Source organism: Bufo gargarizans, chromosome 2 (assembly GCF_014858855.1).
Source record: "Bufo gargarizans isolate SCDJY-AF-19 chromosome 2, ASM1485885v1, whole genome shotgun sequence".
NCBI lineage: Eukaryota > Metazoa > Chordata > Amphibia > Anura > Bufonidae > Bufo > Bufo gargarizans.
In genome coordinates this window covers 647162270-647234358 of record NC_058081.1, presented here as the reverse complement: position 1 = coordinate 647234358, position 72089 = coordinate 647162270, and the positions used below count along the sequence as shown (strand labels likewise).

The following is a 72089-nucleotide window of genomic DNA, read 5'->3' as shown; positions in this document are numbered from 1 at the left end:
CTCCCCTGGGTGGGGTGCTCACTTTCCCACAATGCACACACTTGCAAACAATCTATGTCACTCCCATGTACAGTTAGAAAATGTCTCGATGCCTTCTACATGTTCATTGGTTAACTAAACTCAAGAAATTATTCCCTAAAAGTTTTCTTAAAGGGGTTTGCCAGTAATGATTATTTTTTTTTAATCAAATGCCTGCAGCCTTCCCACTGAAACAGAAGATTCATATTTGCCTGCTCCACTACTCTCCAGTCTTCAACGCTGCCTCCATCTGGCTGGCCATGGACATGGTCACTTGCACTGCTCCAGCCAATGACTGGCTTCAACGGCAACGTGCTACTTGTGGCCACATCACCACTGAAACCAGTCATTGAATGGAGCGGTGCATGGCTAGCTGGATGTAAGCAGCACGGGGACCAAAATATGTAGACAGCGGAGAACCAGAGAGGTGTGGAGCAGGTAAATATGAATCTTCTGTTTCAGGGGATGTGCTGCTGGAACTTGATAAAAAATAATTCATACCAGAAAAAAGCCCTTTTTGGGCCCCCATACACATTTATGTCTGATCAGCCCCATACATGTTGTGGACCTACTTTAAATAAAGTAGGACTATTAAAGTTTGTTGAATTTTATCAACAGATACTGTGCAAGGTGTCCTAGTTCTTTATCTCCCAGTGCAGATTCAAACCAAATGTATAAAAAGTAGAAAGGTCCAGCTTCCGATAAAACAATATCCTTTATTTGATGCAATAAAGTCCATACAAAACAAGACAGGGTGCAAAATCGATTTCACATTTATGATCCTTACTCATAATATATCATGAGTAAGGATCGTTATTGTGAGATCCGAAATGCGTTGATTTTGCACCTGTCTTGTTTTGTATGGATTTTACCGCATCAAATAAAGGATATCGTTTTATCGAAAGCTGGGCCTTTCTACTTTTTATACAGTTTACGTTGGCTTTGTCCTGGCTACAGTATATCCGTGCCTCTGACTCGATACTCAGGTGAGCTCTGCAATTTGACTTTCTTTATCTAGATTCAAACCAAAGAACCAAAGACCTGAGACTGTGTTGAACCAAGGTAGTTTGGAAGATCAGAGGAGGAAGAAGTGGTGGTAACTTGACAAGGTTCCCTGAATTTCCATTGTGTTCCAGCAGAGGGATACTCAAGAAGGATGGCCACCTGCACAAAGCACTAGGAGTGTATCCTACATGCTATAACACAGACTGAGTTTGACATGGAGTCTGCTCTGCATCCACACACATACAAAAAGGGTGCTGAGAACCTTTATAACCCTATAATTTTATTATAGAAAGAGCTCATGGACATTTCCAGCCCTTTTTCTTCCTGGACTTTAGGAACTGGGTCTCCTGTGATAGCGCATAGTAGATTCGATGGTGCCTCTTTGTCACAACCAGACAGCTGAGAAGCTCTGACAGAGGCCTTTCAGAACCTCCTCCTTGAGTTTCTGTGTTGTGGTATTCAGCTCCTCCTCTCGTCAGCCTCTCTCAGCTGTCATGTGTTGGACTAATTGCTTCCCTTTAAATTCTTCCCCAGAAGGCTTTTCTGGGCGGCTTATACTTCTTCCTGGAGTGTGTGTGCACGCTGACTCTGTCCTCCTGTTTGCTTCAAAGCTAAGTGTTGTACCTTTATCTGTTATTATCTGTTTGCTGGATCCCAGGTGACCCTGACTCCCTCCATATCTTGTGTAGGGAGCCGGTGGTCGTGTCCCCTCACTATTGTAGGGTGCTCAGGGCTTTATAGTCAAGGTTCGTGGATATGCAAACCTCCACCATTCGGATCTTTGCATAGGCTGAGCAGCCAGGGAAAGTGCCAGGTCTTCTGCAGGGGTCTCCCTTGGTTCCTTAGTTTTTGGATCCAGCGAGTCGTTTATACATGTTGCTTTGCCTTGTTTCCTGTACACCGTCCGTGACATTATAAGCCGCCATAACCGTCTCAAGCATGGATCCGGTTTCACTTTTGGCTGAACGCTTCCAGGGTCTTTCATTGGAGGTAGCTGATCTCCGTAAGACTTTTTCTCAGCTTCAAGTGACCGGTTCAGCTTGCGTTCATGGAGTTTGTTCTGAGCCTAAGATCTCGCTCCCGGATACGTTCTCCGGGGGTAGTGAGAATTTTGTGCGTTTTAGAGAGGCTTGCAAACTCCATTTTCGCCTTCTTCCCCACTCCTCTGGTGATGAGGAACGGAGGGTGGGGATCATTATATCGCTGCTCAAAGGTAACGCTCAGTCCTGGGCACGGCCTCTCCGTTCAGTGGATGAATTCTTTTTAGCCCTGGGTCAGATATATGATGATCCGGATCGTATTGCTCTGGCTGAGTCTAAACTACGTCTATTATGCCAGGGTAAACAATCCGCAGAAATATACTGCTCAGAATTTCGGAGATGGGCAGTTGATACTGGTTGGAATGATGCTGCGCTCCGAAGTCAATTTTGCCATGGTCTTTCAGAGGGATTGAAAGATGCATTTGCCTTTCATGAGAGGCCTATTTCTTTGGACTCTGCTATGTCTCAGGCCGTTCGTATTGACAGGCGTCTTAGAGAGAGAGGAGAGATGTCTCCTTCCTGTCATACGCAGTCCCAGGACAGTGCAGCGGTCTCAGTCGCCGTCAGCCCCTTCTGAGCAGGAGCCCATGCAGCTGGGGTTGATTGCTTCTGACAATAGAAGATTCAGCTCGCATGGGAGGGTTTGTTTTTGTTGTGGAGGTATAAATCATTTGGCAAATATTTGTCCCTCTAGGAGATTCAGGCAGTTTTCTGGGAGTAATAAAGAAACAAACAGGAAAAAATCTTTTAAAAATGTTCCGTCTGTTACTATTGGCAGGGTTGAGGCGGAAATTGAAGGTTTTCCATTTGCTTGTAGTTCCCGTTTTTTCCTGCCGGCTAGGGTGGCGCTAGAGAGCAAGAACATTTTTTGTGAGATTTTTGTGGATAGTGGAGCAGCGGTTAATCTCATTGATAATCAATTTGCGATAACTCATGGTTTCCAGGTGCGCACTTTGGGAAAGGATATTCCTGTTTTTGCTATCGATTCCGCTCCACTTTCTCAAAAATCATTAAAGGGCATAGTTCACAATATCCGTTTAATTGTGAGTGATGCTCATGTTGAGGATGTGTCATGTTTCGTCCTTAGCGGTTTACCCACCCCTCTGGTGTTGGGGCTGCCCTGGCTCACTAAGCATAACCCCACCATTGATTGGCAAGCGAGGCAAATAAATGGTTGGAGTGACTTTTGCAGAGAGAATTGCCTCATGACATCTGTTTCTGAGGTTGCTACTAAGACTGTACCATCTTTTCTCTCTGAATTTTCGGATGTCTTCTCTGAGAGTGGAGTTCAGGATTTGCCCCCGCACAGGGAGTACGATTGCCCTATTAATCTCATCCCAGACGCCAAGCTGCCTAAATCTCGTTTATACAATCTTTCCCAACCTGAGAGGATCGCTATGCGTGCTTATATCTCTGAGAGTCTGAGAAAAGGACACATACGACCCTCGAAGTCACCTGTTGCCGCTGGTTTTTTCTTTGTTAAGAAAAAAGATGGTTCTTTAAGACCTTGTCTGGATTTCAGGGAGCTGAACAATATCACAATTCGTGACCCTTATCCGCTTCCTCTGATCCCGGACCTATTTAACCAGGTTGTTGGGGCTAAAGTCTTTTCCAAATTAGATTTAAGAGGGGCATACAACCTGGTCAGGGTCAGAGAAGGGGACGAATGGAAGACGGCCTTCAATACCCCTGAGGGCCATTTTGAAAATTTGGTTATGCCTTTTGGTTTGATGAATGCCCCAGCCGTTTTTCAGCATTTCGTGAACAGCATTTTTTATCATTTGATGGGAAAATTTGTATTGGTGTATTTGGATGACATTATGATTTTTTCTCCCGATTTCAAAACTCATAAGGAACATTTACGTCAGGTCTTGCTCATCCTGCGGGAGAATAAATTATATGCGAAACTGGAAAAATGTGTGTTTGCGGTTCCAGAAATTCAATTTCTGGGGTTTCTTCTCTCCGCTTCTGGTTTTCGCATGGACCACTAGAAGGTCCGCGCTGTGCTTGAGTGGGAGCTTCCTGAGAATCAAAAGGCACTGATGCGTTTTTTGGGCTTTGCCAATTATTACAGGAAGTTCATTTTGAATTATTCTTCTATTGTTAAACCACTCACTGATATGACCAGAAAGGGGGTAGACTTTTCTTCTTGGTCAGTAGAGGCGCGTAAGGCTTTTTCTGATATCAAGGAGAGTTTTGCTTCCGCTCCCATCTTGGTGCAACCTGATGTTTCTTTGCCCTTCATAGTTGAGGTTGATGCTTCTGAGGTGGGTGTGGGGGCGGTCTTGTCTCAGGGTTCCTCTCCTGCCAAATGGCGACCGTGTGCCTTTTTCTCAAGAAAACTCTCCTCCGCAGAGAGAAATTACGATGTGGGAGATAGGGAATTGTTGGCCATCAAGTTGGCTTTTGAGGAATGGCGCCATTGGCTAGAGGGAGCCAGACACCCTATTACCGTATTTACTGATCATAAAAATCTGGCCTACTTGGAGTCAGCCAAGCGTCTGAACCCGAGACAGGCCAGATGGTCGTTGTTCTTTTCTAGGTTTAATTTTGTTGTCACGTTCCGCCCTGGAGTTAAGAATGTGAAGGTAGATGCCCTGTCACGTTGTTTTCCGGGAGGCGGGAATTTTGAAGACCCGGGTCCCATTTTGGCTGAAGGTGTGGTGGTCTCTGCTCTTTTTCCTGAATTGGAGGCAGAGGTGCAGGCAGCCCAGTCAGAGGCTCCAGATCTTTGTCCTCCTGGGAGGTTGTTTGTGCCTCTCGCTTTAAGACACAAGATTTTTAAAGAACACCACGATACGGTCCTTGCTGGGCACCCGGGGGTAAGAGCCACACTGGATCTCATCGCTCGGAGATTCTGGTGGCCTGCGCTTCGTAAGTCGGTTGAGGGTTTTGTGGCAGCCTGCGAGACTTGCGCTCGTGCCAAAGTCCCTCATTCACGGCCATCAGGTCCTCTCCTTCCCTTACCCATTCCTTCCCGTCCTTGGACACATCTGTCCATGGACTTCATAACGGACCTGCCTCGTTCCTCGGGGAAGACTGTGATTCTGGTGGTGGTGGACCGTTTTAGCAAAATGGTGCATTTCATCCCTTTTCCTGGTTTGCCCAATGCTAAGACGCTAGCGCAGGCATTTGTTGATCACATTGTCAAATTGCACGGTATTCCTTCAGACATAGTCTCTGATAGGGGCACGCAGTTTGTTTGCTGATTCAGGAAAGCTTTCTGTTCTCGCTTGGGGGTTCGGTTGTCATTCTCTTCTGCTTTCCACCCGCAGTCGAATGGCCAGACAGAGCGCGTCAATCAGAATCTGGAGACATATCTGCGTTGTTTTGTGGCGGAGAATCAAGAGGATTGGTGTTCTTTTTTGTCCCTTGCTGAGTTTGCTTTAAATAACCGTCGTCAGGAGTCCTCTGATAAGTCACCATTTTTTGGTGCATATGGGTTTCATCCACAGTTTGGGACTTTCTCGGGAGAGGGGTCTTCTGGTTTACCTGATGAGGACAGATTCTCCTCGTCTTTGTCATCTATTCGGCAAAAGATTCAAGATAATCTAAAGAGCATGAGTGAGAGATATAAGCGTGTGGCTGATAAGAGACGTGTGCTTGGTCCGGACCTGAATGTTGGTGATCTGGTGTGGTTGTCTACCAAGAATATCAAATTGAAGGTTCCCTCCTGGAAGTTGGGTCCTAGGTTTATTGGGCCTTACAAAATCCTGTCTGTCATCAATCCTGTTGCATACCGTCTTGATCTTCCTCAGACTTGGAAGATCCATAATGTTTTTCATAAGTCCTTATTGAAACCTTATGTTCAACCCATTGTACCCTCGCCTTTGCCTCCTCCTCCGATTATATCTTGAATTTCAGGTCTCTAGGATTGTGGATTCTCGTCTTGTCCGTGGTTCTCTTCAGTACCTTGTTCAGTGGGAGGGGTATGGTCCTGAGGAGAGGATGTGGGTCCCAGTGACGGACATTAAGGCCTCTCGTCTCATCAGGGCTTTCCATAGGTCCCATCCTGAGAAGGTGGGTTCTGAGTGTCCGGAGTACACTCGTAGAGGGAGGGGTACTGTCACAACCAGACAGCTGAGAAGCTCTGACAGAGGCCTTTCAGAACCTCCTCCTTGAGTTTCTGTGTTGTGGTATTCAGCTCCTCCTCTCGTCAGCCTCTCTCAGCTGTCATGTGTTGGACTAATTGCTTCCCTTTAAATTCTTCCCCAGAAGGCTTTTCTGGGCGGCTTATACTTCTTCCTGGAGTGTGTGTGCACGCTGACTCTGTCCTCCTGTTTGCTGCAAAGCTAAGTGTTGTACCTTTATCTGTTATTATCTGTTTGCTGGATCCCAGGTGACCCTGACTCCCTCCATATCTTGTGTAGGGAGCCGGTGGTCGTGTCCCCTCACTATTGTAGGGTGCTCAGGGCTTTATAGTCAAGGTTCGTGGATATGCAAACCTCCACCATTCGGATCTTTGCATAGGCTGAGCAGCCAGGGAAAGTGCCAGGTCTTCTGCAGGGGTCTCCCTTGGTTCCTTAGTTTTTGGATCCAGCGAGTCGTTTATACATGTTGCTTTGCCTTGTTTCCTGTACACCGTCCGTGACACTCTTAACCTGCAGGAATTATAGAAAGTGACCAGACCACCCAGGGAGGTAATTGTGAACATAAGCTGTGCGATAGGGGGGCTTTCTGAAATTAGAGAACAGATCGCCTAATGGTGTGAATTTAGGATCTGATTTAAGATATTTTATTAATATGATTATGCCCAGTTTATCTTGTGATATATTTACATGCTTGTATCTTTTAGCCAATATTGGCAGTGTTTACTCTGGAGACCATAAGCCGTATGTAATGGTCATTGTAGTGCTCTGTGAGGTTCAGAAGGATAAAATGTTCTTCGAGGATGGAAACCAATGTTCCAGAGGCTGGTCATGGTTTAAAAGTAATTAAAAAAAAAGACCCACATGTCACAAGCATTCTGGGACCAGGGCCAAGCTTTCGTCTCCGCCACTTCTGGACCACTGGACCAGAAATGTGACGTGCCCTCCACATGCACATCTCTAATCAATGGCCTCAGTGATGACCTGTCCAGAAATGAAACACGAGCGTTGAGCTCATGTAGACAGAACTTCACAGTTCTGGTCCAGCAGGGACCAGAGACAGCTGAGACGGGACCTGAGCACTGGACCTGCACAACCCCTACCCCGTGACTATTGGTCCTCAGCTTGGAGAACCTCTTAAACGCTCATGGTGATTAGTGTTCAGCACCTGGATGCCAGGAAATACTGAGCCTTTGAGACTATGCTATGAGGAAGGATAATATGGTTTGTCCAAAATGCCTAAGCTTCTTTTTGGGGATTTGCCTGATGTTTTAAAGATGTGAAGCAACACTTAAATTAAAGGGGTTGTGCAGCCAGTACATATTAATGAATTAGCCTCAGCGCAAATCATCAATATCTGATTGGTTAGAGTCAGACTCCCGGCACCTCTGCTAATCAGAAAGGGAGGCGGCGCTCATGCAGATGCTACAGCGGCACAGTGTAATTACAACTGCTTATTCCTTTCACCTGAATGGGAGAAGCACTTGTAATTACACTGCGCCGACGCTGCAAGCAAAACTATGGGCCGTGTAGTCTTGAAGAGGAAGCAGTGCTCGTTTTCAAACAGCTGATCGGTGGGGATGCCGGGAGTCGGACCCCATCAATACGTACTGGCTACACAACCCCTTTAATATGGATGTTGGAGGTCTGTCATTGTTTTCAATATTAGGATGTTTGGATGTTTCATAGTGAGCAATCATGGACACGCAGGGAGCTGACCACTTTCGTTGTCTTGTTTGTATGGACAGACACAGAAGTCTGGCCTTGTTGTTAGCATCCATATCGTAGTGGGGAAACTCACTACAGACGTTTGTACACACCAGTGTTATCATGCAAAGGATTGTCCCACCATGCTTTTTATTCTACTGGCATCCACCCACATCCGGCACCATAAAGAGGGAGTAGACTGTAATAAAAGGAACTATTTGTTTGTTCCCCTCAGCCGTTACTTTACATAGAGTCCAATGTCTAAAGTCCTAGACATATAAATAAGGCCTATTCTATGTAAACCAATACATCAAATATAACAAACTGTTGGCAGATAAATTCAGTATATGCCCTATGACGGTATATAATGGTAAAGCCAAGCCACATCTCTACTGAGATTCAGGGGCTACATCAAGCTTGGCTTTGGAGGATGGCCAGTGTACCTGTCACCATGCAGACAGCATGTTATAAATCAGGAGGAGCTGAGCAGACTGATATATAGTTTTATGGGAAATGATTCAGCAAAACTTGTATTTTATGAATTTTGATATCTGCTCTTTCTATGCTTAGGAGTCCAGTGGGCGTTCCTATACAGAAGTATATCTCTATATACTGTGGGGATTTGCTCTGGTAGGCAGCTTAGCGGACGCAATATAGAGGCAATCACAAAGTCTTTAACTTAAATAGTTCAGTGTTTATTCACAAAAAAGGCAAAACAAAATAACAGTTCGCAGTGTTGGTGTATGTTCACATCATGGAAAGTCCACAGAGCACAAACGTTCACCTGGTTATCAGTTTTTCATCAGCCATACACTGCAGGCTTTTGGGGGCCTGTTTTCCAGCAATGCGGCTCTCAGCCCTTTAGCACGGCACAACTCATGCAGATCCCAAAACCACAGCGTCTCCACAGCTTCACTATGAAGTGGAGGGTAATCCACTCAGCTGAGACTGCAGGCTGGGTTTTTATATCCCAAACCAAAACCCGGCCTGGACCGTGGGGAGAAGCCACCCACCCTGCACTTTGGCTGCTCCCAGTAAGAGCTGGCCCGGATCGGCTATATAGCCATACTAAATAACAAATAGTGTCAGTCAGCACTAATTGACACTTTTAATTACCGGCTCTTACCTCACCGAGGCCAGGAATCTCGGTGACACATACCTTCCGTCAATGACTGACCCTTGCGCCTTCCTACAATACAAACTGAAAAGAATGGCGTGGTATTAGCAGGTGCAGATTGCTATGGCGAAATAGAGATATAAATGTAAAAACACAGAATGCAATCGCACACTGCAACCAGCACTCTGCCTTGCCTTTATGCTGGATGTTGAATAAGGCATTGGTGTACATTTTGGCCAAAGCGTAATAAGCCACTCACCTCGTCAAGGTTGCCTTCATGAGTGGTCCCTAACACTAGTTCCTACCTTTTTATGGGCCATGACAGCCACATAAAGTCCAGGGAGCGCAGGTACAGCATGCATGCCAAGCACAATCTGCTTTTAACCCCGTCCGGTGCCATACGGATGTCCAAATCATACGGATGTCTGAATGGAGCCTTACAGGGGGGTGATCAATGACAGGGGGGTGATTAGGGAATCTATATGACTGATTAGCAGGAAGTGCTCAAACCCACATGCAGTCGTGCATACAGTTGCAAGAAAAAGTATGTGAACCCTTTGGAATGATATGGATTTCTGCACAAATTGGTCATAAAATGTGATCTGATCTTCATCTAACTCACAACAATAGACAATCACAGTCTGCTTAAACTAATAACACACAAATAATTAAATGTTACCATGTGTTTATTGAACAAACCATGTAAACATTCACAATGAAGGTGGAAAAAGTATGTGAACCCTTGGATTTAATAACTGGTTGAACCTCCTTTGGAAGCAATAACTTGAACCAAACATTTCCTCTAGTTGCAGATCAGATGTGCACAATGATCAGGAGTAATTCTTGACCATTCCTCTTAAAATAACTGTTTCAGTTCAGCAATATTCTTGGGAGCTCTGGTGTGAATCACTTTCTTGAGGTCATGCCACAGCATCTCAATCGGGTTGAGGTCAGGACTCTGACTGGGCCACTCCAGAAGGCATATTTTCTTCTGTTTAAGCCATTCTGTTGTTGATTTGCTTCTATGCTTTGGGTCGTTGTCCTGTTGCAACACCCATCTTCTGTTGACCTTCAGCTGGTGGACAGATGGCCTTAAGTTCTCCTGCAAAATGTCTTGCTAAACTTTGGAATTAATTTTTCCTTCGATGATAGCAATCTGTCCAAGCCCTAACGCAGCAAAGCAGCCCCAAACCATGATGCCCCCACCACCATACTTCACAGTTGGGATGAGGTTTTGGTGTTGGTGTGTTGTGCCTCTTTTTCTCCACACATAGTGTTGTTTGTTTCTTCCAAAGAACTCAACTTTGGTTTCATCTGACCACAGAATATTTTGCCAGTACTGCTGTGGAACATCCAGGTGCTCTGTCACGACCCTTGGTCATGGTCGTGACTCCTTGGGAGCCGCATGCAGTTGCCCGCGGTTTGGTGTTGTGCCAACCGCAGCTGGGGGCACTTAGTTGTTTGCCTCAAGTGCGGTTGCAGCGGACAACAGGTATGCGTGCGGTTGCCCTTGGCAACGTGTGTGTGTGTACTTCCCTTGTCTGGTGTGCACAGGGGTTATTGTGTGCACTTCCCCTTTAAGTTGATGTTTTCCCTTCCCTGGTGTTGGAAGGGTTAACTTCCTTCCTAGTGTGTGTGTGCACTGAGTGTGTCTGACTGTTGGGTGTGGCTTCTTGGCCCTATAAAGCCTCAGTGGAAGGCAGTAGTCAGAGAGGGTGCTTCAGCCATGCTTGCTGGAGACATCCTCCTGGTTATTTACCAACTGCCAGTGGGGGCCACCCTTCTGGTCATAAATTGTTACCTTGTCTGATGTGATGTTTATGTGTATGTGGTTGCTTGTTTATTGCACCTTATGGTTTCCTGGTTTCCCGTGTGATGTATGGTGTGTGCTATTGTCATTTGTGTTGGTTGTGGATAGCAGCACTTGCACATCGGTTCCAGGCTGTGTGTCTGTGGCAGGTAGGTGAGGTTGTAGTTTCCACGTACCTGCCACTGCCATAAGTTGTATTGGTTTCCCCTTATTTACAGCTTGGCCATTCTAGGCTCCTGTTCCTCTATGTCCATGAGGAACAGGTAGTCTACCCAGCTCCTAGCTTAGGGACCTGCGGAGGGTTAGTAGGGACCCGAGGTTCCGGAGCATGAGTCCTCCTACCTTTAAGGTCGGCTCATGCCGCTAGGAGTAAGGGTCAGATTAGGGAGGCTTTAGGAGGTGACCTGCTCTCTGATCCTGTGGTCCTGGCCAAGCAGCGACCAAACATCTACGTGTACCGCACGGCTGAGGGTTTCCCCCATCCCCAGCCGTGACATGCTCTTGTGCAAACTGTAAACGTGCAGCAATGTTTTTTTGGACAGCAGTGGCTTCCTCTGTGGTATCCTCCTATGAAATCCATTCTTGTTTAGTGTTTTACGTATCGTAGATTCGCTAACAGGGATGTTAGCAAATGCCAGAGACTTTTGTAAGTCTTTAGCTGACACTCTAGGATTCTTCTTCACCTCATTGAGAAGTCTGTGCTGTGCTCTTGCAGTCATCTTTACAGGATAGCCACTCCTAGGGAGAGTAGCAGCAGTGCTGAACTTTCTCCATTTATATACAATTTGTCTTACCGTGGACTAATGAACAGCAAGGCTTTTGGAGATACTTTTAGAACCCTTTCCAGCTTTATGCAAGTCAACAATTCTTAATCGTAGGTCTTCTGAGAGCTCTTTTGTGCGAGGCATCATTCACATCAGGCAATGCTTCTTGTGAAAATCAAACCCAGAACTGGTGTGTATTTTTTATAGGGCAGGGCAGCTGTAACCAACACCTCCAATCTCATCTCATTGAGTGGACTCCAGTTGGCTGACACCTCACTCCAATTAGCTCTTGGAGATGTCATTAGTCTAGGGGTTCACATACATTTTCCACCTGCACTGTGAATGTTTACATGGTGTGTTCAATAAAAACATGGTAACATTAAACATTTTTGTGTATTATTAGTTTAAGCAGACTGTGATTGTCTATTGTTGTGACTTAGATGAAGATCAGATCACATTTTATGACCAATTTGTGCAGAAATCCATATCATTCCAAAGGGTTCACATACTTTTTCTTGCAACTGTATATATAGGGGAGCAAATCCTGCACTTGTGGCCCGTTGCTAATGACGATCCCCAGCAAAAATGCAAAAATACGGTGGAGGATGCCTGCAGCGAACCACAAGTACCACAATAGAATCCCACACAAGGTAGCAATTATGTGGATGTGATAATTAATATAACAATATAACAAAATAATAGCAAAGACAGGTGCACTCTGCGGTCTTACTAAACCCTCAAACTGATTTTAAAATTGTGTGGGATGTCTATTGTGGTACTTGTGGTTCGCTGTGGGCATCCTCCACCGTATGCATTTTTGCTGGGGATCGTCATTAGCAACAGGCCACAAGTGCAGGATTTGCTCCCCTATATATATGCACAACTGCATGTGGGTTTGAGCACCTCCTGCTAATACCACGCTATTCTTTTCAGTTTGTATATATAGATTCCTGGAGGTGTATAAACTCCAATTTAAATGTGCCTGTTTTCCATCTACAGGCCACATTTAGGTGCACCTGTGAGGCCTGGGCCATATCAGCCAGTCTTGAGTGGGACTCGCAGACTCCTCCCTCCTCCCATTGCAAGCATGGCTACATGCTGGAGGTAACTGGTGAGCTGTTTGTGAGTCGGCCTCATGCTCCTGTAATTTGCCCACTGGCTCCTGGTATTGCCCACACGGCACAGGTAGGTGAGTGTTAGGTCCCGGGCTACTTGAGAAACCTTGGCGTGGTGCCCGGGCTCAGACATGTTCTACACCGTAGGACATGTTGGCTAATCTCTCAATTTTAAAATCAGTTTGAGGGTTTAGTAAGACTGCAGAGTGCACCTGTCTTTGCTATTATTTTGTTATACTTCCTACAATACACACTTATAGAAGGAATGCTGACAGTCACTCATTAGGACCCCCCACATGGCTACTAATTATACTGAATCCGTTACCAGTTGTTACCAGTTAGAGGGGTGTCTCTATACATTTTTATACTGCCCAAACAGTGCTGAAAATAGCAGGCTGTGTACAGACACCCATTTTCCCTATAGGAAGTGTAGCAACATTGTTGTAACTACCAGGGTGGCAGATATAGCAGATCTTATCGGGATTAATAACTAAGGGGGCGCTTCTTCACAGTTACTAATAACTATGGATGAAGAAAAATTGAATTCTTCCCTAATCTAAGTTTTAATATAGCGTCCCATAGTTATCCCTGCTGTGTGCATTATCCCTGTATTGTGACGTCACTGTATGATCCCTGTGATGTATCATTTATTGCAGGGGTGCACAACCTGCGGCCCGGGGGCCACATGCGGCCCTTGATACCATTCTGTGCGGCCCCCAACCATCTGGTAACAGACATGTATGCCTATGTCTTATGGCTGCTCACATGTATTTTTCATGTATTTCTCCCATTAGATGGGAGTCCTGGAAGTGTAACTAGACATTAATGGTATAAAATGTCTGTTCAATATGCCATAAGAACAATATTTCAGTTGTTAATACAGCTTTAAATTTAAATTTCGGCCCTTGTCATTGGTTAAGTCTGGCAATGTGGCCCCCAACCAGGAAACGTTGTGCACCCCTGATTTATTGGGAACACTCATTGTCAGCATTATCCCTGTACCATGAAATCATTGCATTCATTGTCCTTGTACTGTGACATCGCTGTGTGCCTTATCTCTGTACCTTGACATCACTGTCCGCATTATCCTTGTACTGTGACATCACTGTGTGCATTATCCCTATACCATGACATTACTATGTGCATTATCTCTGTACCTAAGTGAAGATATTCAAGGCAAAAAGTGAGAAGAGCAGAGCACTGCATCAAAAGCTTCTATTAAAGGTTTTTATTAAAATCAATGAAACCACACAAATGAAAAGAGACAGGCTACGCGTTTTGGCAGTGGTCAGCCGCCTTCATCTGACCTTATTGATCTCAATAAACAAATTTAATAGAAGTTTCTGGTGCAGTGTGCTGTTCTTCCCGTTTTTGCCTTGAATATCTCCGCTTTGATCTGGTTTCCGGCTTACTATGGATGTGGCGGTGAGGGCAGCAGCCTGGGTCTCCTCTATTTTCCGAGGAACTTTGCTTCACACTGGTGTTTTGCCTGGTTTGCACAACAACCTTTAGTAAGGAGTACATCATTGCAGGAGGCCATCTCACAACTGTTATGGTATTATACTAGAAGTCCCCTTTGTTTTTCTTATTTTACATTATCTCTGCATCGTGACATCACCGTTTGCATTATTCCTATACTGTGACATTACTGTGTGCATTATTCCTATACTGTAACATCACTTCGTGCATTATTCCTATACTGTGATACTGTTACTGTGTAGCAAAATAATGACAAGATTTTCATGTCAAGAAAAAAGAGAGGGAGTGCTCCCTGGTGTGAGACCTTCTAGGTCACTGTATAATCCCTGTGGGTCAATACACCTTACCGGATCATGTTGTGCAGACCAGGCACAATGCTAGTGAAGGGCGAAGTTCCTCCACACCAGGAGAGAGAGACCAGGCGACTACGCTCGTTCGCTGGACACTGCACGGAGGAGGTAGCAAATAAAAATAGAATGTTGCATCAGGTACAAAAACAACTGCTACGCGTTTCCATGGTGGTCCGCTGTCTTCATCAGGCCTGAGACATCACTTTAAGCTAAAGGAACATAGGGCTTTTCTACTTATCTGTAATGCAGGTCTTATTTAGAGTGCCTACATTCCCCATACCTTGTGGCTACTAATATCAGAATACAGCACTTCACAGAGGAAGCACATGGTAGAATATGTGTACACATCTATACTGCAGTCGATACTATCCACATAAACTTCCATAACGATACTTATGTAACACCCCAGAGTGGTGTTACCACTCCTACACCCTGCTACTGTCTTTATTGGTCTAACCTCATGTCATCTTATGCATTTATTCCATGTCCTCCACAATGTGCATCTATAATACTGTTTGCAACTGTTCTGTTCATGTAATGTGCCTGGTTCACCAGCAGGTGGCAGCAAATATGGCAGAGCTATCTTAGATAGATATCAGACAGATATGAGATAGATAGAGATGACAACTGTGTTCCAAGCAGCAAATAGTAAAAAAAAATAAAGCTACAGTGGGGGAGAAGGGGGTTGCAGAGGACAGGTCCTGTATATTCTCTGCAGGCTATCTCCCCTCCTGTTAGTCCAGGGTCTGGACTGTCCAGCTGTACCTACCAGGGGAAATCAGCTAACAAGCAGCCCTTGTAATTTATTGCCGCTCAGAGAGAGGAGAGAGGGGCCGGCAGCAAATATGTCAGGTCATTAGAGGGTGACATTCTGAACTCACCAGTACACCTCAGGAGCAGGCTAGGGTGGCCACTGGCTTCACCCAAGAAAGCCGGACCTCACCGACCACGTCTACCTCGATGAAGCCACGCCCCAGCATCAGTAAAGCTATGCCCCCCATAGCCGCCCGCAAAAAAAACGGGGGGAGGAGAGGGAAGAAGGGAGGTGAGCTGGGGGCAGCCAGGGTGCTCCTCTCCCCATCAGTCAGCCACAGGGAACCATGTGTCTGCGGCTCTAGTGACTGACAGGGGGTGAGAGAAGCCTCAGTCAGTTGCTGAAGCTCACGCTCAGACAGCGCAGTGCTGCTGTCTGAGCGTGAGCTACTGAAAGGATGGACATCCCTGTGTCCGTCCAAGCTCTGCATTGGACAGAGGACAGGGAGCCTGAAAACCGGACTGACCAACCTAAAACCGGACGTTTGGCCACCCTAGAGCAGGCTAGAGGAGGCTACTACATTCACAGTGGAGGACCTTGGGTGAGAGAGAGAGAGAGAGAGAGGAGGCCAAAGCTTAGAGCCTCAGGAGCCAGGAGGAAAGTTCCCTGGCCTAATCTAGAGACAGACCATACAAAGAGAAGTGCAGCATACAAGAAGAAGCTGAGTTATACAGCAGGCCTGTCAGTACAGCAGAGTCAGAGAGAAAGATATAGCAGAATGGAGTTTGCCTGCCAGTTTAATGCTAAAGCCTGCTGGGACCAAGACAAAGCGTGTAAACAGTTTCGGAGAACGTTTATGCAAAGTAAAGCTGCTGTTTAACTACATACAAGGTCTGGACTCAATCTTTCTTTCAAATAATTATTCCCCTTGTTTATTGCTTGGGAGCCAAAGCCTGGGGTTCAGCAGTATCCAGGTCTAATAAGGCTCCATTCACACGTCCGTGGTGTATTGCGGACCCGCAAATTGCGGATCCGCAACACACCCGCCCGGCACCCCTATAGAAATGCCTATTCTTGTCCGCAGCTGCGGACAAGAATAGGACATGTTCTATATTTTACGGAGCTGCAGACCCGAAGATCGGGGCCGTGCTCCGCAAATGCACACTGTGTGCTGTCCGCATCCATTCCGTCCCCATAGAGAATGCGGACCCATTTGCGGACCTGTGAATGGAGCCTTACTTTGTATAAATATATCAGGGGTCACTACAGAGATCTCTCCCATCATCTATTTATCCCCAGGACTGTGACTGTGATGAGGGGACATCCTCTGCGTCTGGAGGAAAGAAGGTTTGTACACAAACAAAGAAGAGGATTCTTTACGGTAAGAGCAGTGAGACTATGGAACTCTCTGCCTGAGGAGGTGGTGATGGTGAGATGGATGGGCAGATGTCTGTTTTCGGCCTAACAAACTATGTTGCAATGTTATAACTATTGTACTGTTTACAGCTTTGTGTCCCGTTTTTTTCTCTCTCACTTTTTTTAATTTTTTTATACTTTGCTATTGTTTTTATCCCTCTTTAATTGTAATAATTGGATGGTGTCCTGGTACCAGTGGACTGAAAAGAAAGTTGGAGGAGGAGATATTTACAATCTTCATAGTGACTTTTCCATGTTGCCTTCATTATGGTAATGAGACAAGCATCAAACAATGGCCACTGTGTTATGTGGTGGGTGCAGAAATTGTTGCTTCTGCTCCATTACTGAGTAGGTTGGCGGACAGCTTATTAACACTTTCCATGGAAAGTAACTTTTCTATGAATGTTTCAGCGCTTATAGATAAGGTACATGCACATACTGTATAATTGCAGTGGTGCAGCTTCTTCAGTGCTACTGGAGTAGAACACCCATCTTTAAATGCACTTCACAATATACACGTGTATTGCACATGTGACAACTCCATAATGACATCACATCGTGTGGGCGTACAACTGTGGCGTTTCCCAAATATTTTTTGCCTACACACAGCACAGTAAAGAGGTTTGGTGAAATTCACCCAAATTCAAGAAAATACCTCTATTTTGTAGAACACTGGTCTCCAACCTATGGCTCTCTAGCTGCTGTGTCGTGGCTTGCTGGGACTTGTAGTAGCACAGGAGATGGAGAATCACTGATGGCTGCTGTAGAGGATTCCACCAATGTGTTAATTAGTAGACCCATACAGATCAGCAGTTGCAGTTGTGACTGGTTACTAGGACCTGAAGGCCACTTTTGCCACATAAGGGATTTGAGTATGTATTATCTCTTCTGTGACATCACATTAGTCTTTATTCTTTAGCTGTGACGTCACTATGTTCAATATGCCTATTTTGTGACATCACTGTGTACGACACTTACGACTTCACAATATTTATTATCCTTGTTCTGTGGCATGACTCGGACAACTATTCTTTTGCTATTACATTGGCCATTACTGTGCTGTGATAGGCTGTGGCATCACTACCTCTATTGGCCTTGTGCATAGAGATCACTGAGTTTATTATCTGTAGGCAGAGAAGCTCCCGAAGGTAGACGATAAAAACTGCATAGTAGGTGTTTATTGAATAAAAACACATAAAAAAAACAAATCAAAACAACAGTTACGCATTTCAGTGGTCGTCTGCCACCTTCATCAGAGCCTGATGAAGATGGCGGAGTGCCACAGAAACGCGTAGCTGTTGTTTTTATTTGTGTTTTTATGTGTTTTTATTCAATAAACACCTACCTCAAAGTATCCAATGCAGCATGCTGTTTTTGTTTGCTCCCTTTGGGAGCTTTTTTGCCTTCTCTTCTCTTCCTGCCTCCTCTGTGCAGTGTCCAACGAACAAGCGCAGTAGCCTGGTCTTTGCTCCTGGTGTGGAGGAACTTCGTCCTTCACTAGTGTCGTGCCTGGTCTTCAGAACACAAGCTGGTAAGTTGTATTGACCCACAGGGGAGCGCCCCCTTTGAGTTTTTTATCCAGAACTGAACCATCGCTCTGTTTATAACCGCTGTGCTGTGACATCGCTGCGTGCATTATCCTTGTCCAAGCAGAAAGAAAAGGTTATCGCACACCCATATGTTGTACTTCTCAAATCTTCATGGTGCACGGATATTTCAGGGGTGGCCATCTGGCAGACATAATCTAGATCCCAAAAAATTGGGTATCCAGCACTTGTAGTCCATAAAAACCTTGACAAGGACTTGGTAAAATCCACGGTTTGCCATGTATGAGTGAGGCCTAGTTCACACAAACGTATGGCTTTTATAGTTTTTTGCGGTCCGTTTTTCATGGATCCGTTGTTCCGTTTTTAAGTTCCATTGTGTTTCCATTTCCTTTCCGTTTTTACGTTCCGTTTTTCTGTATGCCATGTACAGTATACAGTAATTACATAGAAAAAATTAGGCTGGGCATAGCATTTTCAATAGATGGTTCAGAAAAAACGGAACGGATACGGAAGACATACGGATGCATTTCCATATGTGTTCCGTTTTTTTGCGGACCCATTGACTTGAATGGAGCAACGGAACGTGATTTGCGGGCAATAATAGGACATGTTCTATCTTTCAACGGAACGGAAAAACGGAAATATATAAACGGAATGCATACGGAGTTCATTCCGTTTTTTTTGCGGAACCATTGAAATGAATGGTTCCGTATACAGACCGTATACGGAACACAAAAAAACGGCCCGTACACTCTCAAAAAAAACGTTAGTGTGAACTAGGCCTAAGGGTCCATTCACACGTCAGCATTTTTCTATATCCCGAATTTTGGTCCGTTTTTTGCGGATCCGTTGTTCCTGAAAATGTTTCCGTATGTCATCCGTTTTTTTTCAGATCCATTGAATTTGTATTGTACCAGGAACCGATTTTTGAGGATAATAATAGGACAAGTTTTATATTTTATCGGACATGCGGAACGGAACAATGGAAAAAGCACACATTGTGCTGTCCGATTTTTTGTAGGACCCATTGAAAATGAATGGGTGCGCAACTGGTCCGCATCCGTTCCGCAAAAAACTGAACGGATCCGGAAAGAAACAACAGACGTGTGAATGGACCCTTAGGGTGCTATAGCACAAAAAAGGCGCAAGCAAACCTTGGATCTTAAAGAGATTTTCCAGGTGTTAAATTAAAAAATAAAGTTTTTATCCTTGCCCCATTGTCTCAGATGGGAATACCGCTTTAATGTTGCCTGGTATTTCTCTTCCATTTATGTACAGTATAATATTAGTTAAATTGTGCCACCTTGTGGTATAATAGGTGCATTACTCAATATGTATTTTCTCAATACTCCAATGTCTGAGTTAGGGCTCTTTCAAACGGCCGTATGCTGTCCGCAAAAATACTGAATGCTATCCGCATTCAGTATTTTTACGGACCCATAGACTTCATAGGGGCCATGTCCTGATTTTCACGGATAAGTATAGGACATGTTTCATTTGTTTTGCGGAACCGTGGAATAGAAAAGGGCCCCATGGAAGTTAATGGGTCAGCATCTAATCCTCCAAAAAATGGATCCGCTTTTTTGCGGATAGCATACGGCCGTCTGAATGAGCCCTTAGCCTGAGTTCACATTACCGTTTAGCTTTCCGTTCTTCTGATCCGTCAAAAGAATAGAGAGAGAAAAAAATATAACAGGATCCTATAAAAAAAAAAAAATGGATCCTGTTGCATCCGTTCTAGCCATTTCTGTCTGAGATCCTTTTTTTTGACAAAAAAAAGTGCCGCATGCAAGACTTTTTTCCGTCTAAAAAACGGATCTCAGACGGAAATGCTTCAAACGGATGACAACTGATGCAACAGGATCCATTTTTTACAGAATCCTGTGTTTTTTTATTTATTTTATCTTCTTCTGATGGATTGGAAGAACGGAAATCTAAAAAGTAATGTGAACTCAGCCCTAGTAATACCAATAGTACACTAGTACCAGTTCATTTTATGAATTTATGAATTTTATTTTAAGAAACCAGAAACATGTACTCTTGTTTATATATAAGGGAATTGACTTATGCAGTTTTCTAATATTTATCCCCATATGTTGGTGCCCCAGAGGTGGAAAATTGAACATTACTGGAGAGAGATTAATATTTCCTGTAAAGACTAGCCTCTCCCTGCTCTCTGTATTTCTTTGTAGAGTTGCGGTGAGTGTGTAACCTATGCAATTGTTCTCCTCCTACCCTTGTCGTGTACAGAAGAATCTTAGTGTGTGTTTTCTAACCAGGCTTAGGCTACTTTCACACCAGTATTTTCTCTTTCCACTATTGAGATCCGTCATAGGATCTCAATAGCGGAGGAAAACGCTTCAGTTTTGTCCCCATTCATTGTCAAATGGGACAAAACTGAACGATACGGAGCGCACCAGAATGCATTCTGTTCCGTTTGGTCGCGTTCCCATGACGCACACAAAAGCGCAGCAAGCAGCGTTTTTGACTGCGTCCTGGGACACAATGTAAGTCAATGGGGACAGATCCGGTTTCTCGGACACAATAGAAAACGGATCCGTCCCCCATTGACTTTCAGTGGTGGTCATGACGGGTAAGTTATGGCTATTTTAAAGATAATACAATCGGATTTGTTCATAGCGGATACAGACTGTTGTATTATCGTGACAGAAGCGTTTTTGCTGATCCATGACGGATCCAGCAAAAACGCTGGTGTGAAAGTAGCCTTACATTGATGTGCAGCAATTTTCCCCTGTCTACAAACTTGAAAGCAGTGAGAGTAAAGCCTCATTCAAATGACCGTTGTTTGGGTCTGCATCAGGGGCGTTGCTAGGCTCTCAAAAGATCCGGGGCCCAAGCCCCAATGAATATGGCCCAGTTCTCTAAGTCCCCCCCATCCCACTACACACCGCATTTTGTTGTATTTGCTATACAGCAGCATGTACCTCTCACGTCCAGGGCCTCCAGGTGACGTCTCCGCTGATGTAGATCTTCTATGTCATCATCTTCTCCATTAGGTTCATACAACTTCTCTTAGCCGCCTCGTCTCTGCAGAGTGTGACACACAGACATCTTAGTGTCCTCACTTTTCTATCATCATCCCCCAACCTGGAGTCCCCACAGTGTTATCCTGCTGCTCGCTGTGCTCCCCAATACCCCCAAATACTATCCTAAAGAAATATGAGTGCCCCCTATAGTAATAGTGCTCCTCATAGTCCCACCAATAGTAATTCCCTTCTAGAATGCCTCCATTAGTAATACTGCCCCCTACGGTGCCCCCAACAGTGATAATGCTCGCCAAGAGTGCCCCCATTATTAGAAGAGCCCTCCAGTATTAATAATGCCCTTACAGAGCCCCCAGTAGTAATAAGGCCCCCATAGTGCTCTTAGTAGAAATAAGGCAGATCTATATGTCCCTCCTATAGAGCCCCCAGTAGTAATAAGACGCCTATAATGTCCCCTGGATTTATAACATCCCTACATTGCCCCCAGTATTTATACTGCCCCCTACTGTTATAATGGTCACCCTGAAGTGTCCCCATTATTTATATTGCCCTCTGCAGTGCCCCCTGTAATTATATTCCTCTGTCCACCATACAGGCCCATGTAAATAACATCACACCATCTCTCCTGCCCCCTCCAAAATACAGTCCTTTCAGCCCCTCCAACATACAGTACCATGTAAATAACATCACACCATCTCTCCAGCCCCCTCCAAAATACAGTCCCATGTAAATAACATCACCTCCTCCCTAGCCGCCTCCAACATGCAATCTAATGTAAACATCACCCCCTCAGCATTCAGTCCCATGTAAATAATATCATTCCCCCCACCAGCCACCTTCAACATACAGTCCCATGTAAATAACATTGCCCTCTCAACATTCAGTCCCATGTAAATAACATCACTCCCTCCCACAGCTGCCATCAACATACAGTCCCATGTAAAAACCATGACCTCCTCCCAAGCCACCTCCAACACACAGTCCTATGTAAATAACTGTCACAACCAGACAGCTGAGAAGCTCTGACAGAAGCCTTTCAGAACCTCCTCCTTGAGTTTTCTTTATTGTGAGGTTCAGTTCCTCATCTCGTTAGCCTCTCTGTAGTTGGACTGATTGCATCCCTTTAAATTCCGCCCCATAATGCATTACTGGGCGGCTTATACTACTTCCTGGAGTGTGTGTGCATGCTGGTCCTGTTTTGCAGTCTGCTACAAAGTTAAGTGCTGAACTTTTATCTGTTATTTTCTGTTTGCTGGATCCCAGGTGACCCTGACTCCCTCCGTGTCTGGTGTAGGGAGCCGGTGGTCGTGTCCCCTCACTATTGTAGGGTGTTCAGGGGTTATACAGTCGAGGTACGTGGATATGCAACCATCCACCTCTGGGATCTTTGCATAGGCTGAGCAGCCAGGGAAAGTCTCAGGTCTTGTGCAGGGGTCTCCCTTTTGGTTCCTTAGCTTTGGATCCAGTGAGTCATATATGCATGTTGCTTTGTCTTGTTTTCTGTACACCGTCCGTGACATTATAAGCCGCCAAAACCGTCTCAAGCATGGATCCGGTTTCACTTTTGGCTGAACGCCTTCAGGGTCTTTCATTGGAGGTAGCTGATCTCCGCAGGACTTTTTCTCAGCTTCAAGTGACCGGTTCAGCTGGCGTTCATGGAGTTTGTTCTGAGCCTAAGATCTCGCTCCCGGATACGTTCTCCGGGGGTAGTGAGAATTTTGTGCGTTTTAGAGAGGCTTGCAAACTCCATTTTCGCCTTCTTCCCCATTCCTCTGGTGATGAGAAACGGAGGGTGGGGATCATTATATCGCTGCTCAGGGGTAACACTCAGTCCTGGGCCTTTTCGCTGCCGGAGGGGGCACGGCCTCTCCGTTCAGTGGATGAATTCTTTTTAGCCCTGGGTCAGATATATGATGATCCGGATCGTGTTGCTCTGGCTGAGTCTAGACTACTTCTATTATGCCAGGGTAAACAATCCGCAGAGATATATTGCTCAGAATTTCGGAGATGGGCAGCTGATACTGGTTGGAATGATGCTGCTGTCACAACCAGACAGCTGAGAAGCTCTGACAGAGGCCTTTCAGAACCTCCTCCTTGAGTTCTCTTTGTTGTGCTGTTCAGTTCCTCATCTCGTTAGCCTCTCTCAGCTGTCATGGAGTTGGACTGATTGCTTCCCTTTAAATCCCTCCCCATGGTGCATTGCTGGGCGGCTTATACTTCCTCTTGGAGTGTGTGTGCATGCTGATCTTGTTTTCCTGTCTGCTACAAAGTTAAGTGCTGAACATTTATCTGTTATTTTCTGTTTGCTGGATCCCAGGTGACCCTGACTCCCTCCGTGTCTGGAGTAGGGAGCCGGTGGTCGTGTCCCCTCACTATTGTAGGGTGTTCAGGGGTATATAGTCGAGGTACGTGGATATGCAAACCTCCACCTTTCGGATCTTTGCATAGGCTGAGCAGCCAGGGATAGTCTCAGGTCTTGTGCAGGGGTCTCCCTTTTGGTTCCTTAGCTTTGGATCCACTCAGTCATATATGCATGTTGCTTTGTCTTGTTTCCTGTACACCGTCAGTGACAGCTGCACTCCGAAGTCAATTTTGCCATGGTCTTTCAGAGGGATTGAAAGATGCATTTTCCTTTCATGAAAGGCCTATTTTCTTGGACTCTGCTATGTCTCAGGCCGTTCGTATTGACAGGCGTCTTAGAGAGAGAGGAGAGATCTCTCCTTCCTGTCATACTCAGTCCCAGGACACTGCAGCGGTCCCATTCTGTGCGCAGGGGTCTCAGTCGCTGTCAGCCCCTTCTGAGCAGGAGCCCATGCAGCTGGGGTTGATTGCTTCTGACAATAGAAGATTCAGCCCGCATCGGAGGGTTTGTTTTTGTTGTGGAGGTATAAATCATTTGGCAAATGTCTGCCCCTCTAGGAGATTCAGGCAGTTCTCTGGGAGTAATAAAGAAACAAAGAGGAAAAAATCTTTTAAAAATGTTCCGTCTGTTACTATTGGCAGGGTTGAGGCAGAAATTGAAGGTTTACCGTTTGCTTGTAGTTCCCGTTTTGTCCTGCCTGCTAGGGTGGCGCAAGAGAGCAAGAGCATTTTTTGTGAGATTTTTGTGGATAGTGGAGCAGCGGTCAATCTCATTGATAATCAATTTGCAATAACTCATGGTTTCCAGGTGTGCACTTTAGGGAAAGGATATTCCTGTTTTTGCTATTGATTCCGCTCCACTTTCTCAGAAATCATTAAAGGGCATAGTTCACAATATCCGTTTAATTGTGAGTGATGCTCATGTTGAGGATGTGTCATGTTTCGTCCTTAGCGGTTTGCCTACTCCTCTAGTGTTGGGGCTACCCTGGCTCACTAAACATAATCCCACCATTGATTGGCAAGCGAGGCAAATAAATGGTTGGAGTGACTTTTGCAGAGAGAATTGCCTCACGACATCTGTTTCTGAGGTTGCTACTAAGACTGTACCATCTTTTCTCTCTGAATTTTCGGATGTCTTCTCTGAGAGTGGAGTTCAGGATTTGCCCCCGCACCGGGAGTACGATTGCCCTATTAATCTCATCCCAGGCGCCAAGCTGCCTAAATCTCGTTTATACAATCTTTCCCAACCTGAAAGGATCGCTATGCGTGCTTATATCTCTGAGAGTCTGAGAAAAGGACACATACGACCCTCAAAGTCACCTGTTGCCGCTGGTTTTTTCTTTGTTAAGAAAAAAGATGGTTCTTTAAGACCTTGTCTGGATTTCAGGGAGCTGAACAGTATCACTATTCGTGACCCTTATCCGCTTCCTCTGATCCCGGACCTGTTTAACCAGGTTGTTGGGGCTAAAGTCTTTTCCAAATTAGATCTAAGAGGGGCATACAACCTGGTCAGGGTCAGAGAAGGAGACGAATGGAAGACGGCCTTCAATACCCCTGAGGGCCATTTAGAAAATTTGGTTATGCCTTTTGGTTTGATGAATGCCCCAGCCGTTTTTCAGCATTTCGTGAACAGCATTTTTTATCATTTGATGGGAAAATTTGTATTAGTGTATTTGGATGACATTTTGATTTTTTCTCCTGATTTCAAAACTCATAAGGAACATTTACGTCAGGTCTTGCTCATTCTGCGGGAGAATAAATTATATGCGAAACTGGAAAAATGTGTGTTTGCTGTTCCAGAAATTCAATTTCTGGGGTTTCTTCTCTCCGCTTCTGGTTTTCGCATGGACCCCGAGAAGGTCCGCGCTGTGCTTGAGTGGGAGCTTCCTGAGAATCAGAAGGCGCTGATGCGTTTTTTGGGCTTTGCCAATTATTACAGGAAGTTTATTTTGAATTATTCCTCTATTGTTAAACCACTCACTGATATGACCAGAAAGGGGGTAGATTTTTCTTCTTGGTCGGTAGAGGCGCGTAAGGCTTTTTCTAATATCAAGGAGAGTTTTGCTTCCGCTCCCATCTTGGTGCAACCTGATATTTCTTTACCCTTCATAGTTGAGGTTGATGCTTCTGAGGTGGGTGTGGGTGCGGTCTTGTCTCAGGGTTCCTCTCCTGCCAAATGGCGACCGTGTGTCTTTTTCTCGAAAAAAGAGAGAAATTACGATGTGGGAGATAGGGAATTGTTGGCCATCAAGTTGGCTTTTGAGGAATGGCGCCATTGGCTAGAGGGAGCCAGACACCCTATTACCGTATTTACTGACCATAAAAATCTGGCCTACTTGGAGTCAGCCAAGCGTCTGAACCCGAGACAGGCCAGATGGTCTTTGTTCTTTTCAAGATTAAATTTTGTTGTCACGTTCCGCCCTGGGGTGAAGAATGTGAAGGCAGATGCCCTGTCACGTTGTTTTCCGGGAGGCGGGAATTTTGAAGACCCGCGTCCCATTTTGGCCGAAGGTGTGGTGGTCTCTGCTCTTTTTTCTGAATTGGAGGCAGAGGTGCAGGCAGCCCAGTCAGAGGCTCCTGATCTTTGTCCTCCTGGGAGGTTGTTTGTGCCTCTCGCTTTAAGACACAAGATTTTTAAGGAACAGCACGATACGGTCCTTGCTGGGCACCCGGGGGCAAGAGCCACACCGGATCTCATCGCTCGGAGATTCTGGTGGCCTGCGCTTCGTAAGTCGGTTGAGGGTTTTGTGGCAGCCTGCGAGACTTGCGCTCGTGCCAAAGTCCCTCATTCACGGCCATCAGGTCCTCTCCTTCCCTTACCCATTCCTTCCCGTCCTTGGACACATCTGTCCATGGACTTCATAACGGACCTGCCTCGTTCCTCGGGGAAGACTGTGATTCTGGTGGTGGTAGACCATTTTAGCAAAATGGTGCATTTCATCCCTTTTCCTGGTTTGCCCAATGCTAAGACGCTGGCGCAGGCATTTATTGATCACATTGTCAAATTGCACGGTATTCCTTCAGACATAGTCTCTGATAGGGGCACGCAGTTTGTTTCCAGATTCTGGAAGGCCTTCTGTTCTCGCTTGGGGGTTCGGTTGTCATTCTCTTCTGCTTTCCACCCGCAGTCGAATGGCCAGACAGAGCGCGTCAATCAGAACACATCAACACCATTGATTGGCAAGCGAGGCAAATAAATGGTTGGAGTGACTTTTGCAGAGAGAATTGCCTCATGACATCTGTTTCTGAGGTTGCTACTAAGACTGTACCATAGAAGTGAAGCAGACGATTGGGATGGGGACCCGATCATTAATATAGGGCTGGAGGGGTATTCTTAATACAGAATGCATAGTACAATAGGGCTGGAGGGGTTAAAAAAATAATAATAATAATTTAACTCACCTTAAACCACTTGTTCGTGCAGCCGGGGTTCTCTTCTGTCTTAATCTTTGCTGTGCAGTTGGAAGAGGACCTGTGGTGACGTCACTACGCTCATCATTTCCGTCACATGATCCATCACCATAGTGATCGATCATGTGATGGACCATGTGATGAGCGCAGTGACGTCATCAAAGGTCCTTTTCCAACTGCACAGCAAAGATGAAGACAGAAGAAAAGCCGGGCTGCACGAACAAATGGTTTAAGGTGACCCCTGGACCCTCCACAATCCCAAAAACTAGGGGTCCCTCACTCAGCTATTTGAATGGAGTATGCATGTTGGTCCACTACCCCTTTGAGTTATTTAGGACTGTTGCAGGGCTGTTTACGTCAGCCCCATAGAAGTAAATGGAGTGGTGGGCAAACATGCACACTAGTAATCCAACAATTTTTCATGGGAAAACTCCTTAAAGACTTTTCCTGACACGTCTGTTTTAGTGATTACTGTCATTCCCCATAATATAACAATCCCTTTCTTAAGCCTGTATTAAACCTGATGATTTTTCGGGAGATGATTACTAACGAGCGTTCATAGTAATACTGCCGCCGATTGCTCGATCATCGGGCAATCCAAATCTTTTGACATGTAAAAAAATTAGCGCTTGCTGGCTGCAGATCGTGCTTTCTAATTACGATCTGCCGCCGGCAAACCACTATACAGCATGGGGGCGAGGGATGGCATAGCGATCGCCTCTCCCTATGCTGTGGAAGAGATTGCTGCGTGTAATAGCAGCGGTCTCCTCCGCTAGCGAGCAGGCGATTGCCGGGACAGAACGCTTACATCCCGACAATCGTCTGACACTTCAGGCTGTGTAATACAGCCTTTAGACTGTGTAGTGGCACATGCTGTCCTCAAGGAGAATAGTAGCATCAATTCTAAATGTATTCATATGTTTCCAGGAGCTATAACAGATGGACAGCATGCAGGAGAGTTGGCAGGTCCTTTTAAGAAAAATGAGTCACAAACTCTGTGTGGGAGGCCGTAAAGTTTGTCACCAGCTTCATAAATGAGGTGACTCCATACAAACTCTGCTGAGATGGTCCTATAAACATTCTGCTGTGGACCCCACGATCACTTGTTACACATGTTAAACCCTTGCTTCATACATGCTAGTTACACATACGTGTTTTTGACATGGCTAATACTTTATTTTGTGCAGTTTTGTTCAGCTGTTCTTATTCTGTGGAGATTCCAAAGGCCAGTGGGACAGAAATACCCACAGACAGCACCTAGTACCCGGTCAGGGGTTTCTTTTAAAATGAAGTCTCTGTTGTAAAATATCCCTTGAATTTTGTTCAGATATTAATCAGCAGCGGCTGTTCTTCATCATCCAGGTCTCCACTAGGTGGGATGTCATAGATGACAAACAATGAAGAGTAGAAACAGCCAACAAATGACATTAGGCTGGAAAAGTACATTACGCCGTTGGCACTGCCAACCATTGACGTCAAAGGTCCCATCACAATGGACACAATTATCTGTGCAAGGAAGTACTGGCAGCTGAGCAGTGATATATCGACACCCATGCCACGCTTGCTTCCATCTGAGCTTGAGCCTACAAACTAGAGAAAAAAATCAGGTTCAAAAACAGACCCAAAGGCAATTTTCTAATGTTTAGACTTCAAAGATGCTTTCCACTGTGGACAATCTCTTTTCGTTAGAAAGATTCCCCCAGAAAATAAGCTGATCGCAGGGTGACCTGCTGCTGGGACCTCCAGAGATCACCAGTAATCTGATAGAGGGAATCCACCAGCAAGTATTTCCTGCATTACACACATTAGAAGTATTTCCTAAGCATTACACAGCTCCCATTGAAATCTATGTAATGTTCGGCCCTCCAGAGTGAGACATGCTCTTTGTAGTAACTCTTCCCAGTTGGGGGCTCTGAGTGGGCGATCACCCTCTTTTACAGGGGTTGTCCAACTCTTTTCTGTCCCCCACTGGTCTCTGTATACTGGCCTCCAGCGATTACATCTTGACACTGACATCTGATTGGCTTAAGCATTAACATCAATGGTTCTGACATGTCACTGCTACAGTCAGTGATTGGCTGCAGTGGTTGCATGTCTCTGTAGGGATGTAATCACTGGAGGCCGGTATGCAGAGGTCGGTGGAGGACCAAGGAGGTTTCAGAATGGGAGCAGCAGGAGATTGTTAAGATATTATTTCTGTAAGTATTTTAGTAAAAATGTGGGGTTTTGGGACTGTTGCAGTGTTTCAGGTTTTAGGAGAACAAACTGATTTGCTTTACTTGAAGCAGACAGCAACAAATTATCTGTAACACCATCAAGATGGAGAACACAAAAGGCAGCATCTTACATCATAACCAGAGAGTACATAACTTGGAAGAACTACACATGAGTACATTAACACAGCGCCATCTACTGTCGGGTCAACATCATTCCTCCAGCATTAAGCTGCAGCTGTTGCTCTCTTCCAACATGGACAACCTTTTTAACTTTAACTAGGTAGTGCTGGTAAGGCTACGTGACGTTTTGGGAAAGATTTGTCAACATTGTTGAATCAGTTGCCTAAACCAACCAATCAGGTTGCAGCTAATTCATAAAAAGGGCCTCTGAAAAATATGAGCCATAGATATCTCTCATTTTGACAGGCCAATGACTGATTGGTCTTGAAAAGTGACAATCAGAAACTTCCCTTTCCCGCTTCTCCCTCTGCTTAAAGAGGACCTTTTATCATTGAGAACTTGTCTGTTTTAATAGCTACACGCATTCCCCATGTAATAACAATTCTGGAGCATCTATTCTTATGGCTCTACGTTGTACCATTCCTTTATCATTTCTACTTGAAGTTATGACTGAATTGCTAGCAGTCTGCAGTAAGGGTACAGAGAGGAGGTAACCAGTTGGGGGTGTGAACCTGCACAATCTGCCAATGGCAGCTCTGATTGGATAGAGTGAGTCTGTGCAGGTTCACACCCCCAACTTGTTACCTCCCCTCTGTACCCTTACTGCAGACTGCTAGCAATTCACTCATAACTTCTAGTAGAAATAATAGAGTAATGGCACAACATAGAGCCATAGGAATAGTTGTTCCAGAATTGTTATTACATGGGGAATGCATGAAGCTATTAAAATAGGCATGTCAGGAGCGGTGACAGGTCCTCTTTAAGCAAAATGTTTTAGGGGCGACAATAAGCAAAGCTGAAAAGAATATGGAATTTCTATCCTCCTGTGGGGCATGATGAGAGGGACATAATATGTATTGTCTAACTTGACTGCTACACCTGACAGCCATAATCATTTTAATGCAGGTGATGTGCAATTGCTTTTCTAGAACACTTTTAGGCCTCATGCCCACGAACATATTTCTTTTCGTGTCCGTTCCGTTTTTTTTTGCAGACCGCGTGCATTCCGTTTCCGTATGTCCGTATTTCCGTTCAGAAAAAAAATAGAACGTGTCCTATTATTGTCCGCATTACGGACAAGGATAGTACTGTTCTATTAAGGGCCAGCTGTTCTGTTGCGCAAAATACGGAATGCACACAGACATCATCTGTATTTTTTGCGTATCCGTTTTTTGCGGACCGCAAAATACATATGGTCATTTGCATGATGCCTTAGGGTGCTTTTACACACAACAGTTGTTTTTTGAAAGCCACAATTTTTATTACATTTTTGTTGCATTTTTTTTTAAACCCTGAGCCTGAAGTAGATTCAAGAGAAATGAAAAATATAAAGGAAAGAGTTATGGTTTTCCTGTTGGATCCACTTTTGGCTTTGGCTAAAAAAAAACGGCCCCAAAACTGTCTTTTTATTTCTAAAAAAGCTGGCTGAAACCTCCCTTATAGAGATTGTGTCGTTAGAGAATAACATATGTTTTTATGTTAAACACATTTTTTAAGAATTTTTGGTGATGTTATTTTTCATTTTCCATGTCACTATTTATATTTTAGAAAAATCCTAAATTCCTGCTCACTAATAATAGGCACCACTTCTTGGTCTGTACAAATCACTTTTCACAATGACAGATATCACCTATATACTGTATATAGATAACACAGGCTCCACCATTCACAATAGGTGATATCACAACTTATCTACTCCCTCCTGACCTCTGCACAGGTCACAGAGCATGCTTAAAACACTATCCTATAGAAGTCACTGAGGTCTCCACCTAACCATGGGTGGCCACTTTCTTCACACCAAAAAAAATTGACATTATAGACTATGCCCCCAATTCTGCTAAGCCACCCCCCCTTGTTGCCAGCAAAATAGAAAAAAAGTACTGGAAGACCTGAAGGTGAGTTGTGCGGAGCCTGGAATACTTCTCTCGCCCTCAGTCACAGAGGGACATGTCGGCCGGCTCTACTGACTGACTAGGGGTGAGAGAAGCCTCAGTGGGTCAGTTTGTGCCGGCAGCTCACACTCAGACAGCGCAATGCTGGAGCGACTAAAAAGGAGGACAAAAGTGTCAGAAATGATAATCAAAGATCGATGACATGAGTCATGTTAACAAAAAAAGTAGCACAGAAGGTATGAATCTCTTAAAACGTAACTTTTATTAAATACCAGTAAAAAAAAAAACACTTTGTGGTAAGTATCTTAAAGTATCTTAAAGGGGTTCTGTAGTTTGTTTAAACTGATGATCTATCCTCTGGATAGATCATCAGCATCTGACCGGCGGGGGTCCGACACCCGTAACCCCCGCCGATCAGCTGTTTGAGAAGGCAGTGGCGCGCCAGCAGTGCTGCGGCCTTCTGACTGTTTACCGCTGGTGGCCCAGTGACGTTACGACTAGTATCAACTGGCCTGGGCGGGGCTAAGCTCCATTCAAGTGAACGGAGCTTAGCCGCGCCCAGGCCAGTTGATACTAGTCGTAACGTCACTGGACCTGCGGTAAACAGTGAGATTTTTTTATTATTTTTTTATTAAACTCACCTCATCCACTGCGTCACTGCGCTGACGTCACTGCGCTCATCACATGGTCCATCACCATGGTGATAGACCATGTGATGGACCACGTGACGGACCATGTGATGAGCGCAGTGACGTCACCAAAGGTCCTTTTCCTCCCAGGTCATCAAAGAAGAAGACAGAAGAGAAGCCGGGCTCCTCGAACAAGTGGATGAGGTGAGTTTAAATAATTATTTTTATTTTTTAACCCCTCCATCCCTAATTTACTTAGCATTCTGTATTAAGAATGCTATTATTTTCCCTTATAACCATGTTATAAGGGAAAATAATAAAATTTACACAACACCGATCCCAAACCCGAACTTCTGTGAAGAAGTCCGGGTTCGGGTTTAGGTACCAAACATGACTATTTTTCTCACGCACGTGCAAAACACATTAAAACGCTTTGCACTTGCGCGGAAAAATTGTGCATTTTCCTGCGACACACCCGCATCCTATCTGGCCCTTACAAGCGACGCCCGTGTGAAAGAGGCCTAACCCTAAGTTCACACCTGAGCGTTTTACAGCGCGTTCAAACGCGCTGTAAAACGCTCAACACGTGAAAACCAATGCTTCCCTATGGCCCTGGTTCACACTTGAGCATTTTACAGCGCGTTTGAACGCGCTGTAAAGTGCCCGACGCATAAACAAGTTCTTGAGCTTTTTTTGGGGCGTTTGTCGCGCGTTTTGGCCCATAGACTCATTGGACAACACTGCAGTCAATCACACAAACGCGCGTTAAACGCGCGTTTACTATTGCAAAAAACGCGCATAAAAACGCGCGACAAATACGCGCGTAAAACGCGCGTCTCAGAAACGCTCAGGTGTGAACCCAGGGTTAGAGATTCATACCTTCTGTGCTACGATGAAAAGGAGAACACCCCAGCGTCCGTCCAGGCCCTGTGCCGGAGGGAGGACAGGGAGCCAGGAAACCTGACTGTCTGGCGTAAAGCAGAGCATCTGGCCACCCTAGTTATCGACAGCTCAGGCAAGATGGCAGCACCCATTACCACATTTAGGAAATAAATAAATAAACATCTGTAGTCAGAAAATAAAAAAAGATTAGGAAAAAAGGATATGTGTTGCTATCTGGTATTAAATGGTAGAAAAAAATGATAGTTGACACACTCCCTTTAACACTGGGTTCACACCTGAGCCTTCCGAAAGGAGCGCTCTGTATGCGCGATTGTACCGGCGTTTACAATCGCGCATACAGAGACAAGCGAACGCTCATTGTCGTGCGTTCCCGAATGTCTATGTACGGGAACGCGCGACAAAACGCCCCAAAGAAGCTCATGTACTTTTTTGAGCATAGGGCGTTTTACAGCGCGATCGTACGCGCTGTAAAACGCCCAGGTGAGAACCAGGGCCATAGGGAAGCATTGGTTTTCATGTGTTGAGCGTTTTACAGCGTGTTTGAACGCGCTGTAAAACGCTCAGGTGTGAACCCAGCGTTAGGCTTTCTTCACACACAAATCTTTTCTAGCATGTTTTCCCACTAAATAAATGCTATGTGTGTGTGTTTTTGTTTTTAGAACAAATGTATAATTTTTTCAGGTGTTTTTCCCTATAAAGGGAAATTAATGAAAAAAACAGCATTGCTGCAACAATGAAATAAAAAAAAGAAGAAATGCTATCAAACTGAAAAAAAGGTCAGTAGCAAAAAACCTCACGTGTCCTGCATTCATATTTTCCATAAATTTGCAGATAACATCTGGTGCTGCTGTTTTTTCAACTAAAACCGCACCAAAAACCACATGTGCCAAAAATGGCACAAAAATGCAAAAGTTCTGTTTTGCAAAAAAAAAGACTTTTTGAAATTTCTTTACCATTTAATTTAGGAAAAGTTACTGCCATTGATCATCAGAATGCAGCGCGCCTTCCCTGAATAGGAGAACGCACATCGAATGAACTCCGTATTACTGGGACTCACCTTCTTATTCTGGTAGTAATCACACAGAAGAGAATATGGTAGGATGCAGAGTGTGGAGAACAGGATGCCATGTGTTACACACAGAGACAGGATTATGTATAGGTTACTAGACAATGTCGCTAGACCAGTTCCCAATCCGAATGTGAGATATGCTATAAAGAACAGGGTGCGGACACTAAAGTATTCCTCTAGTTTTTCCAGTATAGCTGATAAAAAAAAACATACAAAAATATTCATGGTTAAAACCTGCAATTATTCACATGTTCCCCCACACACTTAAAAGGGTTTTCCAGTCTCTCGATATTAATAACATATCCTCAGGATAGGTCACCAATGTCAGTTCGGTGGGGTCTGACACCCGCACCCCCAAGAACAGCAATATTAGGCAGCCGGAAGCAGCTATAGCCGTACAGATGACAGAAGGCCCCGTCCACCCTGCGGTTTCCAGCAGCGCTGTACTGCGGCTCAGCTCCCGGTCACTTGAAAGGGTCCAATAAGGGTCTGCTGTTTAGTGTCCTGCCCCAGCAGCAGCCCAACGCAGCTGATCGGTCGGGGCCTCAGGTTTTGGACCTTCATGGATTAAGGTTAATGATCTATCCCGAGGAAAAACCATCAATATCTAAGTCCCTGAAAAACCTTTTACTATTGAGAGACTGGAAAACTGCATCTATTATCTATCTATATCTATGAATCTGTCTATCTATCTAATATCTCTCTATTATTTATCTCTCTATCTATCTATCTATCTATCTATCTCTCTATCTATCTATCTATCTATCTATCTATCCCATCGCATCTATCTATCTATCTACAGCAGGCATGCTCAACCTGCGGCCCTCCAGCTGTTGTAAAACTACAACTCCCACAATGCCCTGCTGTAGGCTGTTCGGGCATACTGGAAGTTGTAGTTTTGCAACAGCTGGAGGGCCGCAGGTTGAGCATGCCTGATCTACAGTATATATATAGTATCTATCTATCTATCTATCTATCTATCTATCTACATTATCTACATTATCTATCTATCTATCTATAGTATCTATCTACATTATCTACATTATCTACATTATCTATCTATCTATCTATCTATCTATCTATCTATCCCTCTATCTATCTACAGTATCCTATGGAACCCCTCTCCACACAAATCATGCACACAAGAAGGATGTTGGGTTTAGATACCTGAGTAAAATGCAGCACTGAAGGCGTATATGCACATCCCCCAGCATCCCATTGTAACCCCTGCATTATATTTATGGTATTCTTCTGAATTGTGAGGAGCCCTTGGATCTCCTTGAAAAATAACTTCTCCCATGAAATCGGTGTAAAATAGCAGCATACCTTCAAATGATAACCACCCTGCAAAGTCAAAGACACGTGTGAGTGGGCTACCTCTGCTCATTAATGAAATATCATTAGAAATGGAGTGACCTTGTTCCCCCTGACAGCGCTGCTGAGGTGCTGTAGGTATCTGAAGCAGGTGTAGTGTGTATTCATATGCTGTGGGGATATGGCGGTTGTTGGAGTGATTTTGTGGTAATTGCAGAAAACGTCATATGACAGTCACATGTCAATGGAAGCCAAAAATCTGTTCTTTTCATCTGAATGGGTTTGTTCTGGCAGCAAGCAGATACATTTCTGCAAGCTTTATTCAGAGGAATGGGACAGTCACATAGTTTTCTGCATCTGAATATACCCTTAGGGTACGGCCACGCGGTCAGTGGTTTGCTGTGGATTTCGCCCCATGATTGTCAAAAGGGTAAAATCCACAATTGTTCACCCATGGCAACCTTTTCTGCACCCCCCACTGCGTGGCTGGACCCATGGTGGGAATCATACTTACCTGCCGCTGGGTTCCAGCTCCATCACTCCCTCTTGGGCACCGCTGGTCTCAGGTCTCCCCAGGTCAACATCCAATTTGACATGTGGTGGCTGCTGCAGCCAACTGCTGTGACCCAGTGAAAAGACACATGGGTGACATGTCACCGCAGCAGCCACGTGACCTGAATCATGTAAGTATGATTCCCACCACGGGTCTGCAGATAAGGTCCCCAGGAGTCATCAACCTCTTTAATATTTTATGCTATAAGAATGCATAAAAATTGCTGCAAAAAGAGCAAGTGTGAATCAGTGATGCACATAAGAGAAAGATCCTCACAGCGAGGGTCAAACTGAAGCCCCCCAATAAGGTGCTGTTTTTCGCTACCCGGAACAGAAGGTCCAGATGTTTGTTTTCTCCTCCTCCCCCTTTCCATAACCCTTGTGGTCAAATTCCCCACCCCAGGTTTGGTAACTTTGCCTTTTCTGGATAGGTCTTGCCACCTCATAACAAGAAGGATGGGTTTAGCCAGGGCTAGGTTCCCTATTTCCAAGGGACCCATAGAGTGTTGGACTAGGTTACCTAGGGCCCACCAGTAAAAGTCATTCTGGGGGCCCACTTTAAAGCTACAAGCAAATACTACTGCCAACACAAAGGCAACCAAAGACCCTCAAGATGATTATACAGGCAGGTTCCTGGGGAAGGAGGATGCTGGTAAACCCTCCTTTATACCTGGAAATCATCTCAGTCATCTGATGCTTCTATAGTAATAAACTAGATAGTTTACTAAGTAATCCACCCAGTTTTTTTTATATGAACATAGGCTGGTTGAGGTGCTGTATGTTGCCTATCTATACAGTATTTATTGCAGTCAGTCTACTGTATCATGTTCCAATTGTGCAGTGGGTGGGGGACTAGAGGCCCACCTTGCTCATGGGCCCTCCGGGGGATTCACCTGTTCCCCTGTGGGTCAGTCCGAGACTGGCCCATAGCATACAGAAGCCCTTGGTGTAAATGCAGCCCTAAACTGAATATCTCCATTTTAGGTCCATGGTTTTTAGGTCTAACATTTAGTGCTGATGAATTTCATGATATATCGGAGTTAGAGCTCTGTTTGTTTTGTGATACACATCACCAATTGACTGGCAGCAAGAACATCCAGGCACAAAATATTAAGACTCTATAACCACAAAATATTAAGGCTTCCAGATTCACAGAAATTACCTAGGAAGTGATTGATGCACAGGTTACGCAGAGCCTTAGGCATGTGGCAGATGGATGAACACAGGAGCTTCATTGAAAGTGGTCGATGGGAAATCTCGTTGGATCCATTAAGTTCACTTTCATACTTTACTCCGTTCAGCAATATGTTAGCCACCTGCACCATAAGAACTCCACATCAGCATACAATACAGTGAGAAACACCTAGAAATCAAACCATGTAACATTAAGTCATGCACAAGAGCCTTGATAGGACCTTAAAGTCATCAGACATACAGCAGAAATTTGTGGAAATGCTCCCTCCGATAGAACAAGAACAAAATATCCATTAGGACTGTTGAAGAACGTTCACAAGTTATGGAGGCCTGAGGTACAAAGGAGTATTAGGGTTTGGCCACATGTCCAGGTTGCTTGATGCAGTTTTGGAAGCCAAAACCAGGAGTTAATTCAAACAAGAGGAGTGTCTGTCCTGAAAGGGGTCTTCCCGTTGTGACAAATTAGCCTCTATCAAAAGGATAGGGGATAACTATAAGATCAGTGGAGGGTCCTAGTGCTGGAACCCCACCGATCACAAGAATGGAGACTCTGTACCTCTCAGGGGCCACACCAAATGAAAGGAGCAGCAAGTCGATCATGTGCACAGCCACTCCATTCATCTCTATGGGAGTTCTGGAAATAGAAGAGTGCTGTACTTGACTGTATCAGAAAATCCCATAGAAATGAATGGAGTGGTAGTGCTAGACCTGTCGCTCTGTTCATTTCTGGGGGCCCTTAGGGGTAAGGGGTCTTCATTCTTTTGATCTCTGGTGGTTCCAGTGGTAGGACTCTCCACTTATCTAAACTATTTGTGGATATGGGATAACTGGTCACAACCAGAATACCCACTTCCTCTCTTTCTCTCCTCAGACCTGATTTTGGCTTCCAAACTGCATCTGGATATCTGAACGTGTTTTTGTACCCTATGGTTGGCCATACCCCATGGATACTTCTTGTTAGATCCCACTTGACAAGCTTTCTGTATGGAAGCAGGCAAATATCAGGGGAAACAATGTTCATATTTATATCGGTCCGATGTGTGACAGCTACTCATGGCCTCTCTACTATAACATACACTTTTAGGGTGATAACTTATACATTTGCTTAAATGATGCACCTTTTGTCTTAGGCTACTTTTACACCTGCTTGCAGGATCCGGTAATCCGTATGCAAACGGATAGCATTTGTTTCCAGAACCGGATGCGGATCCGTCTGACAAATGCATTGAAATAGCGGATCCGTCTCTCTGGTGTCATCCGAAAAAACGGATCCGGTATTTATTTTTCTCACATTTTTAAAGGTCTGCTCGTGCGCAGACCGGGAAACCGGATGCGGTTTTCTGGAACACTTGGTACCGGATCCGGCATTAATACATTTCAATGGAAATGAATGCAAGTGTTCCGGAATTTTGGCCGGAGAAAATACCGCAGCATGCTGCGGTATTTTCTTCAGCCAAGTACCGTAAGAGAGACTGAACTGAGATATCCTGATGCATACTGAACGGAATGCTTTCCATTCAGAATGCATTAGGATAAAACTAAAGCGTTTTTTCCCCCGATATTGAACTCCTAGGATGGAACTCAATACTGGAAAACTTTAACGCTAGTGTGAAAGTACCCTTATTTTTCCGCAAGGTTACAACATTCTATGAATACAATTGCCATACAAGCTAAATAATAACACAACACATTAAATGAATAACGTAGTAATGATCTTGTCCATTTTACCTGTTGACTGAATGTTACGTTTCGCCTTCGGCTGCTCTCTGGGCACGTCCCTGTTACTATGTCTGGAATAGCTAATGACTGTGGCCTTTTCAGAATTCCTGATGATCTAGCCTTTGGTTCATCAAGGGACCCGACTCTCATACTACTCCTATCTGTGCCAGGACTTGTCAAGTTCTCAGCAGAATCCAGGCTTCTGTTTCCACTGCAGTAAAGACTTTCAGGTACTCTGGGAAGACTACTTGCTTGTCTTGGCAAACTTCCAGAAGTTGAGGAGAAAAACTCGTGTCCCCCAGTAAAGCAATCAATGAGAACACTGTCAATGTTAGTAGTGCCAAAAGAGGAAGCAAACTCATTGATGCCTGTCAAGGAATTGTCCCGGCTAATCAGACTGCCATACTTTGGTGTGAGAGGACTGAGAGGCGAGATTGGACTTGTGAAGTTGGCATACAAATGGTTAGAATTTTGTGAGGGCACTGTTTGATTCTCCTGTTCCTCAAAAAACACAGGTGGTGATGGAGGGAGAGGAAGACTGGGGCTTTTCATCACCTTTTTCTTTTTATTGAAGGATTGAAGAGGTCTTTCTGGAATACTGATCAAGGTCAAGACGGTGGTGATGGCCAGAGTTATGGATGTGAAGGTGTAGATGACTCGTAACTGTCCTCCCATTGCTTGTCCAAACTTTGTCTTGTTCCAATTAATGCCGCCAACCACATAACCAAAACCGCCACCAAGACCTACAAGAATAAGGCATAAATCATTGACTAGTCAATATACATCCTTACCCAGTCAGTTATACAGCACTTATATTAAGTGGACCCAGGCTTGTTAAAAAAAACAGAACTTCATTTTGGGCGGCGCAACATGCAGCATTGTGAAAACAGTGGCAATGAGCTTGGTGACTTAGGCACACAGATTGGCGGTTATAAATGTTACAGAACTTGGTGGTTACAGTTCCTATTGGGCAATTAGCTTGTTGGTTAGTCTCTGTTGAGCTGAACTTAATTAACTGTGGTTAATACAGGACATTTGATTTAGCACTGTCATGGTCCAGATCTCCTCCGGTTGTCACCTGCGATGTCAGTCCCATGAGTTCTAACCTCACACCTGACAGTTCTCTCGGTCCTTTCAAATCTACACTAATCACTCTGGACTCTGAGGAGCGTCTATCACATTATTATATAGTTTGGCTCCACCTTATTACGAACCCATACAGCACAATTGTCCTCCATCAGCACATATGCCCGCTTTATACAGTACAAAACATAACATTAAGATTTTAAAGGAACGGTGTTTGCGAAGTAAAAGCACATTAATGTTTGATTAACTCAACAGTTCAAGTGCACAACAGAAGGGGACAGTTCAAGTCATCTCAGTGCACCCCTATGCCATGTTATTGACTTGGACGCTCATTATGGTGAGTTCACATAAGTCAAAGTCTTCTTCTTTCCTCTGTTTATAATGCACAGACATCCTACCTCTTCAGTGGCCACAGACATGTAGAACTAGGCCTCCCTACATCACCCCCTCTCCCTAGATCCCTTGCTCTGCCCGAGTGTCAGTCTTCACTGAATTTTATCATTCTCTTCATGGCGCAGGAGCGTATGGATGGACAGAGCTGTAGGCCTCACAGAGTTACAGTAATACTGTGCTGCAGTGCATGTTATTGTGGGAGAACTGATAAAAATAGAATTTTAATGGCAAGGAGAATACATTTTTAATGATTATCATCAGTAAGCAACTCCTGGAATGATCAGTACACAGCAGGAGCCTCTGCCATCCACTTGCCAGATCCAAATCTGTCCCGCTAAAATCTAGTACTTTTGGCTGACATATTGCTAAAACTGATGATTAATTGTTAAAAAAAATTAGAATTTCATTTGGTGGACTTGCCCACTTATCTATAATTGGTGGGAAAAGATATTCTCTAAAAGCAACACAATCTGTAATTAAAATGTCCCGCTATCTCCCCAAGTTGCCCTCCTGGGTTGTCCCAAAGGCGATACGCCAACTAAGATATCTTTTCTATTTAATAAACTAATTATGGCTGCACGCCTGCTGATTCCACGGTTTTGGCTTTCACCAGACATTCCCCCAGAAGACCTATGGGTCAACAAAATAGAAACTATCTACCGTTTTGAAGAGATCGCTGCCTGGGAAAGCAGATCCCATCCTAGGTTCAAAAATAATTGGATGGATTGGGAGACATATAGAAACTTTAAAAGAGAACACAAGTATAACGTGGCTCACCCGTGTCTGTTAGTGTGGTCAAGGTGCTCTGTTTTAAGGATGTTTCACCTGACCATCCAATATATTGATTACGTAATAAAGATAAAAATAAAACAGGCACTCAACAGCTGGTATGTCTATAGTAGAATATTTATATAATAAAATGTACAATAAAATATCACATAAAATTTATAAAACATATAGAGTATAACATAATAGTAATTGCACTGAGCTTATTTAGCTTGTCTATGACAAGTGCTAATAGAATTCAGAAAATTGCTTACATCAATAAATAAATTGTGACATTAATAAGTGAATATTGTGAAATATTGATAATAATAAAGTATTAGAATAATCTTTGTGAGAAAAGAAATAATAGTGATGAACTGTGTCCATATAAAATTGTTGTAGCAACTTATTGATTTCCCTGCATCAATTTGAGTCCAGTATTTAGTAACACTGTTGTAGCAGAGTGAAGATACAAATGTAGCAGCAACCAGAGTCCGCACTCCAAGTACAAGGATATAAGGTAATATTCGGGTTAGTTGAATGGGGCGTCCCCCTCACTGTAAACCCTCTTACCTTGACTTTTAGAATGCTTATCGCTGTGTAAGGTGCTTTATAGCGCTCAATTCTAGGACTTTTAAACTTCCCGCTTGTTGCTCTCCGGTCTCGGCGTTACCACGTGATGTTAATGTTAATGCGTGTCACCTTCCAGGAAGCAGCATGCAGGGATCGCGTAATCTCGCGATAATTTCAATCAGCTCCTCTATTACTGGTATCCAGAGGCTTATGTTCGCTGATAGTTGTGCCGATAATTTGTAGATCTATTTCCTCGGATTCTGATGGGTAGTATAACACTCGCAGGACCAGCCAGACGCGTTTCGAGGGGTCTCCCTCTTCCTCAGTGGCTATATTACGAGTGTCTCTACCCTCCTCTTTATATACTCCATCACGAACCCCACCAAATACCCGGCATGGATTATTGATCTTCATATATAGCATTATATCTTATACTCAATGCATATCACTATATATTCAATGCATATCACTATATATCTCCATAGACAATTTAATTTATAAACTAACATTTAATAAAAATGACATTTAATACAAATAAACTGAGATTTAATAAAATGAACAATAATGAACATATGATATGAATTGTTTAAAATAGTTTAAAAGAACGTCTTTGGATACTCCTTCCTTCGTGTACTTCCCTAGTTAATTGATATTTATCCTTATTCCATACTAGATTCTTCAATTGTTACAATAGAAAAAACGCATCTTTTTTAAGAAAAACGCATCATGCTTAAAAAACCGCATATGCGTTTTCGATGCGTTTTCTCCACCAGAGGTTTCCCTATAATTTTTTTTTTTTTTTTTTTTTTTTTTTTTTTTATATTGTCTCTAATATTTAAAGACAAAAATAGATTATTTTAGAGACATAAAAAATGAATATTTATTAATTCACATCTTTGAGTTGTTCTGCAGAGTAGACTTAACACAATAAATAGGTGAATTTTGATACATTTGCTCAATAGATGGATTTACACGCTAGATGGATGTATTTTGGGGAGGGGGCCCAACTCCGAGGGGAGATCCTGGTGCTGCTAAACAGCCCTACTCAGGATGTCACCATCAGAGGAGGGCACCCATCCCCAATGTCTACAAGAAGCCAAACAACTCAAAGTCCGAATTAAGTCCTCGTGGGAGGAGTGTTTCAAAATCAAAGATTCTTCTGGATTCCTGCCTCGACATCCTGGCGATATGGTCTCCCCCTCTCCAGTGTACATCCACTTTTTCAAACGCTGCGAAGACCATACCCTCAGGGTTTTTATTATGATATTCTTTATAATGTAATGAGAGAGAATGTTTCTCATAGCCATTTCTTATATTTGTGATGTGTTCTGACAGTCTTTTTTTTAATGTACGTTTTGTTCGTCCAATGTATTGTTTTTTGCACTGACATTCTATAACATATAAGATATTGGTTGAGCTACACGTCAGAAATTCCTTTATTTTCCATGTAAAAGTGTTAACACATGATTGTATTTCAGTGGTCTTCTTGGGAAATGATGTTATTTTACATATTGCGCACTTCCCACATTTATAAAAGCCACTCAAATTCAACCAACCCTGCATGGATAATTTGTTCCTTTTATTTGGAACAGTTGGTGCTATTTTTAAGGACAAATTCTGGGCTCTTGAATAAGTTATTTGAGGACCATTGCTAACCAAAGGGCCTATTAGTCTATCACTTAATAAGTGATGCCAATGTTTCCTCACAATTCCTTCTATTTTTCTATGTTGTTTATTGAAGGGTAATATCATTCTCAACTGATCATTATTTTCTTCTTCTATGTCCTTCTTTATCTTTTCTACAAAGAAGGTATCTCTATGCATATTATTAACTTTTGTGAGTGCTTTATCCAATACAGTGTTTGGGTAATTTCTCTCTAAAAAACGTTTTTTCATAATTTCGGCCTCAAAAAGGAATTGTACAGATGTAAAAGATTTTGAAGTTGAGGCCGAAATTATGAAAAAACGTTTTTTAGAGAGAAATTACCCAAACACTGTATTGGATAAAGCACTCACAAAAGTTAATAATATGCATAGAGATACCTTCTTTGTAGAAAAGATAAAGAAGGACATAGAAGAAGAAAATAATGATCAGTTGAGAATGATATTACCCTTCAATAAACAACATAGAAAAATAGAAGGAATTGTGAGGAAACATTGGCATCACTTATTAAGTGATAGACTAATAGGCCCTTTGGTTAGCAATGGTCCTCAAATAACTTATTCAAGAGCCCAGAATTTGTCCTTAAAAATAGCACCAACTGTTCCAAATAAAAGGAACAAATTATCCATGCAGGGTTGGTTGAATTTGAGTGGCTTTTATAAATGTGGGAAGTGCGCAATATGTAAAATAACATCATTTCCCAAGAAGACCACTGAAATACAATCATGTGTTAACACTTTTACATGGAAAATAAAGGAATTTCTGACGTGTAGCTCAACCAATATCTTATATGTTATAGAATGTCAGTGCAAAAAACAATACATTGGACGAACAAAACGTACATTAAAAAAAAGACTGTCAGAACACATCACAAATATAAGAAATGGCTATGAGAAACATTCTCTCTCATTACATTATAAAGAATATCATAATAAAAACCCTGAGGGTATGGTCTTCGCAGCGTTTGAAAAAGTGGATGTACACTGGAGAGGGGGAGACCATATCGCCAGGATGTCGAGGCAGGAATCCAGAAGAATCTTTGATTTTGAAACACTCCTCCCACGAGGACTTAATTCGGACTTTGAGTTGTTTGGCTTCTTGTAGACATTGGGGATGGGTGCCCTCCTCTGATGGTGACATCCTGAGTAGGGCTGTTTAGCAGCACCAGGATCTCCCCTCGGAGTTGGGCCCCCTCCCCAAAATACATCCATCTAGCGTGTAAATCCATCTATTGAGCAAATGTATCAAAATTCACCTATTTATTGTGTTAAGTCTACTCTGCAGAACAACTCAAAGATGTGAATTAATAAATATTCATTTTTTATGTCTCTAAAATAATCTATTTTTGTCTTTAAATATTAGAGACAATATAAAAAAAAAAAAAAAAAAAAAAAAAAAAAAAAATTATAGGGAAACCTCTGGTGGAGAAAACGCATCGAAAACGCATATGCGGTTTTTTAAGCATGATGCGTTTTTCTTAAAAAAGATGCGTTTTTTCTATTGTAACAATTGAAGAATCTAGTATGGAATAAGGATAAATATCAATTAACTAGGGAAGTACACGAAGGAAGGAGTATCCAAAGACGTTCTTTTAAACTATTTTAAACAATTCATATCATATGTTCATTATTGTTCATTTTATTAAATCTCAGTTTATTTGTATTAAATGTCATTTTTATTAAATGTTAGTTTATAAATTAAATTGTCTATGGAGATATATAGTGATATGCATTGAATATATAGTGATATGCATTGAGTATAAGATATAATGCTATATATGAAGATCAATAATCCATGCCGGGTATTTGGTGGGGTTCGTGATGGAGTATATAAAGAGGAGGGTAGAGACACTCGTAATATAGCCACTGAGGAAGAGGGAGACCCCTCGAAACGCGTCTGGCTGGTCCTGCGAGTGTTATACTACCCATCAGAATCCGAGGAAATAGATCTACAAATTATCGGCACAACTATCAGCGAACATAAGCCTCTGGATACCAGTAATAGAGGAGCTGATTGAAATTATCGCGAGATTACGCGATCCCTGCATGCTGCTTCCTGGAAGGTGACACGCATTAACATTAACATCACGTGGTAACGCCGAGACCGGAGAGCAACAAGCGGGAAGTTTAAAAGTCCTAGAATTGAGCGCTATAAAGCACCTTACACAGCGATAAGCATTCTAAAAGTCAAGGTAAGAGGGTTTACAGTGAGGGGGACGCCCCATTCAACTAACCCGAATATTACCTTATATCCTTGTACTTGGAGTGCGGACTCTGGTTGCTGCTACATTTGTATCTTCACTCTGCTACAACAGTGTTACTAAATACTGGACTCAAATTGATGCAGGGAAATCAATAAGTTGCTACAACAATTTTATATGGACACAGTTCATCACTACTATTTCTTTTCGTTTTTCTCACAAAGATTATTATAATACTTTATTATTATCAATATTTCACAATATTCACTTATTAATGTCACAATTTATTTATTGATGTAAGCAATTTTCTGAATTCTATTAGCACTTGTCATAGACAAGCTAAATAAGCTCAGTGCAATTACTATTATGTTATACTCTATATGTTTTATAAATTTTATGTGATATTTTATTGTACATTTTATTATATAAATATTCTACTATAGACATACCAGCTGTTGAGTGCCTGTTTTATTTTTATCTTTATATAGAAACTTTAAATAGAGTTATTTCTTATCAATCACTTATCAATTTCTTATCAATTTTATGTCCGTCAGTGTTTGAATATAATCAACTTGATGTAACATCTACCCACATACTGTACTTGTTCTTGTTCGACTTTTGTTCGATCACTATGCTATAATTCGCATATTGTTATATGTCAATTTTTAGTCATTAATAAATAGAAGACACAGCTAAATGATGTTAAATCGCCAAATCTAATACATGTGATAAATTCTTGCTTCTGAGATATAACTTGATCATGAATCACATGTGATGTAACACGAATAAAATGCCATAAATTGCAGACAAAGAAAACGACTGACAAGTCCTTGCTGGCACTGACAATTACGGTGTGCGGTGCTCTACCTCTACAGCAACAGCTAAATGATGTGTCAGACAGTAGAAACACATCCAGTCGAGGGCTCGTTCACACGACCAATGGTGTCCCATTCCCGTATTGCGGACTGCATTTGCGGATCCGCAATACACGGGCACCGTTCCGTTGACATTCCGCATCACGGATGCAGACCCATTCATTTCAATGGGTCTGCAAATCCAGAGATGCGGAACTGAACACTACGGATTGCTTTCTGGGGTCACGTTCCGTACATCCACACCGCAAAAAGATAGAACATGCTATATCTTTTTGTGGAATGGAGGGATCGCGGACCCTTTTAAGTGAATGGCTCTGCGAACCCCATGCGCCTGCCCCACGGAAGGTGCCCGTGTCAGACAGTAGAAACACATCCAGTTGAGGGATCGTTCACACGACCGTTGGTGTCCCGTTCCCGTATTGCGGGCCACATTTGCGGATCCGCAATACACGGGCACCATTCCATTGTCATTCCACATCATGGATGCAGACCCATTCATTTCAATGGGGCCGCAAATCCGGAGATGTGGAACGGTGCGGAAACACTACGGATGCATTACGGAGTGCTTTCTGGGGTTCCGTTCCATGCCTCCGCACCGCAAAAAGATAGAACATGCTCTATCTTTTTGTGGAACGGAGGGATTGTGGACCCATTCAGGTGAATGGGTCTGCGATCCCCATGCCTGTGCATTGCGGACCGCAATTTGCGGTTCAGAGCACGGGCACTGGCCACCAACGGTCGTGTGAACGATCCCTGACACAGAGCAATGGTAACAACCAGTTTTCATTTATCCATACATTTTCAAGAGGAAGAACAGAGGAACAGCACAACACAGTGGAGGACGTTTATCAACCCCGGTATGCAAAAAAGGGGGAATGTATCAAGTGTGCTGCACGAGAAAAGTGGAGCGATTTTGAAAATGTTGTCGGTGGAATAGCCGTTTATGTCAAATTTATGATGCATTTGTGTCATTTTTAGGGAAGTGTGTCCGTGTTTCACTAATGCTGCACAGCTGAAAAATTATTTTCATACCATCTCTTCCTAATGATCTGTGAAACACTGATGAAATACGGATGGCATCCGTGGTTTTCACGGACCCATAGACTATAATGGCTTGATAGATCAGTGAACACGGACAAAATAGAGCATGCTAAAAACACTGGCCCACAGACACAGATATCGTGTGAATACACACATTAAAATGAATGGCGACGTATGCTGTCCATGGAGAACACATACAGCACACGACCGTGTAACACAGACGTGTGAATAAGGCTTTAGGGTCTGGCTACACAGTGACATGTGTCTAGAAGAAGAGAAACAAACAACAAAAAAAATGGGATCCCGTAAATTTTTTTTAATAATATCCGGTTGCATCAGTTGGCATCCATTTGAGCCATTTCCCCGGAAAAAAATGTACTGCAGCAAGACTTTTTTCCGTCTAGAAAAATGGATCTCAGACGGAAATGGCGGAAACGGATGCCAACTGATGCAAAAACGGAAAGCTAAACTGAGATGTGAACTTAACCTAATTGTGGTGCATCTGACACCAGTGGGAGAGTAAGGCCTCATTCACACGTCAGTGTTTTGGTCAGTGATTTCCATCAGTAATTGTGAGCCAAAACCAGGACTGGAGCATCCACAGAGCTAAGGCTACTTTCATACTGGCGTTTCTGGGTCCGCCTGTGAGATAAGTTCAGGGCTCTCACAAGCGGCCCAAAACGGATCAGTTCAGCCCTAATGCATTCAGAATGCATCAATTTGGCTGCGTTTGGTCTCCGTTGCGTTTTTTAGATGGTCACTAAAACGCTGCTTGCAGCGTTTTGGTGACCGTCTGACGATGCGGAGCCAAACGGATCCGTCCTGACTCTACAATGTAAGTCAATGGGGACGGATCTGTTTTTCACTGACACAATATGGTGCAATTGAAAACGGATCCGTCCCCATTAACTTTCAATGTAAGATACAAGACGGATCCGCACCGAACGCCAGTGTGAAAGTAGCCTAAGATATAAGGTAAAGATCTGCGCCTGTTCTGTGTTTAGAGCCGCACCTGGTTTTGACTCTAAATCACTGATGGAAATCACTGACCGAACACTGACAGTGTGAATGAGGGATGAGACCGATGTGTAAACCACTGAATTTAATAAATGTCTTCCAGTGTTCTAAGAATGGATGTTCCAGAATTGTTTTTTCCATGGGAATGTCTTTATATATACTCCGTTTTGGACAATACCTATTCATTAGACAGATCCCACAACAATAAAATGATCACAAAGTTTCGTCCACCTGGGACCTCAATGATCAGCAGCAATCTGTGGAGAAATTTCACTGCAGCGCCACCACAGGAGAAATTAAGCATTACACAGACAGCACCTATACAGTGATGGCTAACCTCTGACACTCCAGCTGCTGTGAAACTACAACTCCCAGTATGCTCCATTCATTTCTGTGGAGTTCTGAGAACAGCCAGGCAAGTGTACATCTTGGGAGTCGTAGTTTTACCACAGCTGGAGTGCCGGAGGTTAGCCAGGACTAGACAAATGAGTGGTTGGAAATGAAGGACAGGACAGATCCTGCAGAATGGACGGCTCTGAAACTGCTCTGCCCTCTCCAACAGATGAGGATCCTGAGCAGAGACCAAGATTGCCAACCAGAATTCTTCTTTTTTCTGGACAATTTATCCCAAAATAATGGACAGATAACATTTTTTATGGACGAATTGGAAAACCATAATGAATAATAAAGATTATAAGTAACACATGTCTATAGCTCAATATACTGATTACACTTCATTAACAACATATACTGTGAGCTGTAAAATGATGATAATTACCACCAAAATAATCTAGTCAAGTACCACCAGCCTCTAAACACACATCTATTTATTTTCACGAACACAGTAAAAAAGTCGCCTATTTGCACAGACAGTCCAGAAATTTCTGGACGCCTGGTAACCCTGGAAGAGACCCTCCCACCCTCTATTATCTAATAGGATATATAAAATTGGGTTTCTAAACTAGACAATTCCTTTAAAGGGATTCTGTCACCTCCCCTCAGCCAAAAAACGATTTAAAAGCAGCCATGCAGCACAGCTTACCTGGATTAGGCTGTGCTGTTTTATCTTGAAATCCGTCCAGCAGTTACTTCAAAAAACGACTTTGATCAATAAGTAAATGCGTCCTGAAGGTGCCCAGAGGGGCGTTTTTTTCTTCCTAGTGAGCCCAGTACCGCCCCTCTTTCAGTGCCCAGCCCGCCTTCCTTGTATTTTCTAACCGCCGCCCCCAGCCTGCCACAGCCTCCCCTCCCTCTCCTCCCCCTCCCTCACGCCGAACGAAGTCTCGCACAGGCGCAGTACCCACTGAGGGCTGCGCCTGTGCGATCATCAGGAGACTGAGGGCGGCAGCTTCATCTTCGTCACTGGGCATGCGCCGAGCCCAGTGACGTCCGATGCTCGCTCTTCCCTCAGTCAGCAGGGAAGAGCGAGCATCGGACGTCACTGGGCTCGGCGCATGCCCAGTGACGAAGATGAAGCTGCCGCCCTCAGTCTCCTGATGATCGCACAGGCGCAGCCCTCAGTGGGTACTGCGCCTGTGCGAGACTTCGTTCGGCGTGAGGGAGGGGGAGGAGAGGGAGGGGAGGCTGTGGCAGGCTGGGGGCGGCGGTTAGAAAATACAAGGAAGGCGGGCTGGGCACTGAAAGAGGGGCGGTACTGGGCTCACTAGGAAGAAAAAAACGCCCCTCTGGGCACCTTCAGGACGCATTTCCTTATTGATCAAAGTCGTTTTTTGAAGTAACTGCTGGACGGATTTCAAGATAAAACAGCACAGCCTAATCCAGGTAAGCTGTGCTGCATGACTGCTTTTAAATCGTTTTTTGGCTGAGGGGAGGTGACAGAATCCCTTTAATGAGACCGGAGAGCTGACAGGTGTTCTTTAAGCATATGGTAAGTCATTACCTCCGAGCAGAGCATGAATGTTCAGTCCCCGGTCTTGATCTTCTGGGCTGCACACATCCATCATATAGGCATGGCTGGGATTATCGGCAGAATCAGCACTAAAATCCATCAGGACCACGCCACAGATTGTTAGAATGAGGCCCCATTTATGATCGTTGCTCGTATCGGCTGCAGACAATCCTATGTCTCTTCCATTGAGTAAAAGTGTTAGGCCAAATAAGGCTCCTGTGAATAAATGAAGCATAGTGTGAAATCAGAAGCCAGTTAGGAAGTTCTCATATAGGAGAAAGCCTTGTGTAGCTTATACCTACATTTTACAAAACGGAACGCACTAGTGAGGCTAAGGCTAGTTTCACACTAGCGGCAACTGTTCCGGCGAGTGAACAGCCTGTCGGATCCGTCCTGCCGCTAGTGTACGCGTGTCCCCGGACTACCGGTACGGCCCCATTGACTATAATGGGGGCGGGGATGCGCTCCAGCGGCAGCACATGCCGAGAGGCGGCCAGACTAAAAATACGACAAGTACCCTAAAACCAGCCAACAAAGATTATTGGTGAAGGTCAAAGTGAATCTATGCATCAGTCAGAAACTTATAGGCAACTTATAGGAATGTACTGAGAGGACTCCTCTCTGAGTCCTCTGCATTATGTGTGTGAGCTCAGGAGTCCTCTCAATGCATTTCACTGCTGGTTTATGGGAGCACAGTGTCGGAATGGAGGGGAGTATGGAGATACAAATTATATAACCGGACTCAGCGCCAGTTACTCTGGTTTGGAGGGTGTTTCTGAACTGACAGATTCCCTTTAAAACATATGTGCAGTCAGGAGCTTAAAAATGATATGTTCAGTAAGACAGCACCGATAAGGGATAAGTACTCTCTACTTTTTTTCTCAGTACGGTAATTCTTCCTTGGCTACTGTTTCGCACAGCTTCATTAGGACAGAGCTGTGATCTGACAAGGGTACACTTACTCTAGTATACCTGGCTGTAAATGGAGTTGTGTAACCAGGGCCGGGACGAGGGGTAGGCGAGGGTAGGCACATGCCTAGGGCACCCAGAGCGGTGCGGTAAAACCAGAGCACATGTGTATCCCTCCGCCAGGGACTTCAATCAAACCAGTGCAGGCATTTTTATGGAACAGCCACCGTGGACAGGCTCCCCCTCCCTGACTCCAGAATGAACTAATTTGTATACAGCCTATGGTGTTTTAGCTGAATGTCACCAGGAAATTCAGTGCTAAACCAGGCACAATGCCTTGCAGGGCTAGCTTAGCTGTATGTAATGATAACTTTCACTTACTGATCCATTGCTTCATTCTGGAAAAACTATTAAACCATATGCAAATGAGCAGTTAAGTGCACCAAAGGGTGGGCCTAACCCACTCTGTGCACCCATTCTCCCCCCGCTTACTCTACCCACCTCCACCTCTCCGTGATTGACGGCGACAGGTTCCTGCATAGTCATTTGGCCTGGTTTAACAGTGATTTCCTGGAGAAAGGTGCCCTTTAAGGCAGCTATATACACACAGTATAAAACAACGGCGGCAATTTAGGGCTAAATCCTGCTGACAAATTCCTTTAAAACATTTTTTCCAATCTGTTTTCTCTACATGATTATGGGGGCAGCCATCTTGTTTTAGCTGACAGATTGATCGATAGATAGATAATAGATAAGATAGATAACATTGCCTTCTTTATGTACCAGGTGACACTTACCTATTGCAAGAACAAGAATGAATGGCCTCCTCCTGCCGAATCTGGAAGTGCAGGTGTCACTCCATGCCCCCAGTAAAGGCTGAAGTAAAAATCCTTAAGAAGAAGAAAAACATTTCACATATTACAAACTTTCCAGGTAATCTGACCTGTAAGATATGTTTTATTTGAACTAATGCTGTTTCTTTTTTTTATCTACTGGGCTGATCCGGATGATTATGAGGATTCATACCAGTGGCTGTTCATGTAATATGTGCTAGGCTGGGTTATACAAAGATTTGTGGTTCCAACCTGACGTCTATCTAATAAAAATAGCCAAAATAAACACCCACAATACACCCAGTATGTTCCTTACATATGCTCGGTGGAAGTTTTTTTTTTCATTTGCTAGAAAAGTTTAGCACATTGTAGTAGAGAAGATATGGTACCACAATAAGTGTTATGTCCCAGCTGAACAGACAGGGATGCAATTTTGAGGGACAAGAAATGTTCCCTTACTTCTGTAACTTTACATTTGAGGATCATACTGTATATGAAATACATTAGTGAATTAAATAAAGGTTTTTCCTAACTGTAATAATAATTTCATACACATAAAATAAATAAATTCTAATTGATTGTAATTACCTTTGAGATTTGGTGCTGTGAGTACTGAAAGCAGCCTCCAGTTGGTACAAGAACTGCACCAAATCAAAAATTTAAGCACATTAAAGGGGTTGTCTGAGGTAATTAAAAGTCTCAGACAAGCACTCCAATAGCCTAAAATAAAATAAAAATCACTCATTTCTCAACATTGTTCTCTGCGGTGCTGGTCTAGTTCTCCTGAGGATAGTGATTGGCTGTAGCGGTCAAGCGCCATATACCAACACGTCACCGTAAATAGTTTGATAAATAAGCACATCGGCAGGAGGACTGGACCAGCGCCACAGAGAAAGGGGCGAGTATTAAATTATTTAGTATTTTAGGCTATTGCAGGGCTTGTCCAAGATTCTTAATTATCCTGGACAACCCCTGTAGGCTGGTGTCACACACAGCCTTTTCTGGCAGTTTTTAATGCAGTTTTTTGAGCCAAAGCAAGAAGTGGGTTGGAAGTAAATGAGAAATATAAAGGCAAGACATACGTCACATCCCTGCTGGATCCACTTCTGGTGTGTGTGACACCACCCTTGAATTTATTTTACATAAGGCCATTGTAAAAAAGATCCTCTGATTCAAGAAAAAAAAATCCCATTAGCTGGGAAATGAACAGATAACTGACATGGCAGCATTCTTTTCATCTTCTTTTGTTGCAGAACTGCTAATTATTGGGCTCTTCTTCTGCCATCCAAGATGGCCTCACCACTTTTCAACTACCTGATGCACGCTGTACATATGGTAGCCCAAGACACTTCCTGCTTCTCTAGTCCTGCTCTTGGATTGGCCAGCTCTGCTCATGTGAGCAGTACTGGCCAATCCAAGGGCACAAGGGAGTGTCTTGGGCTACCATGTGCACAGCATGCATTAAGTAGTCTAAGAAACGGTGCGGGCATCTTAGATCGAGACAAGGAGCCAGTGGATCTGCAGCTGAAAAAATGAAGATGAGGGCACCATGTAAGTGTTCTGTTTATTCATGATTTTTTTTTTCTAAAGGGTAGCTTTAAAGGTGTTGTCCCATGAATATCTTCAGGCTTGATGAAGCGCGATCTGCACAAAACGCATCCCTCCATGGAGTTTTTTATTCATGTAAATAAAAATTATGTTTTATTTTGAATTCCAAGGCGCTGGATCTATTGAAAATTTGTTGCTGAAATCTTCATCAACTATCGATGGTTGAAAACCCAGTGATCATTAAGAGACATCCTTGTTTAAATGGAGTGGTAGCACACATATATGAGCACCGCTCCCTTGACTACTATGTGACTGCCAGAGATAGTTGAGTCCAGCATTCAGTAGTCCCACAGACAGTGAATGGAGAGAGCATCAGTCATTCATGTACACCCCTGCTGACTTGTGGACCCTTGTTTTCATGATCTCCAATCCTCTGAGTTGGTGATAAATGTTGTTCATGGGCCAACCCCTTTAAAGAAACACAGCCAGTGGTGTGAAATATTCTCACGTACCATTTTGCCTATTACAGCAGTCTTTACTTTGATTATGGATACTTAAAGGGGTTCTCCGGGAATTAAGAAAATGAAAATACTTAAATATTACTTCATTATAAATATATTACCAAATACCTTTCATTAGTTATAATGGCTCGTTTTGTCCAGGGAGCAATCATTAAGAAAATCATTAAGAAAAATAAAATGGCCGCCATCCTACTAGCACACACAAAACCTGTCCTAATTACACAGGAGGACAAGTTAAAGAGCTGCGCAACCTTCCTCTCTTACTTGTCAGGTATTATGATCCTGAATACAGCTGATACGATCTTCAGATGAATCTCTGTAGGAATGGAGTTCATGAGGAGATATGAAGCACAGAGATGAGGTGGGGATGTGGCTAATAGGCAGCAGCACTAGTAAGCAGTCTCCATTACCACAGTCTGTCCTCTCTGTACTTCATGTGTTCTCATGGACTCCATTCCCACAGAGATTCAGTTAAGTTCTTATCATCTCTATTCAGGATCATAATCACTGACAAGCAGATCAGAGAGGAGGATAAGGCAGCTCTTTACCTCAGTGATTTAAAGTAACTTTTGTGTGATATGACAGGTTTTGTGTTTGCTAATAGGATGGCGGCCATTTTATTTCTTCTAATGATTGCTCTCGAGACAAAATGAACCATTATAGCTAATTAAAGGTATTTGGGAATATATTTACACTAAAGTATTATTTAAGTATTTTCATTTTCTTAATTCCCGGAGAATCCCTTTAACTCACTGACTATAATGGATTTATTACAATCTACCGGCAAACATGGGTTTCAAAACTCGTACTCCTCTTTCTGCATTTCATTTGAACTGTTATAAACTACGTGATAATAGGTGCTAAGCCCGAATTCTACCAAAACATCAAATAAAAACCATTATTACCCAAGATGGGGCTGATAAACCACACCATACTATAGAACTGATCTGGAAGACCCATCTGAAGGAGAACTGGTGTGACGTATGCTGTTTCCATTGCATAACAGAACTCGATTCCGAACAATATGCACCCATTAAATAAGAGTTCCATAAAAGATCTTCGAGGATGAAGGTCCACAAAATCAATCAAATCAAGTGGACATGGGGTATTAGGGGGAGGAGGAGGTGAAGGCCGGACTAGTTTTCTTCTCTTTGGATGTCTTTTGAAATTGTTGGCTCGATGGCTGATATGACCCGTTACAGATGAAGTGTAGCCACACACCTGCGACCTCCAGAATTCTTGGGTAACCATGTTTGGAAGTGTGGGGTCAGCTGGCGGTGATATTATGGATGAAGACATGTTGGACTGATCTGTTATTTCTGAAAAACAAAATTGGTTATGGAAGAAGCCATAGTGTATTGGGAGAGGTGGCATTTAATTATTGTGATGTGGCTCTATATCAGTGCTTGTTTTACTACACATATCGGACTATATAGGGAGGGATTATTAGTCAGCCATATTAGCCTGATTCGTTTCTACTCGAAGTGACCTACGAGGCACCTAGCAGCCATTCCCCATCTGTCCTCTCTCTTGGAATCTCCTCAATCTCCTAGAAATGTTTAGAGCAGTGCTCCCTGGCAAAATATATGCAAAATAGTTCACCCTCAGAAGCAAGACTGTATCTGTAGTGCCGCTTATAGTTGGTTACCATGTTGGTCAATGACTGACCACTTAAAGGATTTTCTGGGTGTTTAATATTGATGACCTATCCTCAGTATAGGTCATCAATATTAGATTGGCGTTGGCCCGACACCCGGAACCCCCAAAGATTAGCCGTTTTAAGAGGCTGTGGTGCTTCAGTGAGCACCACGGCCTTCTTGCAGCTTGTTAAACACAGTGCCATCCATTGGATAACAGATGTGCTTAGTAATGCAGCTCAGCCCCATTCACATGAATAGGATGTCTCTGGCCCAGGAAAAGGCTTCAGCACTTACCAGAGCACTGTATCCACTTCAAACAGCTGATCGGCAATGGTGCCGGAGTCGTACCTCCACCGATATATTGATGATTTAGCCTGACAATAGGCCATTTATATAAAAATCTTGAACAACCTCTTTAAAGAACCTTGAAACATGACTTGGGCTCTCTATATAACACTGTTAAAGTTGTTGTTTCTTCTCAGTACACAGTGGGTTCTGCTTGGGTGTATTGGAAGCCTTGTCTACTGCTTCTCGGAAGCTACACATTCAACTATGGGGCCACTAGGGACAAGACGTTTTCCAATGCTATATAGATAGCTGTTAATATCCTCCCGATAGATAGTGGATGCTGTCCCACAGGGTTACCATGTACTGGATTCTTCCTTAGTTGGTCACCAGAGACACACATTATCATGGTGCTTGCCAGCTGTTGGCTTCCAAGATTTACCAAGTCAACCAATATTATGAAACACAGTCATAAAAGATAATACATGCCCTTAAATACCCCTCAACAATCTACCATAAGCTTTATGCCACATGGCACTGTTTGGCTCAAGTGTCCTAACGCATTTTATATCTAATAAAAAGTGGTCTAAATTTTCCCTGATGGCAACACATTGGCCAGAGGCTAAGTGATAAATCTGCAAATGGAAGCTAAATACGATATATTGTATCTGATGTGGGATCACAACATGAAGACAGAATCACAATTAGGCACATGCTGAGTCAGCACGGAGCCAGGAGGGGTTGGCCAAGCGCTGTATTACGGGAACATAGGCCTTGCTGCTCTATGAAAGATAAGTAGTGAAACCCTAACCAGTTATCATCCATATATTTCTTCCTATTGCCAATTATCTGAAGCATTTGGCATTTTATACAATGCCTGAATTTAGCAGCGGCTTTTTACCATTCAAATCAATGTGATGCTTTAGGATAAGTTACGGTGACCCCTTCTAAAAACATTAACTTAAACCACTGCAAGCAAGAAGACAACCATGGTAACATAAGCACGGGTAATGAAAGGTATGCAGGTTTGGTTCCAAAAAAATACATTGTATATTGGCAGATAAAGGACACGTGATCCATATGGATTGGAGTAGAAGCGGCATCCAGCTGGACTGATAGACTATCCTGCTCCACTGCCACAAATCACAGGTCCATACATACTGGATAATAATGGAAATCTGAGGAAACACACAGTACGGTTCACATGGTGATGCAGCAAAAGGAAATTTACTATCAAAATAAGGACAAAAGGCATACAGCGTGTACCGAAAACCACATACAATATAAATAAACCAGTGTATAATGCCAAATAAAATGGAATAGTTCACAGAAAGACAGGATATTCCCATTGATTGTTACCTGTGATATTCAGGACATTCTTCTCAGGGGCTAGCTTGCAGCATGGGTAATGGACAGGGCTTCCCAGGCTAAGTCTGCAGCATCCTCCCTCCCTACACCCAAGGAGTCTTCCTTCTGGCTGTGTGGAGGTGGGGGGAGGTGGGAGTCTTCTGACATCACTACCCTGCTCCTCTCTCTGCTGTCTGATGCCTGTCTCCTGGTGTCTTCTATTGTTCTGCAGCGATGCTGGAGACAGCAGACCACAACACTGCACACATTATAGTGGGGGGCACCATGGGCAGGTGAGGCAGGGAAGCTGGTAAGAACGTGTACAAGCGCTGGTGACACTGGAAGGAGAAACATACATTTATCTGCATTGTACGCAGGCAAGGAAAATGCTGCAGTCATTACAATGCTGGCAGTAGATCTGCTGCAACCACTGAACATGTTTTACTGAAATTTTAGATATAAATGATAGATAGAGAGATGATGATAATATATAGATGGATAGATAGATAGATAGATATTAGATAGATAGATATGAGATCGAGATAGATAAATAGATAGATAAATAGATAGATATTAGATAGATAGTTAGAAGATAGTTATTAGATAGATAGAAGATATGGGATAGATATAGATAGATAAATAGATAGATAGATAGATATGAGATCGAGATAGATAAATAGATAGATAAATAGATATTAGATAGATAGTTAGAAGATAGTTATTAGATAGATAGATAGAAGATATGGGATAGATATAGATAGATAAATAGATAGATAGATAGATAGATAGATATGAGATCGAGATAGATAGATAGATATACTAGACAGGTAATACTTTTACTATCATTTGCTCTATAAAGGGTCAAGTGAGAAACCACATTGTAAATACATTTGATTGCTTTTCTGTGTATTGAGTTACAGCCTTTATTGTACCCTGGAGCTGCATTCATAATTCTGTTGGTTGTTACTGGAAACAGTCAACAAACGTGTGATACATCTAACATCCTTATAATGCAGTGTATGTCTTTCCTCAAATCAAAATGCTTTACATGGAGTGAAGCTGACACATCCCAGGATTTAAATCAAAGAGGTAATGATGGGAGATTTCAGCTCTAAAGCTGCAGAAATTTGAAAGTAGCTTTGGAGTATGATACAGGCTGTAACTCGTACAAGATAAGTAACACACTGCCTTGGAATGACCTTGGATTCTGTCCTTTCCTTCCGATCGCACATCAAAGTCCTTTCCACCACCTGCCGCCTCCAACTCAAAAACATCTCCCGCATCCGAGCTTTCCTCAACTTTGAATCTGCGAAAATGCTTGTACATGTCCTCATCATCTCCTGCCTGGACTACTGCAACATCCTCCTCTGTGGCCTTCCATCTAGCACTCTCGCACCCCTCCAATCTATCCTCAACTGTCCATAACCTGTCCCCTCCCTACATCTCTGAGCTGCTTTCCCGATACACCCCCACACGCACTCTCCGATACTCACAAGACCTCCTTCTCTCCTCTCATCACCTCTTCCCACAATCGCCTCCAGTATTTCTCCCGTGCATCCCCCACACTCTGGAACTCACTACCCCAACATATCAGACTCTCCCCTACAGTGAAATCCTTCAAAAGAAACCTTGAAAACCCACCTCTTCAGACAAGCCTACAACCAGTGACCCTGCTGCCTTTATACCGCCATGACCAACTTCACCTACTGTGTCCTTCTCCCATACCATGTAGATTGTAAGCCCTCACGGGCAGGGCCCTCTCTCCTTCTGTACCAGTTTGTAACTGTTTTTTTGTTTATGATTAGTGCAATTGTCTGTATTATGTATGTGCACCCCTTATCATATGTACAGCGCTATGGAATGAATGGTGCTTAATAGTAAATAATAACAATAATAATATAAAGTATTTACCTGCAATCTCCATCTGAATTACAAAATCCTAGAGATGACAATCACATCATCACAGTAAGAGTTTATCATGGTCCAGGCTGAGGTTCCACCAAATGATACTTTCTTGCTTCCAAACATACTTGTCTCATAGTAATCTGATGAATCTGACTACATAAAATGGGTGAAATGAAGTGCACTCCCTCTTACAAAGAGAGTTATTTCCTCTCAATTGAGCACTGTTACCATGAATAACAACTCCAATTACTAAAAATTTGGGCCGCTGTGTAAAACGTACATAAATAAAAGGAGAACGCAATGATCTGCAAATCTCATAGACCCATATTTTATTCACATTACATCATAGACAGGGGCAGACTGGCCATAGACCCTACAGGGAAATTTCCCGGTGGGCTGATGCCCAATGGGCCACCCAGTCCCTCCTCACTGCCGCTGGCTGGGTACAGAGCAATCAGATGCTCCCAGAATTAATGCTAGGATCTAGTTCTTATACACCTGGTCAGCAGACGCAGGTCCCTCCTGAATTCAACTGTATCGCCATCCACAGGATGGTGATAGAGTTCAATGCCGTGGCGAGGGCGGTAGTATTTGGTGCTGCACTACTGTATTGCTGGCCCTGCTTTATTTTCTTGGCCCTACCTACTTATATTGGCCCTGCCTTCTGTCAATTTGGGCCTGTCTACAACAAGGGGCCATTTTTATTTTTATTTTTTTCAGGGCCACTTTAAGTTCCCAATTCGTCCCTGATCATAGAACACATATCAGATGTTGAAAGTGAGACATTTTACCATTTTATCATGAAAAAATGTACTAAAAAATGTAAATGTAATTTAGAACTTGATGGCAGCAATACATCTAAAAAAAGTTGGGACAGTTGTCTACTATGTCTACAGAATGTGGTCTCATTCTTGTCTGATGTAGGATTTTAGCTGCTCAACAGTCCTGGATCTCCTTTGTGAGATTTGTTTTATGATGCGGCAAACATTTTGTATTGGGAAAAGGACTGAACTGCAGGCAGGCCAGTTCAGGACTCAGACTCTTCATCTTTGAAGCCATGGTGTTGTGATGGATGCATTATGTGGTTTAGCCTTGTTTTGTTGAAATATGCAAGGCCTTCCCCGAGAGAGACTTTGTCTGGATGGGAGCATATGTTTCTGAATGGGGCTAAGCTTTTCCACATGCCTAGACCATGTGGACAATGGTTGTGCCATCACTGGTCTAGGGTAAGCAGTGAGAAGGCTGTGGCACTCACAGGTTCACCAGGCCATCTCAAACCGCTGATTGTATTGGTCCTGGGTTTCAGACCCCCACAGATCAGATGCTTATGACCTATCCAAAAGATAGGTCATCAGTTACAAATAGTCGGATAACCTCTTTAAGCAGAGTCTATAAGTGTTAAGTACTAGTAAATTTCCCATAGGTGTGCAGTACAGAGTCCACTTAGGTGCCCCACAACAATAGCAATAATAATTCTCCTTATTAATCCATACTCAATGGCGGATTACAATAGGGGTGTTTGGGTCGGCAGCCCTGGGCCCAGCACTGCTGGGGGGCCCAACGCTGACCCGAACGCCCACATACTTCGGCGGGGCATGGGAGCACATAGTTCCCTGCTGTCACCCATCAGCCGCAGACCTGTTGCTTAGCTTCAGGAGCGAGGATCTGTGTTTGGCCTTGTTCCCAGGGTGGCTTTGCTAGCTGGGAGGCTCCCTGCTCCTAGGTCTGCCTTTAGCGCCGAGCTAATCACTTGGTGCTCGACTTGTCTGTCTGTCGCTCATGTGACGCTGGCCACGTCACATGACCCTCACACCCCACTATAAATACAGGCAGCCTGTTGGCCACAGGTTGCCTGTTAATTCTAGGTTCCTGGCTATTTGTTGGACTACTGAATACTCACCTGATCCTGTTCCCTGACGATCCTTTGCCTGCTCCTCCTGTACTGCGCATCCCTCCTGGTATTGTGACCTCGGCTCCCACCTGACTACTCTTTGCGGACTCCTCTAGTACTTCTCTACTCTCCTGGTATTTGACCCTGGCTTCTCCAGACCATTCTTTGCTTAACCCTTTGTACTGCGTAGCTCTCTTGGTTCTGACCCGGTCCATTCACGTTCTGTATTTTGTCTTGTCTGTCTTCCCTGCACATATTCTAAGTAAGGGACTGTCGTCCAGTTTTCCCCTGTCATCAGGACTCATGAGGCAAGTAGGCAGGGCCAGGGGTGAGGGTGGAGCGCAGTGGTCACTATCCTTCCTTTCCTTGTGTGTGTGTGGATGTGACCGTTACACCTGCCCTGCCGCCGATCACCGCCATAGGCTTCAGGCCTAGTAGGCCTAAGGCCTATGCGGTAGTGAAATCCTGGCGCAGGAGGGCGTGATGACGTCATTGCATGCCTATGGCGGGACGTGTGCGTGCCTGCCTCATCCTGCCTTCCTCTGCGAGCAAGCGCCTGTCCCTGGACATAGGTTAGTATTTCGCTTTTAATTTTTTTTATTTTATGTGCATACTTTGGGGGACATGGGGGGTGGGGACACACAGGAGGACATATTAGTGAAGAGACATTGGGTACATTGGGGGCAAATTACTATATTGGGGCTTTTGTATAGGGGCAAATTGCTATGTGGGGTAAAGTTATTATGGGAGGGACTACTATGTGGGGCCAAATTATTATGGGAGGGACTACTATATGGGTAAAAATTATTATGGGAGGGATTACTATTTGGGGCAAATTACTATGTGGGGCAAATTACTATGTGAGGCAGTGTGGTGGAAATTACTGTGTTGGGGCAGTGTGGGGCAAATTACTATGTGGGGGCAAATTACTATATGGGGCAGTGTGGGGCAAATTACTATGTTGGGGCAGTGTGGGCAAAACTACTGTGTGGGAGTAGTGTGAGGGAAACTACTGTGTGGGGGCAGTGTGGGGGAAATTACTTTGTGGGGGCTGTGTGGGGAAAATTACTATGTGGGGGACAAATTACTATATGGGGCAGTATGAGGGAAATTACTATGTGGGGGCAGTGTGGGGGAAATTACTATGTAGGGGCAAATTGCTATATGGGGGAAACTACTGTGTGGGGGCAAATTACTATATGGGGCAGTGTAGGGGAAATTACTGTGTGGAGGGCAAATTACTATGGGGGGATTACTATGCAGGGGCAGTTTGGGGGAAATTACTATATGGGGGCATTGCTATTGGGGAGTCACTGTAGGGGCAATTCTATTATTTTTGGGGACACTATACAGGGATTATTACCTGGAGCACAGTATAGGGTGTTATTACTGGGGGCATTCTAGGGAACATTATAACTGCTGTAAACACTAGAGGGACATTTGGGGTAATTCATCAAACTGGTGTAAAGTAGAACTGGCTTAGTTGCCCATAGCAGCCAATCAGATTTCACTTTTCATTTTTGACAGCTCTTTTGGAAATCCAGTTCTACCTTACACCAGTTTGATAAATTACCCCAATTAAGTCTATTAGGGTCACTATTTTTTCATCGGTATAGTACCTAAGGCATTGGGGGCACAACGGGCACAGTATTGGGGGTGGCAGGATGACACTGTGGGGACACCAGGATGGGGAGGTTGGGGAAAAATTGAGAAATCTAACGTGTCTGTGTTACAAACTCTGTAGAGACGAGATGTGGCTGAAAGAATTTGTCATGGCGGTCTGGGTCAAATGGAGGAGAAGAGGAAAGAGAACGTCTACATGACAGGAGATGTCCCTGGATGCAAGAGGTATGTGGTGCTGTATTCTTCTCCAAGTCTTTTTTTATTATAATTATATGTATTTTAAATTTGGCGACCAAATTTTTCAGTTAGGAGCCAATTTGGGGTATTTTTTTTTGTCTGAAGATGTCATATGGCCTATAAAGAGACTGCAGTGCTCACGAAGCACTGCAGCAGCCTCTTAAAAAATAAAAAAATAAAATAAAATGGAGGATGAGGCCCAAGTTGGGTAGACAGCCCCAGGCCTATCATGCACTTAATCCGCTCCTGGCCATACTGATTTAGGGCTCATGCCCCAGAGCAGCACCACTAAGAGTCCCACAGTGGGGCTGGTTAGGGGCATAGAGCTTAAACTGGGATTGGGAATGGAACCCCTTTGTGAATCCTGACATAATAGAACATTAGTGGCGCACAAGAGGTGTATGGAGAGGCATCATCTGCTGATCCTGTTCCATAAATGGCTGGGACGTGTGGGGCATGGTTCTATAAAAACGAGCATGTCCACAGGTTATGGGCTGCAATTATTGGCTTGCCTCGGGCTCTAGCAAGGCATGATATGCCACAGGTGGAGACCTCAGTAGTCAGACCCCCAAGATCACGCTCTGGTAGCTTATTCATGGAAATATACAGTCAGGTCCATAAATATTGGGACATCGACACAATTCGAACATTTTTGGCTCTATACACCACCACAATGGATTTGCAATGACACGAACAAGATGTGCTTTAACTGCAGACTGTCAGCTTTAATTTGAGGGTATTTACATCCAAATCAGGTGAACGGTGTAGGAATTACAACAGTTTGCATATGTGCCTCCCACTTGTTAAGGGAATTTCCATTTCTTTTAATACAAAAAAAGGGGGAAGGTTTTCTGGATATAATTTTTTGAAGTCACTCCAAAAATGTCACCAGGTGACTACCTCCTGGGATGGTCCTGGTAACTCTAATTTACTATGGCCAGAGACACCGGTGAAAACAAAAGAGTCACAAACATGACAAAATTCAGAACCAAACCTAGCACAGGTAAATCCAAGGCAAACATCAGGAACCCAGATCATGCACAGATCAGGAACCCAGACATGTGGACTTCATGCACTTGGATACACATATTTCAGCAACTTGGACATTGCTTAGACACAGCAGATACATACAGAAACTAGGCCAGACTAATCGGACAAGAACTAGGACGGAATCCTGACAAAACACGGAACAGAATTTAGTAGAACAGGATTCAGACTGTTGCAGCACGCCAGACCTGCAGGGTATAGCGACAGTGAGGTCACGGTATGGGCAATCGAGGGTTTACTCACTTTTTGGAGGACCCTGGGCAGGCATGCAGCAGTGAATGAGAGGCAGACACTAGTTCCTCTGGGGCACACTCTGTAAATAGAGACCTGGCCTGATGTTGGGTGAGGTGCCCTGGTTGTTGCAGGTGTTTAGAGTGCCTGAGGCAGATTGTATGGTGAACCAAACGTTGCTTTACTTGGTAAACGGTAAACAGTCCAACTTTTTACAGTCCATTACAGAAGTTACAGATGATGATGCAGTCCCTTGAACACAATGTCCCAAGCAGGCTTACTTCACAATGATGGCAGGTATTAATCATGCAAGATACTTGGAGGGCAAACAGTTAATGCTTTGCAGTGCAATGCTGCTCTATCCCCTCAGCTATTCTAGCTGGCTGGATCCCAAGGCCCGGATGCCTAAGTGCTGGCTTAAATCCTTGGTATAAATTCCTTCCTCCAGTATAGACCCTTGCTCTTCACTTTATAGTGTTTCTGCCCATCAGGTTACTTATCTGTACTTGGTTGTGTTCTCCTCTCTTGGTAGGGAAACTGCAGGTTGCTCCCAGGAGGTCCTCTCCTACTACTGGGGTATCTCAACTGAGCTAAGCTTAGCCTCAGGAGCTTCAGGCTGACGAGGTAACTCCTCTAGTCCCCTGGAATACACTCGGTCTCCAAGCAGGCTGTAATCCTTCTAGCGGCTCTAGCCTCTTGGTACAGCTAGGAACCAGGACTGTCCAGCTGCATGTCAGGAGGAGGCCCTCAGCATATCCTGGGCTGGTGCCTTCTCACTTCTGTCTTCACAGACTCCTGACTAAGACCTAACCCCTCCCTGTCTGGGCCTGGACATTTATACTAGGGGCTCCCTATCTCCCTCCAGTGTCTGGAATGTTAAATTACACCCCACTAGGCCTGCAAAGCATATAACAGGGGAAATCATTGCATGTAAAAACACATAGAAAATACATTAAATGCATAGATCAATACAATATCACTGTCCCTTGTGAGCAGAAGTAACACGCAAACCATTTGACCCTTGTGTAGTGCCCACGCCTACCTAGTGGGACACTACACTGTGACACAGATCAGACTATGACAAATGAACTAGGACAGAATTCAGACGGTGAGATAACCAGAACAATCCAGAGACACAAACTATGAACTAGGACGATGACTATAACTAGGGCACAGACAGACTCCAAACAGAACACAGCAAGACAGACATGAGAGACAAGAAAGTTGCTCAACCAGGGCAGGTCATAGCAGTTAACCAGGAGATGGTCCTACACTGCTCCCTCAAGCAGCTGATCCTAGCGTGTATGGTACAATGGCATTGTCAACTGCCATTGCAACAATATTTTGTATTTAAAGGATAACTGTCGTATTATTATTTTTTGGAGCATTGGATTGTGGTGATTAATATCACCTTGGTGGCCCTATTTCAACTTTTCACTGTGTATTCAATTACCCCTTAATTCCAAATTTTTGTTCCCTGTACTGCCTACTTTTACCTGTGATTAAAATAGGGTTGCTAGACATGGTCCGTCTATGTGTTCAAGGACGGAGCACGCAGCCTGCAAGGTCACATTACTGACAGCCAGGGACTGTAAGTAAATGATTAAAGCCAGGTCCTCCCCAGCAGCTGATAACAAGCGAATCAGTCACTTATTTATGTTGCCCTTAGTTAGGACACCATAAAACTGGTGACAGGTTCCCTTTAAGTTTAATAAAATACCCCTTTCTAATGGAAGTGTCCCTTTAATGTTAAAAGTTTGTGCACACCCTTTAACTCATGCTTTTGTAGTGGACCCGATTCTAAATGATAAAGTGATTACTTGTTACTCCTTTCATTATAATATTTGTGGTGTCCTTCCAATATACCCATACTGCAAGGGTTAACAATCTATACATACAGACGTGGACAAAATTGTTGGTACCCTTTGGTCAATGAAAGAAAAAGTCACAATGGTCACAGAAATAACTTTAATCTGACAAAAGTAATAATAAATTAAAATTCTATAAATGTTAACCAATGAAAGTCAGACATTGTTTTTCAACCATGCTTCAACAGAATTATGTAAAAAAATAAACTCATGAAACAGGCATGGACAAAAATGATGGTACCCCTAACTTAATATTTTGTTGCGCAACCTTTTGAGGCAATCACTGCAATCAAACGCTTCCTGTAACTGTCAATGAGACATCTGCACCTCTCAGCAGGTATTTTGGCCCACTCCTCATGAGCAAACTGCTCCAGTTGTGTCCGGTTTGAAGGGTGCCTTTTCCAGACTGCATGTTTCAGCTCCTTCCAAAGATGCTCAATAGGATTGAGGTCAGGGCTCATAGAAGGCCACTTTAGAATAGTCCAATTTTTTCCTCTTAGCCATTCTTGGGTGTTTTTAGCGGTGTGTTTTGGGTCATTGTCCTGTTGCAAGACCCATGACCTGCGACTGAGACCAAGCTTTCTGACACTGGCTAGTACATTTCTCTCTAGAATTCCTTGATAGTCTTGAGATTTCATTGTACCCTGCACAGATTCAAGACACCCTGTGCCAGACGCAGCAAAGCAGCCCCAGAACATAACAGAGCCTCCTCCATGTTTCACAGTAGGGACAGTGTTCTTTTCTTGATATGCTTCATTTTTTCGTCTGTGAACATACAGCTGATGTGCCTTGGCAAAAACTTCGATTTTTGTCTCATCTGTCCACAGGACATTCTCCCAGAAGCTTTGTGGCTTGTCAACATGTAGTTTGGCATATTCCAGTCTTGCTTTTTTATGATTCGTTTTCAACAATGGTGTCCTCCTTGGTCGTCTCCCATGTAGTCCACTTTGGCTCAAACAACGACGGATGGTGCGATCTGACACTGATGTTCCTTGAGCATGAAGTTCACCTTGAATCTCTTTAGAAGTCTTTCTAGGCTCTTTTGTTACCATTCGGATTATCCGTCTCTTAGATTTGTCATCAATTTTCCTCCTGCGGCCACGTCCAGGGAGGTTGGCTACAGTCCCATGGATCTTAAACTTATGAATAATATGTGCAACTGTACTCACAGGAACATCTAGTTGCTTGGAGATGGTCTTATAGCCTTTACCTTTAACATGCTTGTCTATAATTTTCTTTCTGATCTCTTGAGACAGCTCTTTCCTTTGCTTCCTCTGGTCCATGTCGAGTGTGGTACACACCATATCACCAAACAACACAGTGATTACCTGGAGCCATATATATAGGCCCAATGGCTGATTACAAGGTTGTAGACACCTGTGATGCTAATTAGTGGACACACCTTGAATTAACATGTCCCTTTGGTCACATTATGTTCTGTGTTTTCTAGGGGTACCATCATTTTTGTCCATGCCTGTTTCATGAGTTTATTTTTTTACATAATTCTGTTGAAGCATGGTTGAAAAACAATGTCTGACTTTCATTGGTTAACATTTATAGAATTTTAATTTATTATTACTTTTGTCAGATTAAAGTTATTTCTGTGACCATTGTGACTTTTTCTTTCATTGACCAAAGGGTACCAACAATTTTGTCCACGTCTGTATAATATGAAAGTGAAGTTCTACAATCTGAGTAATTTCACGTGAGCTCTGCTTTATCTCCATTCATTTGATCTCCTGCAGAGCTGTCTGGCTCGTCATAAAGGCCTCAGTGGTATGGTAATTACATGTGAAGCGAGATTCCCCAATTAGGCTTTATTTGTAGTCAGGCCTAATGAGAGACTTTTGCCCACATAATAACATCTGACACTGAGATCATATTGCTATTCCAGCACTAACTACTGGGAACTGAGGAAATTAATAAAATCAGTTTAAAGGGAACCTGTCCCCATGAACATGCAGTGCACTCTACAGGCAGCGCGTTATAGAGCAGGAGGAACTGAGCAGATTGATATATAACTTTCTGGAAACTGATTCAGCAAATCTTGTACTATGATCATTGAAATCTCTGCTCTTTCTGGGCTCATTTGGCAAGTGGGCAGGTCCTATAAGTGATTGACATATATCTCTACATGACTTAGCATACAGGGAGGGCTGTCAATCACTGAGCAGAACGGCCCACATAACCCCTGAAAGGAGAAATTTAAAAGGGTTATCTGAAACTAAAAAATTCCCCCCATATGCCCGGGCCCCCACATTGAATCTACTTACCTTTCTCCCAGCTCCCTGTGCCGCTCCTTCTCCCCGCACTGCTGCTTCTCCCTGTTTGCAGATGAATACATCCGGTGTCGGGGGGAGCAGCCAGCGGCAGGCGGTGACGAGCCTCCTTAGTGTCACCCACGATGCTAGGGAGGCTCGTCCCTGTCACCGCCTGCCATTGGCTGCTCCCCCCCACACCGGATGTTTTCATCCGCGCACGGTGAGAAGCAGCAGCCCAGGAGCAGCGAAGGGAGCGGGAAGCCAGGTAAGTAGATTCAGTGTGAGGGACCCTGGCATATGGGGGCATTTTTTAGTCTCGGATAACCCCTTTAAATACATAATTTACAAGTTTTGCTGAATTATTTCCCAGAAAACTATGCATCAATCTACTGAGCTCCTCCTGCTCTATTTCATGCTGTCTGCAGGTTGATTGGCATTTGCATGCTGTCACCCTTACAGGGTAGCAATGTTTGCACCCTTGCTGAGGTGAGGGGGGATCTGTGGCATTACACTATCCATATTGCAGTAGGTAGCATTTTGGCAGATCTTTAATTCGTTGGTGCTAAGCTCACTTCAGTGGGAGCAGTGCTACAGTAACCAGCTCTGTCCACTACAGCAATGGAGGAAGCTGTGTAGTGCTGGCGCCAATGCTACTGCATCTCCTGTAGAGCACCTGATCGGCGGGGTGCAGGGTTTCAGATCCTCCCAAGATCCAATATTGGTGACCTATGCTGAGGATAGCCCATTAATATTAAAGTACCAGAAAACCCTTTAAAAGTTTTGTTTATGTACCCTGTGCTATATTGTGCTGTACACCGCATACTGAATGTAATCCCTTGTATTTAATGTACACTTGCAATATTACATGCTGCCACAAGGTGCCACTGCAGATGCACGGACTATAAAAAAGGTCTGTAAACATGAAGTGATTAAAGGGCTTCTGTCACCCCACTAAAGTCATTTATTTATTTTTGGGCTACTTAAATTCCTTATACTGCTATATATCAATATATAATGCTCTTACTCATTTTCGTTCAGCAGTTTCTTAAAAAAACAGACTTTTATAATATGTAAATGACCTCTCTACCAGCAAGTAGGGCGACTACTTGCTGGTAGCAGCCGCATCCTCCTTTCATAAAGACGCCCCCTCCTCATGTTGATTGACAGGGCCAGCGAACGTGCTCGTGCTCTGGCTGGCCCTCTCTGCGTTCAAAATCTGGCGTCTGCGCCGTACCGGTCTTCAGTCGGAGCAGGCGCACTGAGAGGAGGACGCTCGCTCGGCCGCTCCATCCTTAATGCGCCGATGACGTCACATCTACACCCTGCGCAGGCGCACTGAGGAAGGAGCGGCCGAGCGAGCGTCCTCCTCTCAGTGCGCCTGCGCCTACTGAAGACCGGTATGGCGCAGGCGCCAGATTTTGAACGCAGACAGGGCTAGCCAGAGGACGATCGCGTTCGCTGGCCCTGTCAATCAACATGAGGAGGGGGCGTCTTTATGAAAGGAGGATGCGGCTGCTACCAGCAAGTAGCCGCCCTACGTTGCTGGTAGAGAGGTAATTTACATATTATAAAAGTCAGTTTTTTGAAGAAACTGCTGAACGAAAATGAGTAAGAGCATTATATATTGATATATCGCAGTATAAGGAATTTAAGTAGCCCAAAAAAAAAATATGACTTTAGTGGGGTGACAGAAGCCCTTTAAGTCTGTGGCTGAGTCCATATGTACTGCCTAGGAGGTCTGTATAGCTGAAATAGCAGCCTATAAGGACCAGGGAGACATCCAAAACAAGGCACATCAAAGCCAAAGCAAACTGCGAAGAAGAATGAAGAGGAGAGGCTGTAGAGAGTGTACAGCAGTGAGACGTTCAGTCTCTCATATTGTTCTGGTGGAATTTCGGCCGGCTTTTCTTTACAGCATTGTTTCAGTTCATTGAGGTTTGTGGTCATTCGTTTATGCACTGCTCTCTTAAGGTCTCTTAGGCTCCATTCACACGTCTGCAACGTGTTTTGCGGATCCACGGAGCTGCGGATCCGCAAAACACGGAAAGCAACAATGTGCATTCCACATTTTGCGGACCGCACATTGCCGGCACTATTAGAATATGCCTGTTCTTGTCCGCAAATGCGGACAAGAATAGGACATGTTCTATTTTTTCGCGGAGCGGAAGTGCGGACCCGGAAGTGCGGATCCGCAATTCCGTGTCCAGGCAGCACATCGTGCTACCCTATAGGAATGAATGGGTCCGCAATTAAGTTCCGCAAAATGTGGAACGAATTGCGGACGTGTGAATGGAGCCTTAAATGGTCGCTTACTTTTCAGACAGCGTTGCATAGATCAATAGTACAAGTGACCACAAGAAACTTTGTAATATGTTTTATATGTGAGAAATGTCTAGTTCTTCTGTTATCAGCTGTTTACCAACCTTCTACCCCCTGCTAATTGCTTTTCACTTTGAAAAATGCCTTTGCCCCGATACATTACGGATGATCTCTGCAGGAAAAGTTCAGAACTGTTATCCATTACCTAGGGCGCAGAATGACCACAAAAAGTGACTCTTACTCTGAAAAGACGTGGCAGGACTGTGCATTACAAATACAGACCACTGATGTCAGTTATTACAGTAGATGGTTCATTTTATCTGGCGTGGTACTGCAGGGGAGTTAACAGAGGTGGATAAAGTACTCCATAGGCCCTGGGCTATTCCCAAAACCTTCCCAGCTTATTGTCAAGAATCCTTCTCAGCAAAAAGATGGTCCAAACAGCCATTCTGTTCAGATAATGTCCATCCATGGTTGCAGACACTTCATGGTATAGGTTTTTAAGTCCTCAGATCCCACTAACTTGGTTGAACATTGTACTCTGCATATTGGACAGAAGGCAGTCCCATCTTTAAAGTGTCCTAGCAGCTAATCACTAACCACTAGGGTCTATTTCTTATGGAATGATTTCTTATTGATAGTAAGTCCTGTGTGTGCAGTGATAAGAACAAAGATTATGAGGTAATTAACCCCTTCCCGACATTCAACCCTGTAAGACGGAAGTCATATCTCAGGAGCGAAGCAGGCGCCAGATTTCTGTTGTTTCACACAGCAGACACCCAGAGCTAATGTTGGCGATTGGTGATAATGCCAGTTGTGGACATTTAAGCTCTCAGTTGCCCTGGTCAGTTGTGACCCAATCTAAAACTTAACCTTTATTGGATACTATTATAAAAGGATACAAACATAACATATAGTGCTAAGTGTGTGCACACCACAGACGTGCGACAAACATTACCCACAAAAAACTAATGAAATTCCCATGGTTGACCATACCTTCCTGGTCGCAACCACATGGTCAAATAACACGATTTCCCCAAATCAGGTATGTATTCCACTTAATAAAAGGAACAATCTTACCAGTGGATGGGAGTCACCTGGATATCGTCTTGTGGTTCCAGAGATCAATCTTTCGTGCGGACAGGGTCCTATAAAGCCCTGTCAAGCCTAGAAATCCCTATGGCCCGTCTGGAACCTAACCCTACAATATTAGAGACCCTGGACGTCCCTGCCTAAGGGTACTCACTAAATAAGGGCCCCTAACGCAGAAAAAATACCTACGCATTTAAAGAGCTGGAAGGGGGGACACCTGTAACTTATTTGTGCTAAAAACACCCACTACTATCATTAGGGTATATTGAGGATGGTACCTAACATAGAAAGCTGAATAGATTTATCTCTGGAACCACAAGACGATATCCAGGTGACTCCCATCCACTGGTAAGGT

General features: G+C 43.8%; 1 protein-coding gene across 1 annotated transcript; it reads right to left on the bottom strand.

Moving 5' to 3' along the window:
• Window positions 1-28024: 28024 nt before the first annotated feature.
• Window positions 28025-57743, bottom strand: SLC45A1 (solute carrier family 45 member 1). The gene is made up of 9 exons (XM_044278414.1): window positions 57273-57743; window positions 54894-55307; window positions 51884-51976; window positions 50169-50393; window positions 38665-39398; window positions 36905-37058; window positions 35044-35220; window positions 33865-34070; window positions 28025-28577 (listed from the first exon to the last, which is right to left on the bottom strand). Exons 2-9 carry the CDS (start codon window positions 55285-55287, stop codon window positions 28311-28313), a joined length of 2250 nt encoding a protein of 749 aa, XP_044134349.1. The 5' UTR covers window positions 55288-55307; window positions 57273-57743; the 3' UTR covers window positions 28025-28310.
• Window positions 57744-72089: the final 14346 nt, after the last annotated feature.

What these genes read in the sequence shown, in the direction of transcription:
- SLC45A1 (XM_044278414.1), bottom strand. Translation starts at nt 55,287, where the DNA reads ATGTCTTCATCCATAATATCACCGCCAGCTGACCCCACACTTCCAAAC. An exon ending in CATTCATGCTCTGCTCGGAG is followed by an intron (nt 39,399 to 50,168) that starts GTAATGACTTAC and finishes TTATTCTTGTAG; the next exon opens with GTCTTGGTGGCGGTTTTGGT. An exon ending in GTGCATCAATCACTTCCTAG is followed by an intron (nt 35,221 to 36,904) that starts GTAATTTCTGTG and finishes TTGACTTTGCAG; the next exon opens with GGTGGTTATCATTTGAAGGT.